The sequence below is a fragment of the Dendrobates tinctorius genome, unplaced genomic scaffold, assembly GCF_039654945.1.
Source record: "Dendrobates tinctorius isolate UK_male_01 unplaced genomic scaffold, ASM3965494v1 ptg000143l, whole genome shotgun sequence".
NCBI lineage: Eukaryota > Metazoa > Chordata > Amphibia > Anura > Dendrobatidae > Dendrobates > Dendrobates tinctorius.
In genome coordinates, this window is record NW_027361810.1 from 3,717,063 (window position 1) to 3,789,151 (window position 72,089).

General features: G+C 43.2%; 1 long non-coding RNA gene across 1 annotated transcript; it reads left to right on the forward strand.

The window, feature by feature from the left end:
• The first annotated feature begins 16,310 nt into the window (after positions 1 to 16,310).
• LOC141049086 (uncharacterized) lies at positions 16,311 to 20,671 on the forward strand. Its single transcript, XR_012220241.1, has 3 exons — positions 16,311 to 16,847; positions 18,460 to 19,743; positions 20,336 to 20,671. It is a non-coding gene; the product is annotated as an uncharacterized lncRNA (long non-coding RNA).
• Positions 20,672 to 72,089: the final 51,418 nt, after the last annotated feature.

The window sequence follows — 72,089 nt, forward strand, 5'->3', positions numbered from 1 at the left end:
GTCAGAATATGATCATTTACCTGCTTCTTTATGGTGATGATGGAGCAGATCTGGTGCACGTGGACCATGTGTCAGCCCTTGCACCTCCACAAAGCCAACAAAAGCCCAAGAAGCGACGCTCCGTAATGTTTCCTCACAACCATTTATCACCGGGTTCAGGACGGTAATTGCTGTGTCCGTTCCCTCGCTGAGTCCTGATAACACTTTCATCAGATTTCTGCTCATCCGAAGAAGTAATTAGTGCAGGATAAGCTGCCGTCAGACTCGTCTCATTACTCCGGTCACCATCACCTGGCTAGTGACTGCGGCGGCCACCGGTGCGGAGACCGGCAGTGCCGGGGAATTCACGTCTCTGCAGAAGGGAGAAACATTGGAGATTTTATTATTATAATTAAATCTCCATCTCCTGGAATCACAAATGAGACATATGGATGCAAAAGACAGATGTACTTCACATATAGCACATGTGGATCCGGCCCGGAGCCTTAAAGGGAAAGGACAAACAGTGGCTTAGAGCCCCCAGCCCCAGGTATTGACATGAAGCTTCATCCCATACCAGAAGTATAAACACTATTAAATACTATGGCCACATTACTGATTCGGTGGGAAAATGGAATTTTGATTCTGCTGTAACTCAACTCCATTCTGGTAAGGACGTGTTCACACTGAGTCTTATTGCATCGTTTTTGGAGCAGAGACTCTCCAAACCCTCCTAAGAAACTTAACGCAGTCACATAAAAGGGGCTGAGTTACATTATGAGACACAACTCACTGTGAGGGGTGGAGATGGACATGTCTTGTTATGTAATCAAGCTGCCATGCATTTTTTTCTTTTTCTTTAAATCCTGGACAATCCTTTTAATTAGAAAAAGCACAAAGTAAAAATATTTCATAGATTTTAGTACAGAACAGAAAGTTCAGACTTTACAAAATGTAAAAAGTTACGTATTACAATTGACACAAATTAACCTTGTGGTCACTTCTAATAAACCCCTGAATTCATCCTCATTGACATCCTATTACCTCCCTGGTATAATAATAAGGGTTATGCGATAAAATTAGAAACTTCACGTTATTTCTTACACATAAGACTGGAGAATCGGAAATCATCTTATTTCTCCATTAAAGTTCTGCCTCTTCCATATTCATCACTAATAAATAGAAAAACGTTTCCAAGATGTTATAGAACAGAAAGGAAATTATAACCTTTATGAAATTAATGTTAAAAAGTGCAGACATTAAAAAGAAAAAAATCCCGATCAACCAGTAAAATCCCTCTCACTGGAGATTCTCACTAACATCCCAGTATGATCTTTATGTGTTGGAGACATTCACTTTGGGTCTTCATCCTCGTTATCATTTTTATTTTTTCCGGTTTCACTTCTTTAGTGTTTTCTTTAGGTTTTTACTTCTTGAACTAAACTGTAAAACTACCAGAAGAACAATTGGAAAATGTCAGAATTGAAAAAGGAACATTCTTTGCTTGCTTCAGTGTTGTACTCAGTAAATTGTTACTTTGTTTGTAGTGAGAGTTGACAACTTGTTACTTACGTGAAGCATTTTCCATCCAGGGAGTCCCTGAATCATGGTCTTATCTGTTTATCTCCTGACACTGACACAATCCGATCTTCAGCGTCTCTTATCGTGCCATCTGATATTTCATTTTTTTTATATTATTTTACTCCTTTCCATTCCATTTTCTGAGATGACACCGTCACCGCTGTTATCACCGCATCTGGGAATTTATTCAGTAAGCTGCGGAGGTTACCGAGGAGCGGCCATCTCTATAAACAAGGAGAAATATGGAATGTGAGTGTAAATGATGATGTGACTCATGTTTGCCATAAAACAGAGCCGGTGTCAAGTCTTCTCACTGATGAGCTTTTAGTAAAGTGTTAGACTATTCTCCTGGAATTAACTGAAGTGCAGCTAAGTGGCATCTGTCTGTCGCAGAAGATTGAGGTAGTGAATAGTTGGGTTCTTTATATTTATTTCCTTTCTTGTTTACTTATTGTTTTCCTTGCTTATTTGTAACATTTCTAAAAAGAAATGTATGTCGTTCTTTTCTTTATAGCAATCCGCCATATTCTAACCTCTATGAACCAGAACAAGCACTCGTCTTAATTATTAGTAAATAGTGAGCAGCAATTTTTTAAAAACTTATTTAATGTCCTTCGGCTCGATCTAGAGCCTTGGTGACTTGATGGATGAACGCTCTGTAGGATGATCGATGTTGTGCAGCCTGGAAAGGTCACCGGGGTCTTCTCCCCCATTATCTTTTATCAAGCCATCCGGTTGCTGGTCCTCCTATTCTTCCCACCATGTTGTTCTCCAGTGATTGCTCCCTTTGTATGATGTGTCCACAGTAGACAAGCCGTAGCTTGGTGATCCTTGCTTCCAGTGACATGTCTGGCTTGATTTGTTCCATGATCGATTTATTCCCAGGGCGACCCTCGCAATGCAGATGACCTGGTTAGCCTGGTGGAGAGATGCCAGGTTGTTGAGAAATCCTCGGGAAACCAGATTTGGCCACTTCCCTGTACTGGGATACCCAAAGGGGGGCGGGTTCACCACAGAGGGTGTCTAGACCCACAAATGGTGGGCATCCCAATCCCACTGAAGGGTCCCCCAAGACTGTTATTAAGGACATGGTTTGTTGGTGATGTCACAATCCTGGACATGTAGCCACCCGGTGTCATATATCCCCTGAACCCATGGACTGCAGCCTAGGTCGGCGTTTCTCCTATTATGCCTATCTGGCCTGCATTGTGGACTGTCAACCCAGCGAAGGGGCTGCAGGCTTGTACCGTGTCCGTTAATGGGCTACTGGTTCTTGAACTTTTGGATTCTGGAAGTTTAGTGACTCTAATCCATGCTACACTTCCCCACTAGTTGATCCCTGATAAGTTTCTGGACGTCCAGTGCATACATGGAGACACCAAGGACTACCATCTGGCCAGAGTGACCGTGGGAACATAGTGTGTTGATAGGTCCCATGAGGTTGGGGTAGTAAAAGACTTGTTACAGCCTGTCATACTGGGGCAGGATTTTTTCCTTATTTTGGGACTTGTGGCAAAAGTGGGCTGCATAGAGTTTCCCGAACAAAAGCCAGGTTTCTTGTGGAGAGACTCTATCAAAATCAAAGCTGGAGGAGGTTCCCCTATGTGTCCTCGCTGGAGAGGGGTACGATACGGTGATAGAGAAGCCCAACTTCCCTGAGTTAGAATTGCCTGAAGAGAACTTTGGGACTGCTCAAGTTAGGGACCTTACATTAAAGGGGGCATTTGATAATATTACCGTATGTAATGGGGCTGCTCAAGAGCAGGTTCCTACACTTTTCAGTCAATGGCGATGGAGAGAGTAATCAGTTTCAAAGCTTTACTCACTGTTTGTGGTACACACTGGTGCCCGCCTCCGTGCCGTGTCCTCCGGGGTGAAGACTCAACCAACCTCCCAGGCAAGTCAGGGCTCTCCTCTCCAACACTCCGCCAACATGTACCTTCCTGAACGACTCCGCCAATGCGCCTTGTGGTGTGAAGCACTCCAGTACTTAGTATCCCTGGAATGCCTCCTAAGAGATGTTCCTAGAACTCTACTTGCACGGCAGACAGCTGTAGCCTGCTTCGGGGACGCCTCACTCCCGGCTCTCTATCTGTGTTGCTGTTGTGCCTCAAGTCTTAGATGGGAGTAATGCATTTACAGACAACTACTCCACCGGTGTCTGCTGCAGAACCATAAGTGTCCATACAACCTCGGGGACCGGGCCCCGGCCTTGCACTGAGAACCTATAGGCAGGGTTCCTCTTCCAACCCACGTCTCCTCTCTGTTCTCTACTCCTTCGTTCCGTACTTGACTCTCTTTCTTATGGAAACTTAGGTTACAGTTCTACGTCTTTCCACCTTCCTTACTTTCCCGTGCCAGCTGGCTCAGATCACTGAGGCAGCTGCAGCACTCCTTCCTCCATCCCTTCTTCCAGGGATCCTCACTCCTCTCCGAGTGACTTCCTACTCCGCCGACCTTCTGTCAGACTGAACCCGTAATTCTAAACCTTCCCAATCTTTTATATGGATCTAAACTCCACCCACCTCCCAGCACATCCAGTGTTCCAAGCAGGGAACCACCAGAGGTGCTCTGCTACTCTCTAAGCACTGAGCCGCAATGTGGTTGTGCAGAACTACCCTGTTGTGTGGGGTGCGAGTGTTGGAGTGTGGAAAGGAGCTCCCAACTTACCCAGACGGTGGGGCACCACACCTTAGGAGAAGGTGCAGTACCTCTGTGGCGACTGAGCCTCAGGGGCGCCACATACACCCTCCGTCCAGTACACCACGCTCCGTCCTGTACACCACCCTCCGTCCTGTACACCACGCTCTGTCCAGTACACCACGCTCCGTCCTGTACACCACCCTCCGTCCAGTACACCACTCTCCGTCCTGCACATCACCCTCCGTCCTGCACACCACCCTCCGTCCTGCACACCACCCACCGTCCAGTACACCACGCTCCGTCCTGCACACCACGCTCCGTCCTGCACACCACCACGCTCCGTCCTGCACACCACCACGCTCCGTCCTGCACACCACCACGCTCTGTCCTGCACACCACCACGCTCTGTCCTGCACACCACCACGCTCTGTCCTGCACACCACCACGCTCCATCCTGCACACCACCACGCTCCGTCCTGCACACCACCACGCTCCGTCCTGCACACCACCGCGCTCTGTCCTGCACACCACCACGCTCTGTCCTGCACACCACCCTCTGTCCTGCATACCACCCTCCGTCCTGCACACCACCCTCCGTCCTGCACACCACCCTCCGTCCTGTACACCACCCTCCGTCCTGCACACTACCCTCCGTCCTGTACATCACCCTCCGTCCTGCACACTACCCTCCGTCCTGTACACAAAACTCCATCCTGCACACCACCCTCCGTCCTGTACACCACGCTCTGTCCTGCACACCACCCTCCGTCCTGTACACCATGCTCAGTCCAGTTCACCACTCTCCGTCCTGCACACCACGCTCCGTCCTGCACACCACCCTCCGTCCTGTACACCACCCTCCGTCCTGTACACCATGCTCAGTCCAGTTCACCACTCTCCGTCCTGCACACCACGCTCCGTCCTGCACACCACCCTCCGTCCTGTACACCACCCTCCGTCCTGCACACCACATCCATCCTGTAGGGCACTGGCTGCTGTACGTCTATCTCAGTGCAGTGGAGTAAGAACATCTCCTCTGTGTGCAGGGGATGAGGACAGAGGGGATCAGATTTGGCATTATTCCTTTTTCATTATTAGGGGCGCATTACTTGCCCGGGCCCCGGCGATGACACTTTCTACTTATGGACGAGCGGCTGCCGCCGTATTTCCTCCCAGAGTCATCTCCTCTCCGGAACGATCTCTTTATGGCTACAGTGTAACAATGTCACAGGAGATAAGATGAATGCGAAGCGATAAACACATTTTATGGATCTGGGAGGGAAACTCCTGTAATATTTTAATTATAATTTAGCGCCTGTTCATTCTGTTAAATACATAATTGTCTGGATCTATTTCTCCTAGAACAAAGCTTAATATGATGTATCACCCAAGTAAAATCCCGACAGGAGCCAGATCAGCGGGGAAGTGCGGAGAGCAAAGCGCCAAAGGAAGGAAAATCAGATCTGAGCTCAAACATTTACACCCAGCAACAAATGATTTCATTACTAAATTTAAATGGCAGTCAGGGATCATTTTAATGGCGGACGCGTTTAGTTTTGGCTATGACGTTTTGTGATGACACCCGGCTTAGATTTATCCATACATTATGTATCCCACACCAATGCCAGATCGTTACTGCTCGATCAGCGGTGGGACGATGGCTCTATGTTGATATGACCCCTGGAATAATGGTATTTAATGAAAAGCATCATATGCCAAAATGAATATTGGACGAAGAGAAGAACAAATGTCATCAAGCTGCAAGTACGGGAGCGCGGCGTCTCCACATCATCAGGTTTTACGTTCTTTTGTTTCTGATTGTATCAATCGAAAAATGATTCAAGTATAATAGTAAGGAATAATCCTGTTTTTCTTGTTCCGATCTCATCATAATTTATGCTCCAGTCACATCCAAAGCTGCATTCACAATTCTGTTGTCCGACATTTATTATCATTGCGCAGTGACGGATCGCACTGCTCTATCTGCGTCTGGTGGAGGAGTCTGGGTTTGGTGATTCCAGGAGGACGTTACACATACGATTCTCCATATCCGGTACATAGGTGGATAGGAAGACAGAGGAGAACAAGCAAAACTGCAGGAATAGGAGGAATAGCTGCCAACCTATGGTAATAGCATGCAAAGTGGCCATAAGTCCAATGTGAAAAACTTGTGCATTTACTGGCCCATGTGAACAGGTGGCAAGGCTGAGGCTCCACACAGAATGATTCTTTGTCATGTTTTTAGATAGATAATAGCGAGTTCCACTATTCCTCAGGGGCGCAGTTCTGCTGATTACTTTTCCCTTCTCCATGAATTACCCGTGTGCTGAAAGAAGCACAATCTCTGATCCTGTGTGTAACGTCCTTCTTTCGATTCCTGAGGGCTAAGACGTCAAGATGAATTCTGATCAGAAGTAACAGTGACGCCAGACAGCGGAGGATCGGAGGAGGATGACGGAAGATCAGAGGAGGACGACGGAGGATCAGAGGAGGACGACGGAGGATCAGAGGAGGACGACGGAGGATCAGCGGAGGACGACGGAGGATCAGGGGAAGACGACGGAGGATCAGGGGAAGACGACGGAGGATCAGGGGAGGACGACGGAGGATCAGGGGAGGACGACGGAGGATCAGGGGAGGACGACGGAGGATCAGGGGAGGACGACGGAGGATCAGGGGAGGATGACGGAGGATCGGAGGAGGACGGAGGATCTGGGGAAGACGACGGAGGATCAGGGGAAGACGACGGAGGATCAGGGGAGGACGACGGAGGATCGGGGGAGGACGACGGAGGATCGGGGGAGGACGACGGAGGATCGGGGGAAGACGACGGAGGATCGGGGGAAGACGACGGAGGATCGGGGGAAGACGACGGAGGATCGGGGGAAGACGACGGAGGATCGGGGGAGGACGACGGAGGATCGGGGGAGGACGGAGGATCAGGGGAGGACGACGGAGGATCAGGGGAGGACGACGGAGGATCAGGGGAGGACGACGGAGGATCGGGGGAAGACGACGGAGGATCGGGGGAGGACGACGGAGGATCGGGGGAGGACGGAGGATCAGGGGAGGACGACGGAGGATCAGGGGAGGACGACGGAGGATCAGGGGAGGACGACGGAGGATCAGGGGAAGACGACGGAGGATCAGGGGAGGACGACGGAGGATCAGGGGAGGACGACGGAGGATCAGGGGAGGACGACGGAGGATCAGGGGAGGACGACGGAGGATCAGGGGAGGACGACGGAGGATCAGGGGAGGACGACGGAGGATCAGGGGAGGACGACGGAGGATCAGGGGAAGACGACGGAGGATCAGGGGAGGACGACGGAGGATCAGGGGAGGACGACGGAGGATAAGGGGAGGACGACGGAGGATCAGGGGAAGACGACGGAGGATCAGGGGTGGACGACGGAAGATCAGAGGAGGACGACGGAGGATCAGGGGAGGACGACGGAGGATCAGGGGAGGAGGACGGAGGATCGGAGGAGGACGGAGGATCAGGGGAAGACGACGGAGGATCAGGGGAAGACGACGGAGGATCAGGGGAAGACGACGGAGGATCAGGGGAGGACAACAGAAGATCAGAGGAGGACGACGGAGGATCAGTGGAGGACGACAGAGGATCGGGGGGAGAACGACGGAGGATCGGGGGAGGACGACGGAGGATCGGGGGAAGACGACGGAAGATCGGGGGAGGACGACGGAAGATCGGAGGAGGACGACGGAGGATCAGGGTAGGACGGAGGAGGATCGGAGGAGGACGACGGAGGATCGGAGGAGGACGACGGAGGATCAGAGGAGGACGACGGAGGACCAGGGGAGGACGACGAAGGACCAGGGGAGGACGACGGAGGATCAGGGGAGGACGACGGAGGATCAGGGGAGGACGACGGTGGATCGGAGGAGGACGACGGTGGATCGGAGGAGGACGACGGAGGATGACGGAGGATCAGGGGAAGACAACAGAGGATCGGAGGAGGACGACGGAGGATCGGAGGATAGGAGGATCGGAGGAGGACGGCGGAGGATCAGAGGAGGACGGCGGAGGATCAGAGGAGGATGGCGGAGGATCAGAGGAGGATGACGGAGGATCAGAGGAGGACGACGGAGGATCAGAGGAGGACAACGGAGGATCAGGGGAGGACGACGAAGGATCAGTGGAGGATGACGGAGGATCAGAGAAAGACGATGGAGGATCAGAGGAGGACGGCGGAGGATCAGAGGATGATGGAGGATCAGAGGAGGACGACAGAGGATCAGGGGAGGACGAAGGAGGATCAGAGACAGATGACGGAGGATCAGAGGAAGACAACAGAGGATCAGGGGAGAATAAAGGAGGATCAGAGGAGGACGACGGAAGTTGAGGGGAGGACGACAGAAGATCAGGGGAGGATAGCGGAGGATCAGAAGAGGATGACAGAGGATCAGAGGAGGACAATGGAGGATCAGGGGAGAATAAAGGAGGATCAGAGGAGGACGACGGAAGTTCAGGGGAGGACGACAGAAGATCAGGGGAGGATAGTGGAGGATCAGAAGAGGATGACGGAGGATCAGAGGAGGACAAAGGAGGATCAGAGGAGGATAAAGGAGGATCGGAGGAGGATAAAGGAGGATCAGAGGAGGACGACGGAAGTTGAGGGGAGGACGACAGAAGATCAGGGGAGGATAGCAGAGGATCAGAAGAGGATGACAGAGGATCAGAGGAGGACAATGGAGGATCAGGGGAGAATAAAGGAGGATCAGAGGAGGACGACGGAAGTTGAGGGGAGGACGACAGAAGATCAGGGGAGGATAGCGGAGGATCAGAGGAAGACGACGGAGGATCAGAGGAGGACGGTGGAGGATCATAGGGGGACAGCGGAGGATCAGAGGAGGACGGCGGAGGATCAGAGTCGGAGTACAAAGGATCTGGGGAGGACGATGGAGGATCAGGGGAGGAGATGGAGGATCAAGGGAGGACGACTGATTCTCACTTCCCTGGAATAGATACATGGAAATCACTCAGAACGTTCTCTGTATCTGTGGGAAAGTGATTACTCATTAATACAAGTGTGTGAAGGCCGAAACCTCTGCTGGAACGTTAGAGCAGATGGAGACACCCAACAGCAATTTTTAATAGAAATGAATCAGAAAACTGGATGAGACTGAAGCCACGTTCACACGGTCAGTATTTGGTCAGTATTTTACATCAGCATTTGTAGCCAAAATCAGGAGTGGGTGATAAATCCAGAAGTGGTGACGAGTTTCTATTAGACTTTTCCTCTGATTGTTCCTCTCCTGATTTTGCTTATAAATACTGATGTAAAATACTGACCACTAGAGATGAGCGACTTTGCCTTTTTTAGGGTCGAGTCGGGTTTCATGAAACCCGACTTTCTCAAAAGCTGAATCGAGAGAAATCGGCCGACTATCGGGAAAAGTCGAAAGTCCGACTGAAACACGAAACCCAATGCAAGTCAATGGGGAAGCAAAGTCAGCAGGGAGTGGAGAACAGGAAACACACCTACAGTGGGGAAAAAAAGTATTTAGTCAGTCAGCAATAGTGCAAGTTCCACCACTTAAAAAGATGAGAGGCGTCTGTAATTTACATCATTGGTAGACCTCAACTATGGGAGACAAACTGAGAAAAAAAAATCCAGAAAATCACATTGTCTGTTTTTTTTTTCATTTTATTTGCATATTATGGTGGAAAATAAGTATTTGGTCAGAAACAAAATTTCATCTCAATACTTTGTGATATATCCTTTGTTGGCAATGACAGAGGTCAAACGTTTTCTGTAAGTCTTCACAAGGTTGCCACACACTGTTGTTGGTATGTTGGCCCATTCCTCCATGCAGATCTCCTCTAGAGCAGTGATGTTTTTGGCTTTTCGCTTGGCAACATGGACTTTCAACTCCCTCCAAAGGTTTTCTATAGGGTTGAAATCTGGAAACTGGCTAGGCCACTCCAGGACCTTGAAATGCTTCTTACGAAGCCACTCCTTCGTTGCCCTGGCGGTGTGCTTTGGATCATTGTCATGTTGAAAGACCCAGCCACGTTTCATCTTCAATGCCCTTGCTGATGGAAGGAGGTTTGCACTCAAAATCTCACAATACATGGCCCCATTCATTCTTTCATGTACCCGGATCAGTCGTCCTGGCCCCTTTGCAGAGAAACAGCCCCAAAGCATGATGTTTCCACCACCATGCTTTACAATAGGTATGGTGTTTGATGGATGCAACTCAGTATTCTTTTTCCTCCAAACACGACAAGTTGTGTTTCTACCAAACAGTTCCAGTTTGGTTTCATCAGACCATAGGACATTCTCCCAAAACTCCTCTGGATCATCCAAATGCTCTCTAGCAAACTTCAGACGGGCCCGGACATGTACAGGCTTAAGCAGTGGGACACGTCTGGCACTGCAGGATCTGAGTCCATGGTGGCGTAGTGTGTTACTTATGGTAGGCCTTGTTACATTGGTCCCAGCTCTCTGCAGTTCATTCACTAGGTCCCCCCGCGTGGTTCTGGGATTTTTGCTCACCGTTCTTGTGATCATTCTGACCCACGGGGTGGGATTTTGCGTGGAGCACCAGATCGAGGGAGATTATCAGTGGTCTTGTATGTCTTCTATTTTCTAATTATTGCTCCCACAGTTGATTTCTTCACTCCAAGCTGGTTGGCTATTGCAGATTCAGTCTTCCCAGCCTGGTGCAGGGCTACAATTTTATTTCTGGTGTCCTTTGACAGCTCTTTGGTCTTCACCATAGTGGAGTTTGGAGTCAGACTGTTTGAGGGTGTGCACAGGTGTCTTTTTATACTGATAACAAGTTTAAACAGGTGCCATTACTACAGGTAATGAGTGGAGGAAAGAGGAGACTCTTAAAGAAGAAGTTACAGGTCTGTGAGAGCCAGAAATCTTGATTGCTTGTTTCTGACCAAATACTTATTTTCCACCATAATATGCAAATAAAATGAAAAAAAACAGACAATGTGATTTTCTGGATTTTTTTTTCTCAGTTTGTCTCCCATAGTTGAGGTCTACCTATGATGTAAATGGAAGGTAGACCTCAACCTCGACCTCAAATGGAAGAGGCCAGGAGCCATTTGGTGAGCTGCATTTCTTGCTACATGTTCACAGATTTACCTGTTGAGAAGCCAATGTTCACATGCCACAAATGCAAGCTTGTGTCCCTGTTGGAGGAAAAGTTGCAAAATCTCGAAGAGAGGTTAGCTACGTTGAAGATCATTAAGGAAGGTGAAGAGTTCTTGGACAGAGCAGAATTATCTCTTCATGTTACAGAAAGAGAAGAAATTCGAAGTGCACCTGAAGAAACAGAGGAATGGAGACATGTGACCCAGAGAAGCAGGAGGATCAGGAGGCAGTCAGCACCCATACTGCTCAGGAACCAGTACCAGGCTCTCACGCAGGAAAACGATGAAGAAATACATCAGGATAAGACTTTGCCAACAAACAGCAACCTTGTACGCCCTCAGAGTCCTCCTGGATGGAGAAAGAAAAATGTTGTGAAGAAGAAACGGAGAGTGGTGGTCATGGGGGATTCCCTGCTGAGAGGAACAGAGGCTGCTATCTGCAGACCGGATATAACTTCAAGAGAAATGTGCTGTCTTCCAGGTGCAAAAATTAAAGATGTGTCTGACAGGATATCAGGACTCTTCAGACCTACAGATGACTACCCATTCCTGCTACTACATGTGGGGACAAATGACACTGCAAGAAACGACCTGGAAACCATCTGCAGAGACTTTGAAGACTTAGGCAAGAAAGTGAAAGAACTGGGAGCGCAGGTGGTCTTCTCTTCCATCCTCCCAGTGGATGGCCATGGAACAAGGAGGTGGAATAAGATTCTGCAGGTGAACAACTGGCTACGTCGATGGTGCCGTCAGCAACGATTTGGATTTCTGGATCACGGAGTGAACTACTTATACGATGGACTACTTGCTAGAGATGGGGTGCACCTTACGAAGACTGGAAAGTATGTATTTGGAAATCGCCTTGCTACACTTGTAAGGAGAGCTTTAAACTAGAACAACATGGGAAGGGAAGCAAAAGACCAGAAAAACCCATACACCTGACAAATGCTATTGAGAACTCTGCTATTAGAAGTGGAAAGGAAGAACAAAGACGAAAGAATCTAATTAATAAAAATATTGGAGAAAGAGAAACCAATCACAAACTAAAATGTTTCTATACTAATGCACAAAGCATGGGCAACAAACAAGGAGAATTGGAACTACTAACACAGGAACAGAAATATGATGTCATTGGAATCACTGAAACTTGGTGGGACAATACACATGATTGGAATACAAGACTAGAAGGATACAACTTATTTGCAAGAAACAGACTTGATAAACGAGGAGGAGGTGTCGCATTGTATGTTAGAAACGCGTATATCTGCACAGAGATTGAAGCTTCAGAGACTGGGAGTTCTGTGGAAACTGTTTGGGTAAGAATACAAGGACAGAACAATGGAAAGGACACCATTGTAGGCATTTACTACAGGCCGCCTGTGCAAGCCGAAGATATAGATGAACTCTTTATGCATCAGATGGCCAAATTCTCCAAAAAATATGACATAGTTGTCATGGGAGATTTCAACTATCCAGACATTTGTTGGGAATCTCTCTCAGGCAAAACTAACAGGTCAAGGAAATTCTTATCCTCTCTTGCTGACAACTTTATCTTCCAAAAGGTAAGGGAGAAAACAAGGGGAACTGCTACCTTGGATCTAATCCTTATAAACAGGGAGGAAATGGTTGAGGAGGTAAAAGTGGCTGGGACCCTAGGAGGTAGCGACCATGCTATTTTAGAATTTTGGATAACTAGAGGAGGAAGACCTGTGAAGACTCAGACGTCAAGGTTAGATTTCAGAAAGGCAGATTTTAAGGGATTCAGAAAGAGAATTGGAGGGATCCAATGGCTGGATATCCTTAAAGACAAAAATGTCCAGGAAGGATGGGAAATCTTGAAAAATGAAATTCTCAAAGCACAGTTGTTAACAATTCCGAAAAGAGGGAAGAATAGGAAGCATTTAAGGAAACCAGGATGGATGAACACAGAACTTAAGCACATGCTAAAAAGGAAGAAAAAAATGTTTATAAAATGGAAAGAGGGAGGCATATCTAAAGAAGAATATAATGCTGTCTGCAAAACCTGCAGGGCACAAATCAGATTATCTAAAGCTGAAAATGAACTGAGGCTTGCAAGAGATGTCAAAAGCAATAATAAAGGATTTTGGGGATATGTCAAAAGTAAAAGAAAAGTCAAAGATGCTATAGGATTTTTACAGGATGAAAATGATGAAATGGTAAGACAGGATGTTGAGAAGGCTGAACTTTTAAATTCCTATTTTGCATCTGTTTTCTCTCAGAAAGGAAATGCAACATCAACTGTTATTCACTGTCCTATTAAGGGAATAGAAAAATCCAGGATATCTATAAACAGAAAGATAGTGAGGAAACACTTAGCTAACCTAAATGAATTCAAGTCTCCAGGTCCAGATGAATTACACCCCAGAGTACTGAAGGAGATAGCAGAAGAAATTTTTGAACCCCTCTCCATAATCTTTGAAAATTCTTGGAGAACAGGAGAAGTGCCAGAAGACTGGAGAAGAGCAAATGTTGTTCCTATCTTCAAAAAGGGGAAGAAGGTGGACCCAGGCAACTATAGGCCGGTGAGTCTGACTTCTATACCAGGAAAGATCTTTGAACAAATTATTAAACAACATGTATGTCAATACCTGGATAAGAATGAAGTGATTAAACAGAGTCAGCATGGGTTTCTAACTAATAAGTCATGTCAGACTAACTTAATTTCCTTCTATGACGGTATCACTGATTGGGTGGATCAAGGAAATGCTGTAGATATAGTATATCTTGACTTCAGCAAAGCATTTGACAAAGTCTCTCATACAATCCTTATTGAAAAAATGACTAAGTATGGAATGGACAAGGCAACTGTTAGGTGGATTCATAACTGGCTTAGTGATCGGACCCAAAGAGTGGTCGTAAATGGCTGCACATCCAGTTGGAAGAATGTCTCAAGTGGGGTACCACAGGGCTCTGTCCTGGGCCCTGTATTGTTCAACATCTTTATCAACGATTTAGATGAAGGAATTGAGGGTAAACTGATTAAATTTGCTGATGACACAAAGCTAGGATGGATAGCTAATACTAGAGAAGAGAGAGAGAGGATTCAAAAAGATTTAAATAAACTGGAGAAGTGGGCAGCAACTAACAGAATGGTTTTTAACAGGGAGAAATGCAAAGTACTACATCTGGGCAATAAAAATGAAAAAAACATATATAGAATGGGAGGAATAGGGCTAAGTGACAGCACATGTGAAAAAGACTTGGGTATACTAATAGATCACAGACTGAATATGAGTCAACAGTGTGATGCAGCAGCAAAAAAGGCAAATGCAATTCTAGGATGTATTAACAGAAGCATACAGTCTAGATCACGTGAAGTCATTATTTCCCTCTACTCCTCTTTGGTCAGACCTCATCTGGAATATTGTGTCCAGTTTTGGGCACCACATTTTAAAAAAGACATCAACAAACTGGAGCAAGTTCAGAAAAGAGCGACCAGAATGGTGACCGGTCTGCAAACCCTGTCTTATGAGGAAAGGTTGCAGGATTTGGGAATGTTTAGTTTGCAAAAGAGAAGACTGAGAGGAGACTTAATAGCTGTCTACAAATATCTAAAGGGCTGTCACATTGTAGAAGGATCAACTTTATTCTCATTTGCACAAGGAAAGACTAGAAGCAATGGGATGAAACTGAATGGGAAGAGACACAGATTAGATATTAGAAAAAACTTTTTGACAGTTAGAGTGATCAATGAGTGGAACAGGCTGCCACGAGAAGTGGTGAGTTCTCCTTCAATGGAAGTCTTCAAACAGAGGCTGGACAGACATCTGACTGGGATGATTTAGCGAATCCTGCTTTGAGCAGGGGGTTGGACCAGATGGCCCAGGAGGTCCCTTCCAACTCTACGATTCTATGATTCTATGATTCTATGATTCTAAATTACAGACGCCTCTCATCTTTTTAAGTGGTGGAACTTGCACTATTGCTGACTGACTAAATACTTTTTTTCCCCACAGTACATGCCGGACCGCTTTTTTAAAGTGCGCGAAAACTCTCTCTCTGACCTTGCTCAGTGGCTAAAAAAAGTCACGTGCAAGCATTCTGGGAAATCCGAGTTTGGAGCTTGTTTTGCCGACCGCATGGCCGACTTCATGCTGTGGTCGGGTTTCGGTCGGCGAAACCCGACTTTGCCATAAGTAGGCGACTTATGAATCTGGCCAACCTGTTTCGCTCAACTCTACTGAGCACATACTGACCGTGTGAACGTGGGCTTAGCGAGCTGTCAGGAACTGGTGGGGGTCAGAGTTTCCAGAGAACTCAGATTTCCCAATTTATTCTTTTTTTCTTGAACACTGCAGACGCTTCTTCCATTCTGAATCCGATCACTGAATCTTCTGCTGAGACGCCTCTGTCTGTGGAGCCAAATATAGCAGCTACTACTGTACCTGAGCGGTGTGACAGGCGCCACGAACGCTGCAATCATCCTGTCAATCATCTCCGTCTCTGCTCGGGCTGACAGCCGCTGCGGTTCTTCGGGGGAGACTGCGGCCCGCGCTCCACCGCATCACATTAGATAAAAATGGAATAAAAACTTTTTTCTTCCTCTCAAACATTAAACTTACAATATCAGGATTCTGCCAGGAAAAGGCACATTTTTCTCCACGTTTTAACCCCTTCCTGCACTTTAGTTTTTTTCCTCCCCTTCATCTAAGAACCGTAGCTTTTTTATGTTTCCATCACCGTCGCCGTACTGGGGGGTAATTCTCACGGGACAAGTTTTTGGGTTTTGTTCAATGTGCACTGATAATGAAATGGTAACGTGATTCTGCAACGATTCCCCGGATGTCTGTGCTTGTAACGTGACGGCGTGTGTCAGCGCCATGTAACGCTGTTACATCATGACATGCTCCAAAATATCAGGAGTAATGAAGGGCTGGGTGCACTCTGGGCGTGGCCGAGCACTTTGCACATCTTCCTGTCTACTTGCTATAGGTGTGAAGGTGCACGGAGCTGCCGAGGGGGCACCGAGCCGCCGAGGGGGCACCGAGCCAATATGGAAGACATTTCTGAAAGTCATCACTGGAAGCAGGGATGCATTGTAACAAGTGCGCAGCGCTCATTATCCTGAGCGCATTACACCCGGAGCTCAGAGATGAGCAATTCTCCATTCTTTGCTCATGAAGAATGACAATGTGATAATGCCGTCGCTTCAGGGAGCAGAACACACCGAGATTTCCAAGGCGGAAAATTGCAGCCACCGTGTCACGAAGGTTAGAAATTGTTTGTGCCGGTGACCGCGAGGCGAGATTTACAAGTCTGCACGAATCGCTGAGAAGACTTTATAAATTGGGAACATGAGCTGCGAATATGCGAAGAGCGCAGCAGCTGAGCACCGGCACACGGGTGATGTCTGCTAACGAGATGTTCCGCCATCAGTGAGCAAGTCTCACATTTGTTTCCATCCAGAGTATTATTGTATTATCTGCTCTGAAAAAAGCTGAAGGTCGCACAAGGTCGACTTTACGGAGAAGGGATCTCGGAACCACAGGTATAACATTCACCACATGTGTCGCCATAATTCTACAGAATTATTTGGGTTAGAAAAATAGCCCACATAATACTGCCACGTAGTGCTAATAAAACACTGACATATACAGATCATATAATACTGCCATGTAGTGCTAATAACACTGACATATACAGCACACATAATACTGCCATGTAGTGCTAATAGCACTGACATATACAGCATACATAATACTGCCACGTAGTGCTAATAAAACACTGACATATACAGATCATATAATACTGCCATGTAGTGCTAATAAAACACTGACATATACAGCACACATAATATTGCCATGTATTGCTAATAAAACACTGACATATACAGCACACATAATACTGCCATATAATGCTAATATAACACTGATATATACAGCGCACATAATACTTCCACGTAGTGCTAATAACACTGACATATACAGCACACATAATACTGCCATGTAGTGCTAATATAACACTGACACATACAGCACACATAATACTGCTATATAATGCTAATATAACACTGATATATACAGCACACATAATACTGCCATGTAGTGCTAATAACACTGATATATACAGCGCACATAATACTGCCATGTAGTGCTAATAACACTGACATATACAGATCATATAATACTGCCATGTAGTGCTAATAAAACACTGACACATACAGCACACATAATACTGCCATATAATGCTAATATAACACTGATATATACAGCACACATAATACTGCCATGTAGTGCTAATAACACTGATATATACAGCACACATAATACTGCCATGTAGTGCTAATAACACTGACATATACAGATCATATAATACTGCCATGTAGTGCTAATAAAACACTGACATATACAGCACACATAATACTGCCATGTAGTGCTAATAAAACACTGACATGTACAGCACACATAATACTGCCACGTAGTGCTAATATAAAACTGACATATACAGCACACATAATACTGCCATATAATGCTAATATAACACTGATATATACAGCGCACATAATTCTTCCACGTAGTGCTAATAACACTGATATATACAGCGCACATAATACTTCCACGTAGTGCTAATATAACACTGACACATACAACACACATAATACTGCCATATAATGCTAATATAACACTGATATATACAGCACACATAATACTGCCATGTAGTGCTAATATAACATTGATATATACAGCGCACATAATACTGCCATGGAGTGCTCACATAAATTACCATAATATACAGTCTCCATATTTTACCCTAATAAAGAGCCTAGCCTGTGTGATCTGCTGGTGTGGAGTGACATCAGTGACATCAGACGGGGCCGCACTGATAACAGAGGACAATAGCTCGCATATAACTAGCCCAGCATGTGGCGCTATACTCAGGGATAAAGGTCTGAGACATAACAGTGCGGATGATCCTGCAGCGAACCATTTCCTCTATAAAATGCACAGCGGCTATAAAGCTTTATCTAATTTTCCTTCCGTCTGAGAAAGCCCCTCGGGACGTTTTCACATAAACAGACGGATGAATTACAGTTTCTAACAAGAAGATTTCCTTAAATCTGTTCCATTTTCCATTTCAGTTAAACAATTTTATCGTTTCAGAACGGCAGCGACACAAGGAGAGAGCGCCAAGGTGCGGTTTACGGAGCGATCGCCTTCTGCGCTGTCACGTGTAATGTGTCACCACTGGGAACATTCATCTGCGTGACGTCACCAATCACAGACAGGAAGGTGACGCTGAGATTCCTCTGTGACGAGTACGATGTGCAGCGTCCTGCAGCGTCACGGCCAGGTCTGCTCTCATGTGAAGTCAGATGGCCGCTGATAAAGTCCAGATAACTCAACAATAACTTGTTCTTCTTCTTCTTTGCGAAAATCGAATTTAATTTGTTACAAAGAAGAAAACAGAGAAGATGGAAAACCTATCAAATCAAACAACTGCAGCCACTAGAGGTAACTTGGAGACTTTCAGCCATCGGGGTCAACTACAGAGGCCGCGCAGCATCACAGGAGCATCACACATTTGTAAGATTCATTTAGGAGTAAGCATTAAAGGGGTTGTCTCAGCATGTAATTTTAATGAGTTACCCTAAGGATCAGGATGCTGGAGATCCAATGGTACCCAAGTTTAAATTTTAAAATAGGACTTTTATGGATGTAGAGAAACCAAATATGCTTTTTTTTTTTACATTTCTACCTACTGTTGCCAATGGGGCATTACCACACCCTACTTAAACTGTTGCTAGCTTCCAGATAATTCCTGGCTATTCCTTGACCTCTGATGCTACTTTTACAATGTAGTACAAAAACTTGGCACTCAAAAAGAAAAATTGGTTTGACGGTTCCTTTTATTGTGAAAGGCGTCCAGTTGAGTACATTCCTTTAAACGTTTTCGGTCATACAATTGACCTTCCTCAGAAACAGAATTTTTTTCATAGTTGGTTTTAACTAGAATGAGTTTACAAAAGGACAAGGCATTATAATTAGTGAACAAATGAATATATAGCAAATATCCGAGCAACAGGAGGCCGATGATAAACGTATGAACATCATGTACAGTTTAAACACGAAGTCGATAACTAAATAAAAACTGAAACAGCGAATCCTGATATAAGGTTGAAGTGAGCCTAGTGAGACTCCACAGGTTCCAAGGGCGGTGATGGTTTGTAAGGAACATATGTAAGAAACGTGCCCTAGGAAGTTTAAAACAGGCAACAAGTGTGACACTAAGCAAAAAGGATACTGTGAACTTCGTGATAGCCGACTGGAATGAGTGCCAAGACAGGTACCTGAGAGGAGCTGTAATGGAAAATGCCATATGTTATTATTAAAGAACCGCGGTCGTGAGGAGGCACTATTCAGTACTGGAAGAAAAAGAACAAGACGGTGAGTGACAGTGGCACATGTACATATAGGGGGATGTTATGTGAATGAAGAAGGTGACAAAGTCCAAAAACAGTCAATTAATACCTGGGTCTATTCATTAATAAGAGAAACAGACGTCTGAGAGGCAGCAGCTACTGAGGATGATAAGTAAAATGAGTATAAATGTCTGTATTGAAATAGGCTGAGGAGATGTACATAATGTGGACATCCATACCATTTATTGGATATACCGGTCCCTGCATAACTTAAAGGTGTCAATCCCGTGGGTCAGGTGATTTCCTACATGAATGGGTAATCTAGTTCACATTATGTGCATATCCTCAGCCTCAGTACACACATTTATACTCATTTTACTTATCATCTTCGGTGTCCTTTCAATATGTATGGTGTATGAAGGCCAATGTGCCAGTATTATGATGTAGAATTAAGAAAGTTGAAAATATTGGCCTCCATCATTTCTGTGATGGTGTGATATGCTATGTGGATATCATTTTGTGTATATTTCTATTTCACTGATTTTCATAGTGTTTTTCTTGTTGCCTTGTATGTCTGCAGCCTAACTGTATCTATGTCTCTTCATGACCCCCTGTAGTGTCTTAATCCCCCAGGCACCTTTGTCAGGTCTGGGAGGATGGAAAACCACCCTAACCCGTCTGACTACTCCTGGACATAGGGAGGGGGCTTGAAAGGACAGGAGGGAGGAAGTCAGTTCCTGTGTGGAGAGCATCGTGTGAACACAGCACGTCAGAGAGAAAGGGAAGCGTATGGACTTTTTATCCTCTGGCTGCTGGATTTTTGGACTCTTATCTCCCTGGACATTTTATCCTGTTACTGTACTGCATACGTGTTCTGGACTATGGTATCCTCAGTGTGGTGGATTGTTTATGGACCTTCGAATTTTGCCTATAATAAAGGTCTTGGGATTGTTTACACTTCCCTCGCTCTGTTGATTGTGTGATACTGAAGAAGGACCCTGTGACAATTTCTTTGTCAAAATTAACTTTTTTATGCCATTTTAAAAAAGTGGGTGGGAAAATGCGCGCGGCCATCTATGCAGATGTATGTATGGCGGATTTCTGAATTTCCACTTTGCCAATGTTGAAAAAAGCTGTAATCCTCAGTTTACTGCCATAAAAAAATGGAAAGTGAGTTCTAGAGAGAAGTGTTATCTCCAAAGATGCGCTGAATGTGCAGTATCAATGTGCGACACTTTAATAACCTTGTTGCAAATTACAGCAGCATAGGCAGATATTAATAATAATCCTGTTCAGTATTATATTCCGGTCACTGGACATGGACTCGGCCCCCACAATAAGCTCAGACTAACCTCTGTTTTCTCTTCCTATTGCATTAGACACAATGTGATCGATGTTCCAGATTCTTGTGTGTGACTTCGATACATTTATCTCCTCCGCACTCGTCCGCAGATTTTCATTTACCATACACGTTTATTTTATCTGAGGATTAGGAGATGACGGCTGGAATTAGGACGGATAGAGTCATAAATCGTACAATATTTTTCATGTTAGTTAATCTCCTTACGTAGAAGATTGTGTCCATCCTGAGCAAATGCCCGCAGATTCTCCGCAGTTATCAGCTATTACAGGGAATACTTTCCTATGGGAACTTTTCTTATATTAGTGCCCGACCTGATGTATAAAAAATTTAAAAAAAGAAGGACTATGCTTTTACACTGTTAGTCGGTCAATGCTCTTCAATGGCCACAGGGGGCAGTATTCTGACTAATCAGTCGCAGCTATTAGCAGATGCGTGAGAAGGATTAGAGCTTCACACGTCACATGAACTGATGGACGCCAAGTGGAACAAGCGTGGGGCAATGTGATCGATAAACTCCACTAAACAACTGGTCCGATGGTCAGTATCCAGAATATGGCTGCGATATCAGACCAGTGTGAGGCGATCACTTCATTTACGGTTTGGCCCACAGTAATAATGAGCCGATTACACTGAAATACATCTGTGGTGTCTGAACTCCAATTATAGTAAATGTATCATTCAGATCCAAAACCAGTGGCCAATAATTCTGCTGACATGTCTGAAGCCCCGCAGATCCGGGTCGTCCTGTGTACGGCTCTTCTTGTCCAACCTTCATTGCCCCATGTATAATATTCAGCCCCTCACCCCCTGGTGTATAACACCTAGCTCTGATGGCCCCTTTGTATAATGCCCGGCCCTAATGCCTCCCTTTATATAACATCCAGCCTCCACGTCCCCCGGATATAACATCCAGACCCTCGCCGCCGGTATATAACATTCAGCCTCATCATCCCCAGTGTATAACCTCCGGTCCCCACCTCCAGTGTACAATCTCCAGCCCCTAGACCCCCAAGTGTATAACCTGCGGCCCCCACATCCCGTCTTTACTACCATGTGACTGAGCGGCCGGTGGTGCAGAGCTCCTGATACCAGCGCGGTCCTGTAATGGAAACCACCAGGGTAACAAGTCCGTCCATGACTTTTCCTCCTGAATCTTCCCCATCACCTGTGAGTGATAATACTGAGAAGTGGAAGGAACCGCAGCAACTCAGCCACAAAGAGGAGACCCCGTAACATTACAGAACGGGGGGCCGAGTGCAGATAAGCCACCACCGCTCTGCTGACCTCATAACCGCCGAGCCCAGATCTCCTCTGGTATCAGCACAAACACTGCGCCTCCACCAGGTGCTTCATGGCCAAGCAACTGAATGCAGCCTTACATCACCAAGCACAATGCCGGGCGTCGGTTGGAGTGGTGTAAATCCGCCACATCTGGTCTTTGGAGGAGACGTGTTCTGTGCAGTCACGGATCGCACTTCTCTATCTGCATCTGATGGGTTAATTAATCAGTGATACTTAAATAAGATGATACAATAGATTTCCTGTAGTCTTGTAATCTGAAATGAATGCTACATCTAATATAAACTTATAATTGTTTTCTACTTTGTTTCTTTTTCTTACACTTTGAATCTACAATGTTTGGCTTAGTGTAAATCTATGACCTGTTTGCTTCATTCCAAGTCCTAATAATCCACTATCTTCATTTACCATAAGTGTAATAATCTCTTCATCAATGCTGAAATGTGGATAATACTAAGACGAGAGCGGAATCAATACCCGCAGTAATCAGCGACGCAGAAGCTTCGTCCCTATTACACCCAATAGACCTCAGCCAATTAATACCAACATGTCGGAGATTAGCATCACTTCGAGGCAATGTTCATCTCTGAGGACAAACATGAACTGGACTTAATTAAAAAGTGACAATAATAGATCCGCTGTACATTTACTGCAGCCATAAAGGCATTATCATCATCAATAACAACGGGGGGCAATGCACGGCTTGTAGGGGAGATAAGCAGGTAAACGCATGGGAAGTGGAGAACATTGCGCCCCACAGATTTACTGAATGCATAAACTGTGCGAGAACATAAGAAGTCGTCACAGTTCATTTTCCGTACAAATCCCAGTAATATCTGCCATTTGGGGGGAGTCTGGGCCGTGTGACTGGGGGACGCCATCTACATTTCCTGTCTGGTGCAGAAGCGACATCTCTGAGGTTCAACTTCTTCTCACCAGTAATTTTTGCTTATTGCTGATCAATCCTGAGTGCGGCTCTTCAGAGTCCCGTCCTGAATGGGGCACATGCTGCACCTCTCATTTATGGTCTATGGGATGTCCATAGATAACGCACCACTGATGTTCCCCAGCAGGCCAATAGACAATGAGTGCAGAGGAGGGTGAGGACCTCTGCTCCATTCAGGACTGGACTCTACAGGGATCCAGAGCCCTGATCTCAGGATCACTGGGGGTCCCAGCAGTCAGACCCTCAGTGTTCATCAGTGTATTCCTTACTCAATGGATAAGGCATAACCCTGTATTTCTAGAATAACCCTTTAAGTGTTTGAACCATTCTTCACTCCCCAAAGACTTCTATGACTAAAGATGCATTGCAGAGAAGGAGAAAGAGCCGAAAGCAAAAGTTGTGTCTGGTTAGTTCTCTTGTGTCTCATATTTCTAGACAGTGCTTATGTGACCGCCATGGTAGAAGGAGGAGTAAAATTAACTTTCCCATCACATTGATGTGATTGTTCAGAAAAAGTGCAGAAGTTGATGCATCCTACAATAATTGGGGAATGGGACTTTTTAAACGAGCCGCATGTATCTGGCTATGATTGTGTTTTCAGTACCTTCCAATTTTGCCTTTTGCATCATCTCTTTTCCAACTTGCTTTGTGGGCCAGTAGCTACTCTGTGGATGCAACCCAGGGGCCTCTGCTGCAAATACCAGATAAACCAGATCCCTTTGTAGGGATGAAATCAAAGCATTCCCTGTGACCTCCTAAGTGGAGTGGTGAGTGCAAAGACTGCCTGTGGACATCATATTAAGAGTTGTCAGATTCTATGTACAGATTCATGATGAAAGGTAACAGTGGACAGATCTGTAGGGTCCTGCAATGTGTCCAGACCCAACCAGTGCTTGGAGTGTAGTTATCGAGGCTGCAGAGATAACAGCAGAGATAACAGATGAATTATGGGCCCCAGAACAGCAGCATCTCATGAACTCAAAGCCCAATATTAGATGAAAGCAAATTATACTTCTAATGGCTGAACAGCGGCAATGACAGCAGCAGAACAGTACAGAACATAATGGACAGGCAGGCAGAAGTCACAGCCGATCTAATCATCCTCATCAGCATTTAGTGAGTACAGATCCATTAAATTAATTGCGCAATAATAAGGATGATGAGGAGGAAGTTCCTGACACCCTGTTCCGAGAACACATCCTCAAAATAGGACATGTATTCCATCAGGGACCGGGTATCCAACCTGGCTTAACAGGTGTCCAAGCAGTGCCTTTGACAGCACTCATTTCACCCTACTACCTCCCGAGTCTCTCAGTCCACCACGGGATTGTGCAACATCAACCAAGGTAGGCTAAGAACCACAGATGAAGGCAAGCCCTCTAGCACTTATCAACCGATAGATTCTAAGTACATGGCCCCCACCTGCAGGCGTATCCCTAGAATGACCTGGGTAGTGTGCCCTTGGCGCAAGTTTGCGGAATCAATAGAGAATCGAAGGATTGAGACCCTGGTCCTGAATAAACCGTGCGCCAATCAGTTTAAATCCCTCCCCACTGTCCAAAAAGGCTTAAATAACCACCTTACTTTCGCCAAAATGGATCTCGGCTGGTAAAAAGAATTGTGACTTACTTACAGATGAAATATAAATACCTGGCTTGCTAATCTACTGGCAACTAGGGCTCCTTAGTTTTCTGGCAGCTGTTTGTGGTTATGTATAGATGGACAAGTACCAACAAAATGACCCTTCCCACCACAGAAAAAACACACTCCCTTTTTGATCCAAACCACAGGAGGACCGGTAAAACGAGTTGTTCCTCCCAACTGCATGGGTTCCTTGATAAACTCAGCCCTAGGTTCCATTGACCCCTGCCCCCGAAAATTGAAGTGTCTTTTTATGTCTCTGACATAGACAGTGGTCCACTCGGATAGCTAGAGACATGGTTGGCTTCAGGGAAATCGGGGCCTCATACAGAACATCCTTTACCTTTTCAGAAAACCCCTGACAGAACTGACTATGGAGCGCGGCGTCATACCACATAGTATCAGTAGACCACCTAAGGAACTCGGAGCAATACTCCTCCACTGGCCGGTCTCCTTGCAGCAGCTGACTTAGATTGGACTCAGCCAGAGAAACATGATCAGGGTCATCATAGAGAAGACCCAGAGCCAGACAAAATTCCTTGACCGTCTGAAGCGCCAGGGAATCACACAGGAGAGAAAATGCCCAGACTGATGATGAGGATCTCCATCCATTGCTCCTCGATAATCGAGGAATGAGGATGTAATCTAAAATAAAGTTTGCAGGCCTCCCTGAAAAACAGAAATTTATTACGACCCCCACAGAACCTATCTGACAAAGCATTGAGGGGCCGAGATGTATAGGAAAACACTAAGCAGACAGACAAGAGAAAACAGACAGGGATAAAACAAAAAACTACAATCATACAAATACTCTCACAAAACAACAGACTGGGAAACAGAGACGTTATAGGAAGGGGAAACCAAATGTGAGAGGATGAAGATAAACACGCAAACTAACTCCACGCAGCAATCTCCATAAAAACTCTCCAACCACCAACTCCAAACACTGAACTTTCTCTTTCAACACCAAACCAGGAAGTAGAACTATCACTGGCAACTCTCAAGTTATATAGCAGAGGGGAACGGCCAACACTGAACAGCTGAGACAATTCAGGATGGAGAGCTCCAGGAGATCAACTGAACTGATTAACCCTTGTAATGACAGAGCAAGGGAAAAACCTGCACTGTTTAATAGAATGGTGAAGCACTTCTAATAAGTACAGAAGTTCGTGTATTCAGATGCAATGATCTTCTGATGCCTCTCTGTCGTAGTATCCCCCGTGACCATTTTGGTTACTATGACCGTTATCATCTGCTTGCCTGCAGTCATAAATGGTGAAGAGACCTGGACATTATTAAGGCTGTGCTTGCGTTAAAGAGCTTTAAGGGGTTGGTTTCAGTTGTAGGAGACCTTAGAGGGTTACACACGGCTTTCCAGATCAATTGGGGGCCAATTCAAATCGCCAAAGATTTGCTCATCACTAGTCGTGATGAACTATCGGCACATATTAGTATTCATACTCAGACACTTCCTCTGCGCAGAAGTCAATTTTACAAGTCTTCTCAGCACAATTCCGACACCCTGAGCGCTGGTTACACATGTGCTGCAGATATCGATTTCTGCTTGTTTCAGGAAATTGCGCCTTTCATCATTGATTATAAGATTCTTATATATTTGGGAAATGAACAATTTGCATTGTGAAGAGATTTTACTCCACTTGTTTATTATGTTGTACGATTCCTGGACCCACGGCAGGATGTTATTCTAAAGAAGCAATACTGCAAGTCTACAGTGATGGCGGCTTCCTACATCTCTGGTCTAATTGAATAAAAGTGAATTATAAAGAGAAGCAGATGTTTAGCGTCTACTAATGTTGAGCATTCCGATACCGCAAGTATCGGGTATCGGCCGATACTTGCTGTATCGGAATTCCGATACCGACTTCCGATATTTTTTCAATATCGGAATTCGGCATCGGAATCGGAAGTTCAAAGTTGATTGACAGACTGACGTCATCATGATGCGCGGTGTGTGCGCATCATGATGCGCCGTCATTTCGGGCCTTCCGGGGGTCTCTGCCGGCCTGCCGGGGGGCTCTGCCGGCCTGCCGGGGGGCTGTGTGGACTGCCCGGGGTCTGTACCGGCCTGCCGGGGGGGCTGTGCCGGCCTGCCAGTGGTCTGTGCACCCTGTGGGGGTCTGTACCGGCCTGCCGGGGGGCTGTGCCGGCCTGCCGGTGGTCTGTGCACCCTGTGGGGGTCTGTACCGGCCTGCCGGGGGGCTGTGCCGGCCTGCCGGTGGTCTGTGCACCCTGTGGGGGTCTGTACCGGCCTGCCGGGGGGCTGTGCCGGCCTGCCGGGGGGCTGTGCTGATGTCCGGGGGTCTGTGCAAGCATCGTCCGATGGGACTACAAGTCCCATCGGGCGATGCCTGCTACCATGACAGTGATTGACACATTAGCCAATGATGGGACAGTAGTAGTCCCATCATCCGGCTAATGTGTTAAATGTTAAAAAAAAAAAAAAAAAAATACTACATACATACTACATGCATGCTACATACATACTACATGCTACATACATACTACATATATACTACATACATGCTACATACATGCTACATACATACTACATGCATGCTACATACATACTACATGCTACATACATACTACATGCATGCTACATACATACTACATGCTACATACATACTACATATATACTACATACATACTACATACATGCTACATACATACTGCATGCTACATACATACTACATACATACTACATACATACTACATGCATGCTACATGCATGCTACATACATACTACATGCATGCTACATGCATGCTACATACATACTACATGCTACATACATACCACATACATACTACATACATACTACATACTACATATATACTACATGCATGCTACATACATACTACATGCTACATACATACCACATACATACTACATACATGCTACATACATACTACATGCATGCTACATACATACTACATATATACTACATGCATGCTACATACATACTACATGCTACATGCATGCTACATACATACTACATACATACTACATGCTACATACATACCACATATATACTACATACATACAATACATTCATACAATACATACATAGACATACAGTACATATAACATAGAGTAACATACTTACCAATACTTGTCACATTGTTCCCCGAAGCCATTGTCTTTTCCGGAATAAATATTAACATAACAAACCACAAAAATACTCACCCACGATCCGAAGCAGTCCACGAGTGTGTCCCACGACGATCTTGGGTAGAGAACGGCAGCATCAGATGATGCTGCCGTTCTCTACGGGCTGCAGGAATCCAATGACGGAAGGTAGGTATCCTTCCGCACTGTATTCCTCCGCCACTTAAAAAAAAAAAAAGTCCCTAGTCTCACTTTATGCCATTGCTGCGTGGGAAATTCCCACACAGCAATGGCATAAAGTGAGACTAGGGACTTTTTTTTTTTTTAAGTGGCGGAGGAATACAGTGCGGAAGGATACCTACCTTCCGTCATTGGATTCCTGCAGCCCGTAGAGAACGGCAGCAACAGCTGATGCTGCAGTTCTCTACCCAAGATCGTCGTGGGACACACTCGTGGACTGCTTCGGATCGTGGGTGAGTATTTTTGTGGTTTGTTATGTTAATATTTATTCCGGAAAAGACAATGGCTTCGGGGAACAATGTGACAAGTATTGGTAAGTATGTTACTCTATGTTATATGTACTGTATGTCTATGTATGTATTGTATGAATGTATTGTATGTATGTAGTATATATGTGGTATGTATGTAGCATGTAGTATGTATGTAGTATGTATGTAGCATGCATGTAGCATGCAGTATGTATGTAGCATGCATGTAGTATATATGTAGTATGTATGTAGCATGTAGCATGCATGTAGCATGTAGTATGTATGTAGCATGCATGTAGTATATATGTGGTATGTATGTAGCATGTAGCATGCATGTAGTATGTATGTAGTATATATGTGGTATGTATGTAGCATGCAGTATGTATGTAGCATGCATGTAGTATATATGTAGTATGTATGTTGCATGTAGTATTTATGTAGTATGAATGTAGCATGTATGTAGTATGTAGTATGAATGTAGCATGTATGTAGTATGCATGTTGTATGTATGTAGCATGTAATTTTTTTTTATTTTTTTTTTACATTTAACACATTAGCCGGATGATGGGACTACTACTGTCCCATCATTGGCTAATGTGTCAATCACTGTCATGGTAGCAGGCATCGCCCGATGGGACTTGTAGTCCCATCGGACGATGCCTGCACAGACCCCCGGAGCCTGCACAGACCACCGGCAGGCCGGCACAGCCCCCCGGCAGGCCGGCACAGCCCCCCGGAGCCTGCACAGACCACCGGCAGGCCGGCACAGACCACCGGAGCCTGCACAGACCCCCTGGCAGGCCGGCACAGCCCCCCGAAAGGCCCGTACAGACCCCAGAGAGGCTGTACAAGGGCAGGAAAGGGTTTTTCTTATTCCGATACCGGAAGTCCCATAGACTTGAATGGGACTTCCGGTATCGGAATCGGCGATACCGATACTTTTTTTAAAGATCGGCCGATACCATCCGATACGATACTTTGAAGTATCGGACGGTATCGCTCAACTCTAGCGTCTACACATCAGGTTTATAGACTGTGGATACAATGGTGGAGCCACGTATTAGATGGCCACAGTCAGAGACATAAGAGGCTGGGAGGAGAATGAGCACAACGCCAAATATCTCTGCATAAACCATCCAGAGACTGGAAAACTGGGTGACATCCCTGATAGGAACGGTGATATCTGTCTCCATATTTGTCTTACAGCATCTATTATCAAACCCAAGAGACAGGAGATAGAAGGCAGATCTGTAAGTGGGGCTGGATAGAAGGGTCTCTTTGGTGATGTTTAGTGATGACAGCCATTTTATCTCATCTTGTGAGGTGGATTCTCAATGACTTCCCGTCTGACTTGGACAGGTGATGGTGCTGCAGATTAACACAGATAGATCACGGAGACTGTACCAGCGGGACAGCAACAGGAGTAGCAAAATTGGAACCACAGAGGCCGATGAAGCAGAGTTGTAATCCAGAAGGCGGAAGAGCAGACTCAGTGTTACCTGTCCCAGGTCTTGGCTCTGCTCCCTTCACTCCGGTCCACTAAACTTTATTGTGCTCCACGTCCTGCATTGCAAGTAACCTGGAGTGCTGCCATGTGATTATCTGCCGAAGCCTATAATAAGCCCCAACAAGACACACACCTTTGTATTAATATTAGGTTTCCTTGTTTGTTGGTGCACCACGACCTGTTTATAGTTTCCAGTACCTCTGCTGCCTGTCTGGGGTCCCCAGGACATCTCCTGTTTCCTCGAGGCTTCCAATACTTCTGCTACCACTTCTGCTACCTGACTGAATTCTCCCGGACATCACTGGTTTGCCTGCCACTTCCTGCACCACTGCTATTTATTTGCAGTTTCCAGTACCTCTGCTGCCTGTCTGCTGAATCCAGGATGTATCATGTCAATCTGCGGCCTCCAGTACCTCTGCTGTATCTGCTTGCTGCACTGCTGCCCATGTACCAAGTTGAACTTGGGCTTTCAGGATCCACCACACCTAGTGAGCCTGACACTCAGTTATGCCATTGACCTGTGTTTGCAGAAGAATCCAACGTGGAGCTGAAAACATGGTATAACAGATCAGCAGCAGAGCTCAGTTTGTCACAGAGTTCAATGCAGGGCTGATAAGTGGAACAGCAGAGTCCAAGCAGAGTTGGATTTGTTACAAGGTCAAAGCAGAGTTGGATTTGCAACAAGGTCCAAGAAGAGTTGACTACTGGAATAGATGGGTTCTAACAATGCAGAAGAGCTGGGTTTGTTAGGAAGGTATAATAGTATAGAAAGGAAGTCCACACTAGCAATTATCTGAATACTCAGGCAGCACACCACCATCTGAGCCAGCCTATAAGGTCTGCTGATGTCAGAGTCACCATGAAAACCCAACTTATTGAGAAAAAGAGGAAAATATGTGGAGGACATCGCCAGTGCTAAATACCGGGAGAGATGAGTAACAGCATCAATCATATAATTCATTGCATGCCTGCCAACACTGGAGCATCAAAACATCAGAGATGGAACAAATCACCACACTTTCTAGAAATGGCCCCATATATAAGTGTCTATGTCTCACCTATTTGTTGGCCCTTTTATGAGACAGCCCACTCCATGCAAAGCTGTCAGTAAATTAGACTTAGATGGCCCCTTCCTAATATCAGATCCCCTCATTCCTCCCAGCATCTATATTACTGACACTAATACAATCTCTATTCTACTAAGTGACCTTGTTCTACAAATTTCTAAATAAGAGGTCAAATAAGAGGTCAGACTATGTTGCTATGTCACCTTCTTGTAATCACTGCTCATTAGTGGCGGTATAGATCCTGAGACACCCACCAATTACTCAGGTGAGGTAGAAGAGCTCAGGAAGCAGAGCGATGTGCAGACGTCCATAGGCGATGTACTGAGCCCCTGTAGGACCACCCGATTAGTGGCGGTCTAGGTCCTGGACCCACAGCGATTATGAAAAATGGTTTCAAAGTTTATCTTCACCGATCATGATGTCACAAGCTCCATCTCCTGTCGGCTGCGCCCGATGCTCAGGGCCGATCTTCACCTGTGACTGTAGGAACATGGAAACAATTAAATCCTTTACTGAAAGTTACAATGAAACAAGCAGTGAGCGCTCCTCAGCTCCGCTCTTAGCTGCAGGGAAAATAAGAAGGAACAATGTCGAGTGTAGGAGCCGGCGATACAGAAGTCATTTCACTCCAGAGCCACAGACGCAATCATTCACCAGACCTGGAGGGCGAAACAATGCTACAGAATTAATGTTTAACCCCTGGCATTCAAAAACATTGAAAAATAAACAAAAATGTATCAAATTCCGCCACATATTGATATTATGGCGATACTATGTTCTCTGCAGTATCGGTGCAGCATAGCCGCTGGGGCGTCCTCTATTCTAATGACAGGAATTCCCTGTCGGAGCACAGAATCACCTCTCGGTGCCAACTCCAGAGCCGACGTATCAGTCACGCTCCGGATATACAAACCGCACGATGCATAATTCATGCGCTGAATCCTAATAATCTGAGAAGGATCAGCACAAAAAGTTCCCAAGTTTTACAAAGTTGTGCCGCGTCCTACTAGTGATTCATCTCTTTTCCCTCCGCAGCTCTATGAAGCCGGATCTGTCAAAGAAGAGGGGGCGGAGGGAAAACAAGTAAGTGGGAAGGTGCACTTAAATATAGTGCTGTCATGGTTAGGACATGGTTAATGTCCTGTTCTCACAGGGTTAACTTTTGCCGGCCTCTCTTTGGATCTGGGAGGGGTACTTATACTCACTCCAAACTAGCATTCTCTGTCAGTTATACTGCTGTCCTGGTGTGTCTGATCCCTGGTGTGCGTGTACTCTGCGTTGTTTGTTTACTTCCCGTGTATGACCCGGTCTGTCCCCTCACTCTGTACTCCGTCTCTCGTTTTGGTAGTATTGTCTTTTCTGGTTTTGAACTCCTGGCTTGGCTATCATTACTCCGCTACCATTTGCCCCTATTGTAACGTCTATTGCCCATTCTGGTTTTCTGATCTATTGCTACGTCCTGACTATCCATTCTGTCTATCCTTTGGTACTGTATTGCTATCTTGTGCTTTGACCTCGGCTTGATCTGGTGTCTGTCTCTGTCTATGCCCATTGGTAGCATTGTCCTGTAGTTACCTTTCTAGGAGTTTCCCTGCAGCTCCTAGCTCTGTGGAGCTTAGGCCACGTCCCCAGCAGTCACGTGATTCAGGTCCTGGAGTATGCATTGTCACCACTGCTGCCCGCTCCGCAGGTATCTTTGTGCACAGTCTTTGTACTCAGGACACGTGCTCTGGCTCAGTGAGCAAGTGCAGTGCGGTGTTCCTGACATTATAACTGACCGTTTCAGTTTTTTTTTCCTCTGAAGAGGAGAGAGAGTGTGTGTTATCCTCATGGATTCCATACAAGCTTTGGCTGATCAGGTCAAGCACCTGACCCAAATGTTCCATAAACTCAATGTGGAACAGTGCACGATGGCCCAGACCCAGCAGCAGTTGGTGGTTACTGTGCAGGGGGCTGTCGATGCAGGGGCTTCTAGTTCTGGGGGTAGAGATGTGTCATTAGCGTCCCCTGAATCTCCGGTCAAATTGCCCGACCCTTTCTCAGGGGATAAAAAGGAGTTCAGGTCTTTCAGAGAAGGATGCAAGCTTTTTTTTTCTCTAAGGCCCCGCTCCTCCGGGGATGAGTTCCAGAGGGTGGGGGTCATTATTTCCCTACTTCGGGGGGCTCCGCAAGCATGGGCTTTCTCTCTGTCTTCCTCTGCTCCTGAACGTATGTCAGTGAACTTATTCTTTGAGGCTCTGGGGAACATCTATGACGAGCCTGATAGAGTGCATCTGGCTGAGGATATGGTGATGAGTGTAACACAAGGGAGGCACTCTGCTGAATGGTTCTGCTCAGAGTTTAGACGTTGGACCGCCGAAGTATCCTGAAATGATGCCGCCCTAAGGGGGTTGTTTCGCAGGGGCCTTTCTGACCGTCTGCAGGATGCTCTGGTATTACATCTGCCTCCTGATACCCTGGAGGACGCCATGATGCAGGCGGTCCGTATGGACCGGAGACTCCGTGCTAGAGGAATGATGCAACAAGAGTCTCCCTTGTACCCCAAATTGTGTGACTCTGCACCTGTATCTGAGCCCATGAAGGTTGGGTCAGTCTCGGTTAAGGAGAATGAGAGAAGGCACCGTAGAGACAATCTACTATGCTTTCACTGTGGAGCCTCTGGACATTGGAAAAGGAATTGCCCCTCCTGCCCTTCTTCAGAGAAACCATCAGAGAAACGACTGAGTCTGGGCAACAATCGAGGAGGTTGTCCAGAATCCCAGGTACATTTTTTCTCACGTACAAAAATGGTGCTCCAGGTTGAATTGGAAATTACTGGCGGTCCTGTTATGACCACCGCCTTTGTTGACTGTGGTTCCTCCATTAATCTGATTGATGCCCAAGTTGTGACTCTTAATAAGATAGGGACAACAGTCAGGTTAAATACCCTGTTAAAATTGTGGCTGTGGATTCATCCCCTCTTACCGGGATGGAATTTGTCTTATGTCTGAAGTTTTTTCTATGAAAGTGGGTTCCACTCATGTGGAAAATTTAAGTTGTTTCATTATGAATAATCTGCCTGCAGGACTGGTATTGGGAATGCCCTGGTTGCAACGTCACAATCCTCTTATTGATTGGGTGAAGGGGGAGATCACCCGATGGGGATGTAATGATAATGGTCTGTGTTGTAACCTGGTTCCTTTTGTCAATCCGATAAAATCCATATCTGTGTCATCTGTCGGTCTGGAGGGTATTCCGGAGTACCTGAGAGACTTTAAAGATGTGTTTTCCGAAAGCGAGGCTGAGGCGCTCCCACCACATAGACCATATGATTGTGCTATCGATTTAGTACCTGGAGCCAAATTACCCAAGGCTCGTTTATTTAATTTGTCCGGGCCTGAGCGCCAAGCTATGAAAGAGTACATTAAAGAAAGCCTTCGCAAGGGGCATATTCGGCCCTCGGTCTCAACCGTGGCAGCGGGGTTTTTCTTTGTAAAGAAGAAAGATGGTGGGTTGCGACCGTGCCTAGACTTTCGAGAACTGAACAAAATTACTGTTAAGAACACGTACCCTCTCCCGTTGATTCCTGATCTATGCAATCAGCTCACGGGGGCCAAATGGTTTTCTAAGCTCGATCTACGAGGGGCTTATAACCTTACAAGGATCCGGGAGGGGGACGAATGGAAAACAGCGTTCCTGACAACTGAGGGGCTGTTTGAAAACCTGGTTATGCCCTTTGGCCTCACTAACGCTCCTGCGGTTTTTCAGAACTTTATTAATGTTGTTTCTTCTGACTTGATTGGATGTTACGTAGTCATTTACCTGGATGACATCTTGATTTACTCTGAGGACAGTCAGTCACACTTGCATCATCTGCGTACGGTGCTTATGAGACTCCGGGAGAACCATTTGTATGCTAAGCTGGAGAAGTGCAGCGATTTCTGGGCTTCGCTAATTATTATAGGAAGTTCATTAAAGGGTTCTCGCAAGTGGTAAATCCCTTGACGGACCTCACTCTTAAAGGGGCAGATGTAAAAAATTGGTCCGTGGCCGCAAAAAATTCCTTCCTGGCATTAAGGAAGTGTTTTACTACAGCCCCTGTGTTGATACAACCCGATTCGTCAAGACCTTTTATCGTCGAGGTCGACGCTTCGGAGGTGGGGGTGGGGGCAGTATTGTCACAGGGCCCCCCTACCCTGACTAACCTCAAACCATGTGCCTTTTTCTCTAAGAAGTTCTCTTCGGCCGAGAGAAACTATGAGGTCGGTAACAGGGAATTGTTAGCAGTTAAATTGGCCTTTGAAGAATGGAGGCATTTTTTGGAGGGGGCCGCTCATCCCATTACGGTCGTCACTGATCATAAAAACCTGGCCTATATCGAGTCTGCTAAGAGATTGACCCCCAGACAGGCTCGGTGGGCACTTTTTTTTTCTCGATTTCATTTTACCATAACGTTCCGACCAGGGTCTAAAAATGTAAAGGCTGATGCCTTATCCCGAAGTTTTGATTCTGTGTCCCCTCCAGAACCTCCTTCCTCCATTCTTCAACCGGGAGTGGTTGTAGCCGAAATCTCCTCTGAGTTACAGAGAGAGATTCTGGAAGCACAAGCACAAGCTCCCAGGAATAAACCCCCAGGTAAATTGTTTGTACCCGAACAATTCCGTCCCACACTCCTTCAAGAATTTCATGACTCTGTGTTAAGTGCACACCCTGGTATTGCAGCTACCCGGGGGGCAGTAGCTAGGGGTTTTTGGTGGCCCTCTATGGGTACTGATATAAAAAGGTTTGTGAATACTTGTGGGGTGTGCGCGCACTCTAAAAGCTCTCAGGTCCGGCCGGCCGGGGAATTGGTGCCTTTGCCAATTCCGGATAAACCATGGACACACCTGTCCATGGACTTTATCACTAACCTTCCACCTTCCAAGTGCAACTCAGTGGTATGGGCAGTGGTTGTTAGATTTTCTAAGCAAGCCCACTTTGTGCCATTACCTGCGTTACCATCTGCTGAAACCTTGGCCCGCTTGTTTATACAGCACATTGTTCGACTGCATGGAGTGCCTGTGAACGTGGTGTCGGACAGGGGTGTGCAATTTGTGGCCAGGTTTTGGAGAGCGTTTTGTATGAAGTTGGGGGTCACGTTGTCATTCTCCTCTGCTTATCACCCGGAATCCAACGGACAAACGGAACACACCAACCAGTCATTGGAGCAGATTTTGAGATGCCTGGCCTCCTCCAGACAGGAAGACTGGTGTGAGGTATTACCCATGGCAGAATTTGCATTCAACTGTCGGATTAATCAGTCTACCGGAAAGTCTTCCTTTCTGGTCAATTATGGGTTTGTTCCGCAGTTTGGGGAATTTTCTCGTATGGATTCGGATTGCCCTGGTGCCGAGGGGATGGTACAACAATTAAAAACCCTCTGGAAGGAGGGACAGGGGAACATCTCCAAAGCCCAGAAGAAGTTCAAACATTTTGCAGACAGGAGGAGGGGGGTGGTTCCTGCGTTGACAGTGGGGGAAAAAGTCTGGCTGTCCACCCGTAACATCAAACTTAAAATACCCTCTTTGAAGTTGGGCCCCAAATTTATTGGCCCATACAAGATTGTAGAGGTGATCAACCCGGTGGCATACAGATTACAGTTGCCCACCTCCTTCAAAATCTCTAACGTCTTCCACATGTCTCTATTAAAACCTGTGGGGACAGTTAGAGAAGATCCCTCATCCGTGGCTCCACCAGTGTTGGTAGAGGGTCAACTGGAGTACGAGATAGGGCGCATCATTGATTCGCGGTGGGTGCGCCGGAGACTTCAGTACCTTATCCATTGGAAGGGATATTCCGTTGAGGATCGGTCGTGGGTTCCAGCCAGTTCGGTGCACGCTGATCAACTGGTGCGGGCTTTTCATGCCAGGTACCCTGAGAAACCTGGGGGTCCAGTGACCCCCCATTAAGAGGGGGGTACTGTCATAGTTAGGACATGGTTAATGTCCTGTTCTCACAGGGTTAACTTTTGTCGGCCTCTCTTTGGATCTGAGAGGGGTATTTATACTCACTCCAAATACTGTTGTTCTGGTGTGTCTGACCCCTGGTGTGCGTGTATTCTGCATTGCTTGTTTGATTCCCGTGTATGACCCGGCCTGTCCCCTCACTCTGTACTCTGTCTTTCGTTTTGGTACTATTGTCTTCTCTGGTTCTGACCTCCTGGCTTGGCTATCGGTACTCCGTTACAGTTTGCCCCTATTGTACCGTCTATTGCCCATTCTGGTTTTCTGATCTATTGCTACGTCCTGACTAACCATTCTGTCTAACCCATTGGTACTGTCCTGCTATCTCGTGCTTTGGCCTCGGCTTGATCTGGTGTCTGTCTCTGTCTATGCCCCTTGGCAACATTGTCCTGTAGTTACCTTTCTAGGAGTTTCCCTGCAGCTCCTAGATCTGTGGAGCTTAGGCCACGCCCCCAGCAGTCACGTGATTCAGGTCCTGGAGCATGCATTGTCACCACTGCTGCCCGTTCCGCAGGTATCTTTGTGCATAGTCTTTGTACTCAGGACACGCACACTGGCTCAGTGAGCCAGTGCAGTGCGGTGTTACTGACAAGTGCCTTGCAAAAGTATTCTGCCACCTGGAACTTTTCAACCTTTTCTCACATATCATGATTCAATCATAAAGATATAACCTACTCAAAAAGTGAATAGACCAAGACAAAATCCAAATGTATGGAAATTTTTAAAATAATTTTATTAATTAATACCTTTTTTAAAAAGGGAAAACAGAGGGACCAGCAAACAATAGACACAATACAATACCATAATAGGAGATAACAGTTACATGATAGATACAAGGGTCATAACTACATAAATTAATCTTACATAATCCTAGTAATCTAATATATAAAGCTCAATGTGGGTATGTATGTGTGTGTCTGGGATAGGCATCCGCACCGTCACAGCTACAGCCAAAAAAATTTTGCACAATCACACGTCTGGACCCAGAGAGCGTCCTAGGCTATGTTGTGAGGCGAAATTTTAACCCCGCGTGTTCCAATTCACCAAACAATTTTGCCCCTATCTACATAATGGGGAAAAGTGAAAGGAAAAGTGTTGGAGGCAAATTGACAGCTGCCAGATGTCAACAAGGGGGACGTAAAGAATGAGAGCGATGGCGCCAAAGACTATATACCGTACAGTTGCTAAGGTGGGGCCCTGACATGGGATACTCACCACACACGGGGATATGAACACACAAAATGCGCCACACACTACCATGTGCTTCACCACATATAGCACCCTCAGCACACATTTCACCACACATACACCAACCTCGCCACATGAAAGCCGAAACACAAAAGTCGCCACTCAAAACTCGCCACGCTGTCCCCGAGCTGTTTAACAGATGAAAGCTGAGCTGTGATTGGTCGCTATCAGCAACAGTTTTCTTTGTAGACAGTTGTGGTAACTGAGGCCTATTATTCTTATTTCTATGGTGTTATCGTCCTTCTGTAAAGCTGGAAATAACACAATTTATTACCGTGCCGACACAGACCACCCTCTGACACAGACTGCAGGGGGAGCCCAGTATCACACAGGAGAGGATTAGATACCCGGCTCAGCAGTCAGTATCACAAAGGATAGGATTAGATACAGGGCTCAGCAGTCAGTATCACACAGGAGAGGATTAGATACATGGCTCAGCAGTCAGTATCACATAGGATAGGATTAGATACACATCTCAGCAGTCAGTATCACCCAGGATAGGATTAGCTACACGGCTCAGCAGACAGTATCACACAGGATAGGATTAGATGCATGGCTCAGCAGTCAGTATCACACAGGAGATAATTAGATACACGGCTCAGCAGTCAGTATCACACAGGATAAGATTAGATGCACGGTTCAGCAGACAGTATCACACAGGAGAGGATTAGATACATGGCTCAGCAGTCAGTATCACACAGGATAGGATTAGATACATGGCTCAGCAGACAGTATCACACAGGAGAGGATTAGATACATGGCTCAGCAGACAGTATCGCACAGGAGAGGATTAGATACACGGCTCACCAGTCAGTATCACAAAGGATAGGATTAGATTCACAGCTCAGCAGTCAGTATCACACAGGAGAGGATTAGATACACGGCTCAGCAGTCAGTATCACACAGGAGAGGATTAGATACACGGCTCAGCAGTCAGTATCACACAGGAGAGGATTAGATACACGGCTCAGCAGTCAGTATCACACAGGATAGGATTAGATACACGGCTCAGCAGTCAGTATCACACAGGAGAGGATTAGATACACTGCTCAGCAGTATCACACAGGATAGGATTAGATACACAGCTCAGCAGTCAGTATCACACAGGAGAGGATTAGATACACGGCTCAGCAGTCAGTATCACACAGGAGAGGATTAGATACACGGCTCAGCAGTCAGTATCACACAGGAGAGGATTAGATACACGGCTCAGCAGACAGCATCACACAGGATACGATTAGATGCACGGTTTTTATGTGCAATATAATCATTATACTTTGTTATAACTAACCACAGTTGGTTACTATGCCGGGGCAACGCCGGGCTCTTCAGCTAGTAATCAATATAAAAGTGCAATAATAGTCAGAAGAAAAATCTGAGATAATGTGCATAAGAAATGTAAACAGGATTATAAATACCAGTAGTAAATGGCCCAGCAAATCTCCAGCTCCAACGCACGTTTCGCCTGTTGTGACTTTCCCAAGGAGTGGAACAAAAAAATGCAAAAATTGCCAAACCGATCGCTGCATTGTCACCTTAACATTGTGATGTTACTGGATAATACAACTTAACATGATGACTGTTTCATGTGGATTAATGAAACTCTAAACTTTTTATTGTCGGATTAAATTAATTCCTGTGCCTATAAAAGTCAGATGTAAAATTAGGCAGCACAGAGGATTGTCAGCAGCTCGCAGTGACCATACATCATACATAACATCTGGATTAATACCCGGAAGCACAGCTCTGACTATGGGATCATGAACAATTCTGCCAGGAATGGAGCGGAGATGTTTCTCCATAATGTTCTTCATTTCTGCAGAAAGGGGAAATCTTATCTTTAAAATCCTTGATGAAATCTTTAGATCTATCAGTCTTGCCCCTATAGAAACGATATGATTATAGCATTGTAAAGCAGCAGAACCTAAAGGTCTTGTGTGATCGCTATATTATGGATCTGTATCACAGCGCTCAGAGAAATGAGGACGCCGGGTTCCACCTCGAGACTCCAACTTCCTCCAGAACTTATGAGAACACAGAGCAGCATGTTGTATCATACAAAATAATATGGAGATCTCGTAGCCTAGAAGCCGCGCTATACGTAGACAATGTAGCCACACGTGGGGCCGATAATGCTGTAATAGGCGATGACTAGAAGCTCAGGAGCGGGGCCCCTGACCTGCGGGCCCCCTTCTGTACTGCTGTTCACCGGGCCCCATACAGCAGTAAGGGCAGTAATGCCCTGATGGCGGCCCTGAACACAGTATCTCAGGGATGCCACATTCAGGGTGCGATGCGTGAAGAGGGAATTACGTGAGCCTGAGCTTTTAAATAATAAAGAACGCAGAGATCAAAGTAAGATGTTCCCAATGACTTCCTCACATCCTTTTGAATAACCGTTATCTTATGCTGACTACATCCTTGTATCCATCAAAATGCAAGTGTAAAAATGGCACACTGATGAGAATAACTTGGACTCATCTGTTACATCTTTGCAGACTACAGTCTTTAACATTCTCTTTATTTCCTCCATCCGGCCCTGACCAGCATGACGATTAATTCCAGCCATGGCATAGTTCTGCAGAGGAAATCTTTGGATAGCTAGACAGACAGACAGACAGACAGACAGATGGAAAAAGGATAATCATGGCAAAAAAGTTGTCAATTAAACTGTTCTTCTTTATTTGTCTCAGCTTCAGCAATTCCATTGAAACTTTATTAGTCATAAGAACATGAAAGAAGACTTGAGAGTAGCAGGTGGAGAGTGTGCGCAAACCTGATAAGAGGAAATTTTTGCTAAATAAAATAATATGTAATTTTCAAAGAAAAATTAAATTTTGCTTAAATTACAAAAAAATTTCAAGTTTTCAATTCCCAGAACATAAATAAATAAATTACATTATCTTCACAAAACACAGTTAAAACTAGGAGTAGCAGGAGGACACTAGTAATTATACAATAGGTACTACTAAGACCTCTCCTAGAAATAACATGAATCTGTAAAAATACAGTGAAATGCAGAAAAAATATATATTTCATTCACCAGAAACATAAGAGACAAAACCAGTGAAAATAAAGAATTATCCAAACTCTGATACAAAGTATCATAGGATGGCAACTAAGATAAACTGAGATCCTATTTACCCAGATAAGGTGAACACTGCGGTCACATGTTAGTATATGAATATGACCAAGTGATTAATGTTCAGAGACCACCTCATGTCTCCCACCTTCAAGAGCTAAGAAGAGAAAAATAATTATTTATATTTTTAATCTACTCTCCTCAACATTGAAAATATAGGGAAAGTGGTGGAATGATGAAATCATAGGGTGGAGACGTCACTGATCTGCAAGTAATGGAAAAACATCTCGATTTCTCCAGTCCGGAGTCTGAGCGTCCTGCAGAAATCCCGGCCCCTCCGGCCTCGGCTGCTGTCACTGAGGTCATTAATGGTTGCCTGAGGAAGGATCTGCCGCTGAATGTACAAATCATCAGGATCCGCTGCCAACAGCTCCTGTGTAATCACCGGCCAATGATGTCCCCGATGTGCCCGATGGAGACAGATCTGGAGACACTACCGGCAGCTCCTGTGTAATCACCGACCAATGACGTCCCCATTGTGCCCAATGGAGACAAGTCCAGAGACGCTGCCGGTAGCTCCTGTGTAATCACCGACTAATGATATACCTGATGTGCCCAATGGAGACAGATCTAGAGACACTACCGGCAGCTCCTGTGTAATCACCGACCTATGATGTCCCTGATGTGCCCAATGGAGACAGATCTTTAGACACTACCGGCAGCTCCTGTGTAATCACCGACCAATGTCGTCCCCATTGTGCCCAATGGAGACAAGTCCAGAGACGCTGCCGGCAGCTCCTGTGTAATCACCGACCAATGATGTCCCTGATGTGCCCAATGGAGACAAGTACGGAGACGCTGCTGGCAGCTCCTGTGTAATCACTGACCAATGATGTCCCCAATGTGCTCGATGGAGACAATTCCAGAGACACTGCCGGCAGCTCCTGTGTAATCACCGATCAATGACATCCCCGATGTGAACGATAGACATGTCCGGAGACACTGCCGACAGCTCCTGTGTAATCACCGAGCAACGACGTCCCCAATATGCCCGATGGAGACAAGTCTGGAGATGCTGCCGGCAGCTCCTGTGTAATCACCGACCAATGATGTCCCTGATGTGATCGATGGAGATAATTTCAGAGACACTACCGGCAGCTCCTGTGTAATCACCGATCAATGACATCCCCTATGTGAACGATAAGAGACAAGTCCGGAGACACTGCTGGCAGCTCCTGTGTAATCACTGACTAATGACGTCCCCAATGTACTGGATGGAGACAAGTCCAGAGATGCTACCAGCAGCTCCTGTGTAATCACAGACCTATAGCATCCCCAGTGTGCTCGATGAAGACAAGTCCGGAGAGGCTGCAGCCACGGGAGAAGGTTCAGGCCAAGCAGATGGTTCAAAGTAGTACAAGGAACATGCACCCTGGTGATGTCATGTGGAGGAAAAGCTCTTGGGACGCTTTGGAGAAATGGCTGCACGCTGCTTCTGAGGGTAGGGGAAGACTGAAAAAATATTGGAAAAAATATTTTACCTCCTTATTCCTCTGTTGTTGGTCTTCTGTTTCATTTTTATGGCTTCTATCCTCTTCCTTCCCACCTGCCAATACCGCCATCCTTCCATAAGTGCCATGACATCCCGTGGGGCGCGGTGTATATCAATGATGCTAGTCTGTAACTCGTGTCTCGTGCCCGTGTGGGGCCTAATGTAGGATGTCAGTATCGAGACCTGGAAAAAGGTAGACAGAGAAGCTAATCAGAGATGATGAGGCGCGAATATAAGATTTCTTTTAAACCCTTCCAAGCAGATTTTTTTTCTTGCTGAATTTATTCAACGTGAATCTAATTTTCTGGCCAATTTCTTGTGAATCTGCTAAATTATAATTTCATCAAATTCACTCATCAGCCTAGTACCAAAGACCAAGAAAAATGATAAAATTCAGTGATTACAGGGGAAAAAGATATATAGATACAAACATGCAGGCAGGAAGCCATCAATATTATGGTCCTTGGTCACAAAGACAAAGCCAAGGAGGGTGGGAAGAACAAAACCCCCTGAGGAAGCCAGATAAGGTCTGGGGATACACGTGGGGCCCTGTCCATCATGGAACTTTAAAAATCGCTCTGAAGTTTAATGTCTTGGTATCAGCAGGGGTGAACCTAGCCTATCAGCTGCCTGAGACGAACAGCAAAATGATGCCCCCCCCGCACACAAAGTAAATTTTCATATCTATCCTGTAAAACTGAGTACAGTAGTGGACATTTTGATTTAGATAAATAGAAAAAAAAAGGTGTCCAAACACAAGGATGTCAGCGCCATCACACGCACATACAAGAACAACATAGAAGTATCCAGAACAAGGGTCTTTAATGGCAATGGTAGGCCTGACACTGGGCCGGACTGGGACAAAAATGCAGCCCTGCCACACAAATCCCACCAGCCCACAAACTATAGCACTCATCACCCCGATCAGTGAATTTTTGCTATACTTTGTCGTCCCCTCATCACTCTCTTTAAGGAGTTATTTGAAGAGCCCCATGTGAATGGCGCCACAGTGCGTATGACTGACCACAGCTCCATTTACATGGTGCTCTTGAAAGCTACATTTCCTAGGATCATGGGGGTCCCAGCGGTCAGATCCACAACAAACAGAAAGTCATCCCCTATCCCCACATAATGCTCCATACAGTATTATGGGCCCCATATATTACTTCATCCAGTATAATGGGCCCCAAATATTATTTCATACAGTATAATGGGCCCCATATATTACTTCATACAGTATAATGGGCCACATATATTACTTCATCCAGTATAATGGGCCCCTGTTGTGAACTCATTTTCTGGTTTACCTCTGGCTTCTGGTGAGGGTGGTGGAGCTGGATGTGTTGACAGAGGAGTCATGAGTTCTCCATCCGGGCTCCCTCTAAGTGGTAACAATAGGTAATGAAGCTGATCTAAATGGCAGAGACCTGCCACCTGAGGAGGAGAACTGTGAGTGGACATCAGGAGTCTCTGACTGGATTTAAGACAGCCGACTCCCTAATTTTGTGCTGGTGATTTTTTTCCTGCCCTGAGGTTCTGGTTTCCAGTTCTGTTTCTGCCTTCTCAAGCTAAGTGTGCTCTGCTATTTTTTCACATGAGATCTTGTCTTGTTTACTCAGTTTTTGTGGTCAGCCAGCCCCTGCTGGGGCTCTGCTGAATTTCCATTCTTATGTCTCTCTGTTTATGCCAGTTTGCTTTTTGTCCCTGATCAGATTGGTCTCTTTTTGCTCTGTCTTCAGAATATACCAGAGTGCTGATATAGGGAATTGAAGTCTAGTGACTTCAGGGTATTTGTTATCAGAAAGTGTTGGATATTTTTTGGCAGGGTTGTGTGTGTGATTGCAGACAGCATCTTTCCTTTCCTGTCCTTTCTAGTTAGTGTGGGCCCCATCGTTTGCTCAGCCTATTTTTCTATCTGTGTTTGTGTTTTCATCTTGTCTCACCAACAATACATGTGTGGGGGCTGTCTATTGCTTTGGAGTCTGTTCCGGGGCAGTTTAGATTTCCCCTTTTCTTGCTTTAGGTTTATTTAGTTCTCCGGCTGTGACGAGGCATCTAGGATCATCGTAGGTACGCTTCACGGCTACTGCTAGTTGTGTGGATAGGATCAGGGGTCTGCAATCCGCTTAGTTACCAACCTCTCTGGTTTTCTGTGGTTTAGCTTGTTTTTGTTTTTCCTCCTCGGTGACTCATTCATAACAGGCCCCATATATTACTTCATCCAGTATAAGGGGCCCCATATATTACTGCATACAGTATAATGGGCCCCATAAATTACTGCATACAGTATAATGTGCCCCATATATTACTTCATACAGTATAATGGGCCCCATGTATGACTTCATACAGTATGATGGGCCCCATATATTACTTCATACAGAATAATAGGCACCATATATTACTTCGTACAGCATAATGGGCCCCATATATTTCTTCATACAGTATAACGGGCCACATATATTACTTCATACAGTATAATGGGCCCCATATATTACTTCATACAGTATAATGGGCCCCATATATTACTTCATCCAGTATAAGGGGCCCCATATATTACTGCATACAGTATAATGGGCCCCATAAATTACTGCATACAGTATAATGTGCCCCATATATTACTTCATACAGTATAATGGGCCCCATGTATGACTTCATACAGTATGATGGGCCCCATATATTACTTCATACAGAATAATAGGCACCATATATTACTTCGTACAGCATAGTAGGCCCCATATATTTCTTCATACAGTATAACGGGCCACATATATTACTTCATACAGTATAATGGGCCCCATATATTACTTCGTGCAGCATAATAGGCACCATATATTACAATAAACCTGAAACACTGTGCGTCTTTATTTCACATGAATTCCACCAAAAAATATGTGGACATGCAGGACATTAGAGGAATGCTAGGGGAGGGAGGTGCCGGACAACGGCCGTTTCACAAATCCTCGCTTCTACGGGTGAAAAAATGAGGGGTGGAGAAATGGAGGAAGGAAGGAAGGAAGGAAGGAGGGAGAGGGGAATTATGGAAGGAAATGAGTATGGAAAGGGAGGCGGTGGAATGGAGGGCTGAGAGGAGAGAGAGGTAGGGAGGAAGGAAGAGAGGAAGAATAGGAGGGAAGAAGAAAGAGGAAAAAAAGGAAAGAGTAAGGAAGGGAGCAAAGGTGGAAGTAAGGACAGAAAGTAGGGAGGAATGAAGAAAAGAAAGAAGGAAGGTAAAAAGGAAAGAACAGAACAAAACTCAACTTAATATTTGTTGCACCCTTAAGAATAAATAACTGCAATCAATCGCTTCCTCTAACCATCAACAAGCACCTGTTACTTGCCACAGGTGAGTGTGAACGAGCATCACATGCTGGAAACAAATTTGTTTACCTACAATTTTGGAAAGGTGTCAACAATTTTGCCCTGCCCCTTATGGGGGTTTTGTGTGAAATTAAGTCCAATTGGCCTTTTTCTCTGTTTATTTTTGTGTTGTTCTAATACACACAAAGAAATTAAATGTGTATATAACAAAACATGGGGAATGGTAATAATGCTCTTTAAGAAATATTTCATTTTCTAAAACTATTCCGGCCATGACTGTTCATAGTGCAGGGGCTGACGACCTCTTAGACATAATATATCGTCTGGCTGTCAGCAGTAATAGGTGAGGTGCTTCTACTGTAGTATAAGGTGTGTGGTCTCATGTCCGACTACGTCATTATATCAGTGATGTCATCACCGGGAGCGGGGCTGACAACCTCTCACGTAAGATAAACAAGCTGGTTGTCAGTAACAGGGAACAAAGCTGCGACGACCTCTCAGACACGTCCAATATGTTCTCCCTTCTTGTTTTCCTGTTTGTCTCCTGAGGTTAATTACTTTGAACAGTAAGATGTGAATTCTACATTTCAGGAGCTCGTCCTCCATTAGAGTCCGGGGTGAGAGTGAAGGACAAGCGGAGATAATTAAGGTTTAGTGAGGAGCACTCAGGATGCGCTGGGACTTTCTTGAGGAAATGTTTAGAATTCATGAAAAGAAACACAGAAACTATTTGTTTACCGCGTGAGTCCAGGGAGCGGCGCGACTCTGAACGAATGTTTGTTTCTTGGACATTTCCATTGCCGGCCTTCTGATACTGTAACTGTGGAAGAGAAACAGCAGCAGGAAATTCTCACTTCTTATCGTTCCAGCCCTTTATTAAATATTTTATGTTTCTTTCTTCAATTATAAAATAAACTCCAATTTTATTTACTTTTTATAAGTCAGATGGGAAACACGAACGTTCACATCACAAATATTAAACATGTTCGGAATTTGGCTTTGGTCGTCTTTGATTTTGGCTGCAGATAAACATCACATTTTCTTTCCAATATTTTTAATTCTGATTAAAGTCAAACACTTATTTTATTAGATGTGAAATACATGGCATACATTTATACCATGACCCATGTAAACCCTTCTGCCACATTCACACATTCAGTATTTGACATCAGTATTTGTAGCCAGGAGGGTGATAAATCCAGAAGTGGTGACGAGTTTCTATTAGACTTCTCCTCTGATTGTTCCTCTCCTGGCTTTGGCTACAAATACTGATGTGAAATACTGACCAAATACTGACCGTGTGAACGTGGCCTTAAGTACAGAACAAAGTTTTGCTTTAAACAGGTTGCCCAACCACAACATCCCTTTATCATATGACTGTTTGGGGCGTCACACAGAGAGGGCCCCCTTTAGGCTGTGTGCACACGCTGCAGATTTTGCTGCGGTGTACAGTACAATGATTCCCTATGGGAATCAAAAACAGCAGTGCAGACGGTGCGGAATTTTCCGCGCGGATTATCTGCGGTTTTAAATCCGCAGAAAGAATTGACATGTCAATTCTTTCTGCGGATTCCCCTGCGGTTTGCCATCTCCTCCATTGAGGAGATGAAAAACCGCAGGGCCAAACCGCAGAGCAATCCGCAGGTAAAACCGCAGGTCTTTTGACATGCGGTTTCACCTGCGGATTTTACAAAATCCGCGCGGAAGAATCCGCACCTAATCTGCGGCGTGTGCACACAGCCTTATAAAAATGTTGAGTTAGTAGCGAAAATAGTCTCCAAAACACCAGAACCTGGAACCAACCTGCAGTAAATATATTCTGGATATACAGACATTCTGGACATACAGATTTTCTTACTATTGGACTATTATTGTGTGAAATAACCCCAATTGGCAGGACTAATCAATGGCATCACCATTATTATCTGAGAACAAAAGGATGCAGGAGGATGGTGTGGATACTCGTAGATTCTTCTAAAAATGTTAGGAACACTGCCAGGGTCGTCTAGCAGTTGTGTATGGAAAATGCAGACGTGGTCATTTTCTTGGGACAGGTAGGAATTCCTGTGATCGGACCCCCACAGATTAGGAAAAGAATAGACAGCAAATTCCTATAGTGGTCTATGATATAACTGATGGACACTTCTAAGGCCTCTTTCACACTTCAGTTTTTTGCCGTCAGGCAGGATCCGGCTATTTTTAGAAAAAACGGATCCGGCATAAATTTTGGAGAACTGTAGAAACGGATCCGTTTTTTTGCTGGATCCGTCTAGCAGGTTATATCTGTTCCTGGGGGCTGGCCAATTGGATCTGAGCATGCGCAGACTTAAAAAAACCGGATCCGGTGGCTGGATCCGTCTTTTTCTGGATCCGGCGCATTCCGGCGCCCATAGACTTTCATTGTAGCAAAAAGCTGGAAGCGCCGGATCCGGCGCTTCCGGCTTTTTCGCCGGAGACAAAAAACGTTACAGTAGCCGTTTTTTCCAGACGCTGGAATGAGACAAGTTGCCGGATCCGGCAAAAAACGGATGAAACGCAATGCCATCCGGCACGATCCGGCGCTAATGCAAGTCAATGGGGAAAAACTGGATCCGGCATTGCATTTTGCCGGATCCGGTTTTACAAAAAAAAGCCGGATCGCGCCTGAAGGCAAAAAACTGATGTGTGAAAGAGGCGACAATTGTAACATAAGTTCTAACTGTTCCATTATATCTTGTACATTACACATTGTATCTCTCTACAGCAGGACCGGACCTGTCATCCTACATTACATCCTCTGACTCCATCTTTCGACCTTTCTTCTTTCTATAAACTTATATAACTAATTATGGAACACAAACCTGGAAAAGTGAAGACTACAGGAAGAAATATGTAAGTAATGAAAGTGCAAGGTTATACATAACACCGGGGTCACCGACACCAGGAACATCGCTGGAAGCGGCAACGGAGACGACACTTCTGGCGTTATACCTCATTACATGCGATAAATGGATACGGCAAGAGATTATGAATGTAGAGCCAGGGCAGGAAGAAAGAACGCGACCTCTGTGACCGTGTGACTGTACACTATGGAAGCCAGAAATACACGGCTCTGAGCAGATAGTATGTATCGCTTGCAAATAATAATCAATATACTCTACAACTTACCAACTATCAGAGAGGAACATTAACATGTCAAATAAATCCACAACTGAATCCATGTACGTGCTTATTCACATGCAGCAGGATTTATATTTTTATGTGTTTGTTGGAAAAAATGCAGTTTATAAACTCTCATTCACAGAGTTTGTATTTTTCTTTCCGTTTTCATCCTAATGTGTTTTTATTCAAACATAGCATGTGAAATATTTTAGCATTTTACTGCATGAACTACCCATTGCGATCAAAATGACTCAGCATCATAAAAAATGCATTAAAACTGCATGACAAACTCTACATGCGAAGCAGCTCTTACGTGGATTTAAATAAGCATTTATATTGCAAATTAATGTAAATTCCTGACCTTTCGTGATATCTTATATTCCCTGAATGCGCTTTTATATACTTATACTAAAGGGGCAGTGGTAAAGTAGCAAATAAAAAGAAACTTAACCGGGTCAACTGAAACACAGGTGCACGGATCCGGTGAGGGACCATAGACATACAAAAAAAGGGAAAAAATACAGCACTCTGGAAGAGGAACAAGGGTGAATAAAGCACAACTTTATTTTCAAAACAAAACTAACAAAAGCAACACAAGAGAATGCCAATCTGACGCATTACAAATGCAGAATGCGCTCTTAATCATAGCAGTATTATAGCAGTTATATTCTTGTATATAGGTGGCAGTATTATAGTAGTTATATTCTTGTATATAGGGACAATATTATAGTAGTTATATTCTTGTACATAGGGGCAGTATTATAGTAGTTATATTCTTGTACATAGGAGGCAGTATTACAGTAGTTATATTCTTGTACATAGGGGCAGTATTATAGTAGTAATATTCTTGTACATAGGAGGCAGTATTACAGTAGTTATATTCTTGTACATAGGAGGCAGTATTACAGTAGTTATATTCTTGTACATAGGGGCAGTATTATAGTAGTAATATTCTTGTACATAGGAGGCAGTATTACAGTAGTTATATTCTTGTACATAGGAGGCAGTATTACAGTAGTTATATTCTTGTACATAGGAGGCAGTATTATAGTAGTTATATTCTTGTACATAGGAGCAGTATTACAGTAGTTATATTCTTGTACATAGGGGCAGTATTATAGTAGTTCTATTCTTGTACATAGGAGCAGTATTATAGTAGTTCTATTCTTGTACATAGGAGCAGTATTATAGTAATTATATTCTTGTACATAGGGGCAGTATTATAGTAGTTATATTCTTGTATATAGGGGCAGTATTATAGTAGTTATATTCTTGTACATAGGGGCAGTATTATAGTAGTTATATTCTTGTACATAGGGGCAGTATTATAGTAGTTATATTCTTGTACATAGGGGGCAGTATTATAGTAGTTATATTCTTGTACATAGGAGCAGTATTATAGTAGTTATATTCTTGTACATAGGGGGAAGTATTATAGTAGTTATATTCTTGTATATAGGTGGCAGTATTATAGTAGTTATATTCTTGTACATAGGAGCAGTATTATAGTAATTATATTCTTGTACATAGGAGCAGTATTATAGTAGTTATATTCTTGTACATAGGGGGCAGTATTATAGTAGTTATATTCTTGTACATAGGGGCAGTATTATAGTAGTTATATTCTTGTACATAGGGGCAGTATTACAGTAGTTATATTCTTGTACATAGGGGGCAGTATTACAGTAGTTATATTCTTGTACATAGGAGGCAGTATTATAGTAGTTATATTCTTGTACATAGGAGCAGTATTATAGTAGTTATATTCTTGTACATAGGGGGCAGTATTATAGTAGTTATATTCTTGTACATAGGGGGCAGTATTATAGTAGTTATATTCTTGTACATAGGGGCAGTATTACAGTAGTTATATTCTTGTACATAGGAGGCAGTATTACAGTAGTTATATTCTTGTACATAGGAGGCAGTATTATAGTAGTTATATTCTTGTACATAGGAGCAGTATTACAGTAGTTATATTCTTGTACATAGGGGCAGTATTATAGTAGTTCTATTCTTGTACATAGGAGCAGTATTATAGTAGTTCTATTCTTGTACATAGGAGCAGTATTATAGTAATTATATTCTTGTACATAGGGGCAGTATTATAGTAGTTATATTCTTGTATATAGGGGCAGTATTATAGTAGTTATATTCTTGTACATAGGGGCAGTATTATAGTAGTTATATTCTTGTACATAGGGGCAGTATTATAGTAGTTATATTCTTGTACATAGGGGGCAGTATTATAGTAGTTATATTCTTGTACATAGGAGCAGTATTATAGTAGTTATATTCTTGTACATAGGGGGAAGTATTATAGTAGTTATATTCTTGTATATAGGTGGCAGTATTATAGTAGTTATATTCTTGTACATAGGAGCAGTATTATAGTAATTATATTCTTGTACATAGGAGCAGTATTATAGTAGTTATATTCTTGTACATAGGGGGCAGTATTATAGTAGTTATATTCTTGTACATAGGAGCAGTATTATAGTAGTTATATTCTTGTACATAGGGGGAAGTATTATAGTAGTTATATTCTTGTATATAGGTGGCAGTATTATAGTAGTTATATTCTTGTACATAGGAGCAGTATTATAGTAATTATATTCTTGTACATAGGAGCAGTATTATAGTAGTTATATTCTTGTATATAGGGACAGTATTATAGTAGTTATATTCTTGTACATAGGGGCAGTATTATAGCAGTTATATTCTTGTACATAGGGGGCAGTATTATAGTAGTTATGTTCTTGTACATAGTGGCAGTATTATAGTAGTTATATTCTTGTACATAGTGGGAAGTATTATAGTAGTTATATTCTTGTATATAGGGGGCAGTATTATAGTAGTGATATTCTTGTACATAGGGGGCAGTATTATAGTAGTTATTTTCTTGTACATAGGAGCAGTATTATAGTAGTTATATTCTTGTACATAGTGGCAGTATTATAGTAGTTATATTATTGTACATAGGAGCAGTATTATAGTAGTTATATTCTTGTACATAGTGGGAAGTATTATAGTAGATATATTCTTGTACATAGGGGGCAGTATTATACTAGTTATATTCTTGTACATAGGAGCAGTATTATAGTAGTTCTATTCTTGTACATAGGGGCAGTATTATAGTAGTTATATTCTTGCATATAGGAGCAGTATTATAGTAGTTCTATTCTTGTACATAAGAGCAGCATTATAGTAGTTATATTCTTGTATATAGGAGCAGTATTATAGTAGTTCTATTCTTGTACAAAGGGGGCAGTATTATAGTAGTTCTATTCATGTACATAGGGGCAGTATTATAGCATTATCTTTCTTACTCTTATGTGGCAGTATTATACTATTATACTCCAGTATACCAAAACGACAATACTGAAGGGCACATTTCTCTCACAATTATAAAGTTTCAACACAGTCCTAAGTTACTTTTTTACTGCCTTAATATAGTAATTTAGGACTGTGTTGCAACTTTATTAATGTGATGGAAATGTGCTCCTCAGTGTTGGCGTTATGAGGCCCCTACTTTATGGCAATCAGCACAGTGTTAATCTGTCCTGATAAGAGAATATATTACTATTTTTTCTTACTCTGGAATTATAATAATCAAAATATATTTATGTAAAATATTTAGAAAATCCTATGTTTGCAATGTCTGAGGATGGTTACTTTTGATGACAGACATTCATCTTTCCTTTGCAGTACACAGCCTTCTCTGTAGCAATTTTCTTCTTACGGCGCATTGAACAATTTTTTTCATAAAAAAAAAAAATTATAAAAAAAATAAAAATTGTATTTATACCAAACATTTCATAATTCTGATTTGCTTTTTTTACTTTTAAGCTTTCATCGTGTTTCAAAAGAACAATTTGCGAAAAGCTGTCATGTAACCATATGGAGGCCTCGATTAGAAACTATGTAACGGCATCACGTTTCTGTCACAGACAATACAGCTTATCTCCTTTTTTCTGTTCTGTTGATACCTGGAACTTCTGTAATCTTAAGGACCCCATGCACATTAGACTAAAGTCAGACGAAAACATTAATATCATAGGGATCATATGACAATCTGTAGTGTATGAGGCCTCCGGACTGATTCCTGCCTGTAGTGAGAAGAAGAATCCAGCTTATCGGATTTCCAGTAGCTGATCCTTGTGTTCTCTGAGAGATATACCAATGCCAAGAGAGGGACAAGTGAGTCTGGAGGAGTAGAGAAGAGGCTGCAGAAGTAAAGAGGAGGCTGGTGGAGGACAGAAGACCCCGGAGGAGTAAAGAAGAGGCTGGAGGAGTAAAGAGGAGGCTGGTGGAGGACAGAAGACCCCGGAGGTGTAAAGAGGAGGCTGGAGGAGAACAGGAGAACCTGGATGAGTAAAGAAGAGGCTGGAGGAGTAAATAGGAGGCTGGTGGAGGATGGAAAAGCCTTGAGGAGTAAAGTAAAGACTAAAGGAGAACAGAGAAGTCAAAAGACATTTCTGGAGGAGGACAGAGAAACTTTAGAAGGGCAGCGGTGTTTGAAGGAAGAGAAAGGTCCTTTAAGGAAGCATGGGTGACTGAGGAGGACAGAGGAATCTGGAGTAGAACTAAGGTTCCTGGAGGAGGCAGCGGAGTCTGGAGAACAATAAAAGGAGTTTGGAGCAGGACACAGGAGCCTAATGGAGAAAATAGGAGTTTGGAGGTATGCAGGAGCCTGACAGAGTCTGGACGAAAGAGGAGCCTGGAGGAGGACAGATAAGTTTGGAGGAGGACAAGGAGGTCTGAAAGAATACAAAAGAGTCTGCAGGAGAATGGAGAAGCTTGGAAGAGAACAAAGGAGTGTGGAAGAGGGGACAACATTGTCTGGAGGAGAACACAGGAGGCTAGAGGGGACTGAAGAGTCTTCACTGACATGGAGGGTTCAGAGTCCATTATTACAGCACTGTGGTCTCCATTCACTGACATGCATGACATAGACTCCATTACCACTGACTGATGTACAACATTGTCTCCATTCACTGACATGGAAGGTTCAGAGTCCATTATAATGTTTGTATCTGTTGCAGACATACATTCACCAGCACCACTGAGCGGGGTCTCACACACAGTGTCAGTACAGGGGGTACTTACTTTATCCCTCACAGGAGCTGTGCTCCCTTCATTGCTGCACGCAGAGGGAACTGCAGTTAACCCCTCATTTGCTGACACACTTTCCTCTGCAGCGCTCCCAGCATTGTCTGCTGCCTCAGACCCCTCACATTGTGCGGCTGATATAAGTGCTGCATTTCTTACCAAACGTCCTTGCCCCACACTGTGCACAATTTCAGATTTAATGTCCTTGTTACTAATGGAGTGTTTTCTATTCTCCTTCTGGACTCTGGCTCCCCTCTTTTTCTCCATAGCCCAAGTTTCCTTTCTGGGCACAGAGTTCACATCTTTGTCGAGGTTTCCTTTCCGAATGTCCAGCTCTCGTCTGCAAACATCCAGGCTCTCACATTTCATCAGTTTTATCTTTGGATCATCTCATTCTTAATTTCATCCTTTAATTTGCTGATTTGCATTTCCAGTTTAAAAAATGCTTTGCCTTGTAACTTTACCATTTAATCCAGCAACATAACAATTAGGTTTAGAAGACTCACCAGCCACCATGTCCAGCTTTCCATTACCATCAGGTCCATGCGGCAGGCCACACTCCAGGCTAGGGGGTTTCCCTGGCTCATCAGCCCAGCTTCCCTCCCCTCCACCTAGGCCAGAAGCCATGCCTCCGCCCTGCTGGGAGCTCACAAACACTCGTCTATCCTCTCCTATGGACAAGAATATAACTACTATAGTACTGCTCCTATGTATAAGAATATAACTACTATAATACTGCCCCCTATGTACAAGAATATAACTACTATAATACTGCCCCTATATACAGGAATATAACTACTATAATACTGCTCCCATGTACAAGAATATAACTACTATAATACTGCCCCTATGTACAAGAATATAACTACTATAATACTGCTCCTATGTACAAGAATATAACTACTATAATACTGCCCCTATGTACAAGAATATAACTACTATAATACTGCTCCTATGTACAAGAATATAACTACTATAATACTGCTCCGTATGTACAAGAATATAACTACTATAATACTGCCCCTATGTACAAGAATATAACTACTATAATACTGCTCCTATGTACAAGAATATAACTACTATAATACTGCTCCGTATGTACAAGAATATAACTACTATAATACTGCCCCTATACACAAGAATATAACTACTATAATACTGCCCCTATGTGCAAGAATACAACTACTATAATACTGCTCCTATGTACAAAAATATAACTATAATAATAATAATAAATTTTATTTTTATAGCGCCAACATATTCCGCATCACTTTACATTTCAGAGGGGACTTGTACAGACAATAGACATTACAGCATAACAATAATCACATACAGTAGATTATAACAAATAACAAGAGGAGTGAGGACCCTGCTCACAAGCTTACAGTCTATGAGGAAAGAGGGAGACAAGAAAGGTGGGTGGTAACAGTTGCTCTGATTGTATGGACCAGCCATAATGTTAAGTGTGTAACAGTACAGACACAGAGGGCTAATGGAGGCATAAAGCATGTGGGAACATGATGCTGGGAACCTGGTTATGGTAAAACTTTTGGCTCTGCCACACAGGGATAGGTTAGGTTAATGTGTTGAGGCGATAGGCCAGTCTGAATAAATGCATTTTCAGGACACGCTTAAAATTGTGGGGATTGGGGACTAATCGTATTGACCTGGGAAGTGCATTCCAAAGAATTGGCGCGGCACGTGTAAAGTCTTGGAGACGGGAGTGGGAGGTTCTGACTATTGAGGATACTAACCTCAGGTCATCAGCAGAACGGAGGGCGCGGGTAGGGTGGTATACTGAAACAAGGGAGGAGATGTAGGTTGGTGCTGAGCCATGGAGGGCTTTGTGGGTGAGGGTAATAAGTTTATACTGAATTCTGGAGTGGATGGGTAACCAGTGTAATGACTGGCACAAGGTAGAGGCATCGGTGTAACGATTGGTGAGGAATATGATCCTGGCTGCAGCATTCAAGACAGATTGGAGAGGGGAGAGTTTGGTAAGAGGGAGACCGATTAGAAGAGAGTTACAATAGTTGAGACGAGAATGAATAAGAGAAACAGTAAGAGTTTTTGCAGAGTCAAAAGTAAGAAAAGGTCGAATTCTAGAAATGTTTTTGAGGTGCAGATGACAAGAGCGAGCCAGTGATCGAATGTGGGGGGGGCAAAGGAAAGCTCGGAATCAAGTATGACCCCAAGACAGCGGGCATGTTGCTGGGGAGTAATAGTGGAACCACACACAGAAATAGCAATGTCGGGTATAGGTACATTAGTAGCGGGAGGAAACACAAGGAGTTCAGTATTTGACAGGTTCAGTTTCAGATATAGTGAGGACATGATATTAGACACAGCGTTTAGACAATCGCCAGTGTTTTCTAGAAAGGCTGGCGTGATGTCAGGAGAAGGGTATAATTGGGTGTCATCAGCATAGAGATGGTACTGGAAACCAAATCTACTGATTGTTTGACCAATAGGGGCAGTGTACAAGGAGAAGAGGAGGGGGCCTAGAACCGATCCTTGAGGAACCCCAACAGTAAGGGGAAGGTGAGAGGAGGAGGAACCGGCAAAAGAAACAGTAAAGGAGCGGTCGGAGAGATAGGAGGAGAACCAGGAGAGAACGGTGTCCTTGAGGCCAATGGAATGGAGCATAGTGAGGAGGAGCTGAAGATCCACAGTGTCGAATGCTGCAGAGAGATCCAAGAGAATTAGCATGGAGTAATGATCATTTGATTTAGCTGTTAGTAGATCATTAGAGACTTTAGTGAGGGCAGTTTCAGTAGAGTGTAAAGAGCGGAAACCGGATTGGAGAGGGTCGAGAACAGAGTTTTCTGAGAGATAGCGGATAAGACGGGAGTGGACCAGGCGTTCCAGGAGTTTAGAGATGAAGGGAAGATTAGAGACAGGTCTATAGTTAGCGGCACAGTTTTGGTCGAGGGATGGTTTTTTAAGTAGTAGATGTATGATGGCATGCTTAAATGAGGAGGGAAAAATACCAGAAGAGAGAGAGAGGTTAAATATTTTAGTTAGGTGAGGGGTGACAGCAGGGGAAAGGGACTGGAGGAGATGGGACGGAAATGGGTCACTGGTGCAAGTAGTTGGGCGAGAAGATGCAAGGAGCCTGCTTACTTCTTCTTCTGTGACTGGTTCAAAATCAGAGAGTGAGTTAGATGCAGTGGGGGAGGGAGGACAGTGCATGGTATGAGGGGATTTGGAGATAATTTCCTGTCGGATCTGGTCAATTTTTTCTTTGAAGTAATTGGCCAGATCGTCAGCTCGGAGCTCCGTGGTTGGGGCCTGTACTCTTGGATTGAGTAGAGAATGAAAAGTGTCAAAGAGACGTTTCGGGTTGTTGGACAGTGAGGTGATGAGGGTGTTGAAATAGGTTTGTTTGGAGAGGTGAAGGGCAGTGTTGTATGTTCTAAGCATAAACTTAAAATGGATGAAATCTTCGGGTAGATTGGATTTTCTCCACAGACGTTCGGCGCACCTGGAGCACCGCTGCAGGAAACGTGTTTGCACCGTGTGCCAGGGTTGTCGCCGTCTGTGTTGTGGTGTTCTATTTATAGGGGGTGCAAATTCATCCAGGGCACTTTGAAGTGTTTCATTGTAATGCTTCAATGCAGAATCAGGACATGAGAGGGAGGAGATAGGGGCCAATGAAGACTGCAAGTTCTTCAGAAGTTTCTGGGTGTTAATGGCCTGTATGTTTCTATAAGTCTGGACAGTGGGGGTGACCTGAGCAGCCTGGCAGTTCTTTATAGAGAATGAAAGAAGATTGTGGTCAGAGAGCGGGAGAGGGGAGTTTGCAAAATCATCCACTGCACAAAGCCGAGAGAAGACCAAGTCGAGGGAGTTTCCGTCTTCATGCGTTGGAGAATTAGTAAGCTGCGAAAGGCCAAATGAGGAGGTTAGAGATAAAAGGTGAGTAGCAGATGGGGAGAGGGGAAGAGCAATGGGGATGTTGAAATCTCCCATGATGAGGGTAGGGATGTCACAGGAGAGAAAATGTGGAAGCCAAGTGGCAAAATGATCCAGGAACTGATGGGAGGGGCCGGGAGGACGATACACCACCGCCACTTGCATGGAGAAAGGGGTGTAGAGTCTGACGGCATGGACCTCAAAAGAAGGGAAGACAAGTGAGGGTACTTGAGGGATAACCTGAAAGGTACATTTTGGTGATAGGAGCAGACCAACGCCTCCACCAGCTCTATTGTCTGTTCTTGGGGTATGAGAGAAGTGTAGCCCCCCGTATGAAAGAGCAGCAGCAGCGGTATTATCTGACTGCTGGATCCAGGTTTCAGTAAGAGCCAGGAGGTTAAGAGAATTAGAAAGGAAGAAGTCATGAATGAAGGAGAGTTTGTTACACACTGAGCGAGAATTCCAAAGTGCACAATTAAGAGAGACAGATGGCATGCAGGGAATATTAATAAGATTAGAGGGGTTTCTGAGTGTAGCAGTTGGGGGGTTTGACTTTCTATAACATGGGGGACCAGGGTTGGGAGCAATGTCTCCTGCGACTAGGAGAAGGAGGATAGAAAGAGTGAGCAGATGGTTAAGTGATTTGTGAGAGCGTCTCTGGTGTTGAATGGTGGGACTGCCTGGATCTGTGCAATTTAACAATGTGAAAAGAGCGTGAGTGCTATACATAGGAGAGGAAAGAAGCGAGGGGCCAATATGGATGGAGTGTGGAGAGTTAATGCCAGGGCGGTGGATGTGTGTGAATGCAGCGGCAAGGATATACATTACACAAATGCATATGGTATATATTTGTTGTACTCCAAATGTACAGGGAATAGATGTATATAAATGTCTTACCTGTCTCCTGCCCTGTCTTACTGCCATGTTATAACTGCCAGAAGTACTTTGATACATGTACTTCGATTACATGTGCATAAATGCCACCCCTGCATAAATGCTCCCCCTAGATATGTCTGAATATATAGGAGGTTAAGGCTAAGTTTTTTTTTTTTTTTTGGCTCTCTCTTCTCGTTAATCAATCACACTAAATTGAGACACCAGGATCCAATAAAATGTTGTGGTCAAATAAACACATGTCCACCACTACATGGATCATAAAGCACTTTGAAAAGTTTCTTGACCTCACAACATAAGGGGACAAGCAGAGTAAGTTGAAAAAAACTATATACCAGATATAAGTTTGCAGAGTTGAAAACACATAGATAGCATTCAGGATTAACTGCTTGCTGACATTGAATGGAGACACAGGAGTGGATTCAGAGCAGAGATCGGAAAAGCTGGTTACCTGTAACTACTATAATACTGCTCCTAAGTACAAGACTATAACTACTATAATACTGCTCCTATGTACAAGAATATAACTACTATAATACTGCTCCTATGTACAAGAATATAACTACTATAATACTGCTCCTATGTACAAGAATATAACTACTATGATACTGCCCCTATGTACAAGAATATAACTACTATAATACTGCCCCCTATGTACAGGAATACAACTACTATAATACTGCTCCTATGAACAAGAATATAACTACTATAATACTGCCCCTATGTACAAGAATACAACTACTATAATACTGCCCCCTATGTACAGGAATACAACTACTATAATACTGCTCCTATGAACAAGAATATAACTACTATAATACTGCCCCTATGTACAAGAATACAACTACTATAATACTGCCCCTATGTACAAGAATACAACTACTATAATACTGCCCCTATGTACAAGAATATAACTACTATAATACTGCTCCTATGAACAAGACTATAACTACTATAATACTGCTCCTAAGTACAAGACTATAACTACTATAATACTGCTACTATGTACAAGAATATAACTACTATAATACTGCTCCTATGTACAAGAATATAACTACTATAATACTGCCCCCTATATACAAGAATATAACTACTATAATACTGCTCCTATATACAAGAATATAACTACTATAATACTGCTCCTATATACAAGAATATAACTACTATAATACTGCCCCCTATGTACAAGAATATAACTACTATACTGCCCCTATGTACAAGAATATAACTACTATAATACTGCCCCTATGTACAAGAATATAACTACCATAATACTGCCCCCTATGAACAAGAATATAACTACTATAATACTGCTCCTATGTAAAAGAATACAATTACTATAATACTGTTCCTATGTACAAGAATATAACTACTATAATACTGCTCCCTATGTACAAGAACATAACTACTATAATACTGCTCCTATGGACAAGAATAGAACTACTATAATACTGCCCCTATGTACAAGAATATAACTACTATAAAACTGCTCCCTATGTACAAGAATATAACTACTATAATACTGCTTCTATGTACAAGAATACAATTACTATAATACTGCTCCTATGTACAAGAATATAACTACTATAATACTGCTCCCTATGTACAAGAATATAACTACTATAATACTGCTCCTATGGACAAGAATAGAACTACTATAATACTGCCCCTATGTACAAGAATATAACTACTATAATACTGTCCCCTATGTACAAAAATACAACTACTATAATACTGCCCCTATGTACAAGAATATAACTACTATAATACTGCCCCATGTACAAGAATATAACTACTGTAATACTATACTGCCCCCTATGTACAAGAATATAACTACTATAATACTGTCCCCTATGTACAAGAATACAACTACTATAATACTGCCCCTATGTACAAGAATATAACTACTATAATACTGCCCCATGTACAAGAATATAACTACTGTAATACTATACTGCCCCCTACGTACAAGAATATAACTACTATAATACTGCCCCCTATGTACAAGAATATAACTACCATAATACTGCCCCCTATGTACAAGAATATGACTACTATAATACTGCCCCCATGTACAAGAATATAACTAATATAATACTGCCCCATGTACAAGAATATAACTACTATAATACGGCCCTATATGTACAAGAATATGACTACTATAATACTGCCCCTATGTACAAGAATATAACTACTATAATACTGCCCCATGTACAAGAATATAACTACCATAATACTGCCCCCTATGTACAAGAATATAACTACTATAATACTGCTCCTATGTACAAGAATATAACTACTATAATACTACTCATATGTACAAGGATATAGCTACTATAATACTTAACCTATATACAAGAATATAACTACTATAATACTGCCCCTATGTGCAAGAATATAACAACAATAATACTGACCCTATATACAAGAATATAACTACTATAATACTGCCCCCTATGTACAAGAATACAACTACTATAATACTGCCCCCTATGAAGAAGAATATAACTACTATAATACTGCTCCTATGTAAAAGAATACAATTACTATAATACTGCTCCTATGTACAAGAATATAACTACTATAATGCTGCTCCCTATGTACAAGAATATAACTACTATAATACTGCTCCTATGGACAAGAATAGAACTACTATAATACTGCCCCTATGTACAAGAATATAACTACTATAATACTGCTCCCTATGTACAAGAATATAACTACTATAATACTGCTTCTATGTACAAGAATACAATTACTATAATACTGCTCCTATGTACAAGAATATAACTACTATAATACTGCTCCCTATGTACAAGAATATAACTACTATAATACTGCTCCTATGGACAAGAATAGAACTACTATAATACTGCCCCTTTGTACAAGAATATAACTACTATAATACTGTCCCCTATGTACAAGAATACAACTACTATAATACTGCCCCTATGTACAAGAATATAACTACTATAATACTGCCCCATGTACAAGAATATAACTACTGTAATACTATACTGCCCCCTATGTACAAGAATATAACTACTATAATACTGCCCCCTATGTACAAGAATATAACTACCATAATACTGCCCCCTATGTACAAGAATATGACTACTATAATACTGCCCCCATGTACAAGAATATAACTAATATAATACTGCCCCATGTACAAGAATATAACTACTATAATACGGCCCCCTATGTACAAGAATATGACTACTATAATACTGCCCCTATGTACAAGAATATAACTACTATAATACTGCCCCATGTACAAGAATATAACTACCATAATACTGCCCCCTATGTACAAGAATATAACTACTATAATACTGCTCCTATGTACAAGAATATAACTACTATAATACTACTCATATGTTCAAGGATATAACTACTATAATACTTAACCTATATACAAGAATATAACTACTATAATACTGCCCCTATGTGCAAGAATATAACAACAATAATACTGACCCTATATACAAGAATATAACTACTATAATACTGCCCCCTATGTACAAGAATACAACTACTATAATACTGCCCCCTATGAAGAAGAATATAACTACTATAATACTGCCCCTATGTACAAGAATATAACTACTATAATACTGCCCCCTATGTGCAAGAATACAACTACTATAATACTGCCCACTATGTACAAAAATATAACTACTATAATACTGCTCCTATGTACAAGAATATAACTACTATAATATTGTCCTCTATGTACAAGAACATAACTACTATAATATTGTCCCTATGTACAAGAATATAACTACTATAATACTGCTCCTATATGCAAGAATATAACTACTATAATACTGCCCTCTATGTACAAAAATATAACTACTATAATATTGTCCTCTATGTACAAGAATATAACTACTATAATACTGCTCCTATATACAAGAATATAACTACTATAATACTGTCCCCTATGTACAAGAATATAACTACTATAATACTGCTCCTATATACAAGAATATAACTACTATAATACTGCCCTCTATATGTAAAAATATAACTACTATAATATTGTCCTCTATGTACAGGAATATAACTACTATAATACTGCTCCCTATGTACAAGAATATAACTACTATAATACTGCTCCTATATACAAGAATATAACTACTATAATACTGCCCTCTATGTGTAAAAATATAACTACTATAATATTGTCCTCTATGTACAGGAATATAACTACTATAATACTGCTCCTATATACAAGAATATAACTACTATAATACTGCCCTCTATGTACAAAAATATAACTACTATAATATTGTCCTCTATGTACAAGAATATAACTACTATAATACTGCTCCTATATACAAGAATATAACTACTATAATACTGCCCTCTATGTACAAAAATATAACTACTATAATATTGTCCTCTATGTACAAGAATATAACTACTATAATACTTCCCCTATATACAAGAATATAACTACTATAATACTGCTCTCTATGTACAAAAATATAACTACTATAATATTGTCCTCTATGTACAAGAATATAACTACTATAATACTGCCCCCTATGTACAAGAATATAACTACTATAACACTGCTCCTATGTACAAGAATATAACTACTATAATACTGCTCCCTATGTAGAAGAATATAACTACTATAATACTGCTCCTATGTACAAGAATATAACTACTATAATACTGCTCATATATTCAAGAATATACCTACTATAATACTGCTCCTATGTGCAAGAATATAAGTACTATAATACTGCTCCTATGTACAAGAATATAACTACTATAATACTGCCCCTATTTACAAGAATATAACTATTATAATACTGTTCCTATATACAAGAACATAACTACTATAATACTGTCCCCTATGTACAAGAATATAACTACTATAATACTGCCCCTATGTATAAGAATATAACTACTATAATATTGTCCTCTATGTACAGGAATATAACTACTATAATACTGCTCCTATATACAAGAATATAACTACTATAATACTGCCCTCTATGTACAAAAATATAACTACTATAATATTGTCCTCTATGCACAAGAATATGACTACTATAATACTGCTCCTATATACAAGAATATAACTACTATAATACTGCCCTCTATGTACAAAAATATAACTACTATAATATTGTCCTCTATGTACAAGAATATAACTACTATAATACTTCCCCTATATACAAGAATATAACTACTATAATACTGCCCTCTATGTACAAAAATATAACTACTATAATATTGTCCTCTATGTACAAGAATATAACTACTATAATACTGCTCCTATGTACAAGAATATAACTACTATAACACTGCTCCTATGTACAAGAATATAACTACTATAATACTGCTCCCTATGTAGAAGAATATAACTACTATAATACTGCTCCTATGTACAAGAATATAACTACTATAATACTGCTCATATATTCAAGAATATACCTACTATAATACTGCTCCTATGTGCAAGAATATAACTACTATAATAGTGCCCCCTATATGCAAGAATATAACTACTATAATACTGCCCCTATGTATAAGAATATAACTACTATAATACTGCCCCTATGCACAAGAATATAACTATTATAATACTGCTCCTATATACAAGAATATAACTACTATAATACTGCCCCCTATATGCAAGAATATAACTACTATAATACTGCCCCTATATATAAGAATATAACTACTATAATACTGCCCCTATGCACAAGAATATAACTATTATAATACTGCTCCTATATACAAGAATATAAGTACTATAATACTGCCCTCTATATGTAAAAATATAACTACTATAATATTGTCCTCTATGTACAGGAATATAACTACTATAATACTGCTCCCTATGTACAAGAATATAACTACTATAATACTGCTCCTATATACAAGAATATAACTACTATAATACTGCCCTCTATGTGTAAAAATATAACTACTATAATATTGTCCTCTATGTACAGGAATATAACTACTATAATACTGCTCCTATATACAAGAATATAACTACTATAATACTGCCCTCTATGTACAAAAATATAACTACTATAATATTGTCCTCTATGTACAAGAATATAACTACTATAATACTGCTCCTATATACAAGAATATAACTACTATAATACTGCCCTCTATGTACAAAAATATAACTACTATAATATTGTCCTCTATGTACAAGAATATAACTACTATAATACTTCCCCTATATACAAGAATATAACTACTATAATACTGCTCTCTATGTACAAAAATATAACTACTATAATATTGTCCTCTATGTACAAGAATATAACTACTATAATACTGCCCCCTATGTACAAGAATATAACTACTATAACACTGCTCCTATGTACAAGAATATAACTACTATAATACTGCTCCCTATGTAGAAGAATATAACTACTATAATACTGCTCCTATGTACAAGAATATAACTACTATAATACTGCTCATATATTCAAGAATATACCTACTATAATACTGCTCCTATGTGCAAGAATATAAGTACTATAATACTGCTCCTATGTACAAGAATATAACTACTATAATACTGCCCCTATTTACAAGAATATAACTATTATAATACTGTTCCTATATACAAGAACATAACTACTATAATACTGTCCCCTATGTACAAGAATATAACTACTATAATACTGCCCCTATGTATAAGAATATAACTACTATAATACTGCCCTCTATGTGTAAAAATATAACTACTATAATATTGTCCTCTATGTACAGGAATATAACTACTATAATACTGCTCCTATATACAAGAATATAACTACTATAATACTGCCCTCTATGTACAAAAATATAACTACTATAATATTGTCCTCTATGCACAAGAATATGACTACTATAATACTGCTCCTATATACAAGAATATAACTACTATAATACTGCCCTCTATGTACAAAAATATAACTACTATAATATTGTCCTCTATGTACAAGAATATAACTACTATAATACTGCTCCTATGTACAAGAATATAACTACTATAACACTGCTCCTATGTACAAGAATATAACTACTATAATACTGCTCCCTATGTAGAAGAATATAACTACTATAATACTGCTCCTATGTACAAGAATATAACTACTATAATACTGCTCATATATTCAAGAATATACCTACTATAATACTGCTCCTATGTGCAAGAATATAACTACTATAATACTGCCCCTATATGCAAGAATATAACTACTATAATACTGCCCCTATGTATAAGAATATAACTACTATAATACTGCCCCTATGCACAAGAATATAACTATTATAATACTGCTCCTATATACAAGAATATAACTACTATAATACTGCCCCCTATATGCAAGAATATAACTACTATAATACTGCCCCTATATATAAGAATATAACTACTATAATACTGCCCCTATGCACAAGAATATAACTATTATAATACTGCTCCTATATACAAGAATATAACTACTATAATACTGCCCCCTATATGCAAGAATATAACTACTATAATACTGCCCCTATGTATAAGAATATAACTACTATAATACTGCCCCTATGCACAAGAATATAACTACTATAAGGCCGGGGTCACACTAACCGACGCAAAATGCGGTCAGTATTTTACATGCGTAATACGGATGAATGGTCCCTAAACAGTGCTCCGTATGTCATCCGTAATCAAGGTTTGGTCGCGTATTTTGCGCATCTAAGCATCCGTATTGCGAGATTTTCTCGCAGGCTTGCAAAATGGACATATAATGGAGCCCTATGACAGGGTTTCTAAACAGAAACCAATGAATAGATATAGACACATAGAATGCATATATATATATATAAAAATGTATTCTATGTGTCTATATCTATTCTTTCGTTTCTTTATTAAACCTGTCAGTGTGAGTTTACTGTATAGCGCACTGAATTGCCGGCTTTGCTAAAAGACACCGGGTGCGTATTTCTCACAAGTCACATGTGTGGTCCGTGTGTAAACCGTATTTTTTGCGCACCATAGACTTGCATTGGCGTACTACGGCCGTATTACGCTGACAATCGCAGCATGCAGCGATTGGCATGGACTGTAGAATACGGATGAGAAATATACAGCTGGTGCGAGGGACCCCATAGAGAATCATTGGTCCGTGTCTAATGCCTGCTTTTAGCGCCTCTCACTCGGCCGTATTCCTCGCCAGTGTGACCCCGGCCTAATACTGCCCCCTATGTACAAGAATATAACTCCTATAATACTGCCCCTATGTACAAGAATATAACTACTATAATACTGCTCCCTATGTACAAGAATATAACTACTATAATACTGCTCCTATGTACAAGAATATAACTACTATAATACTGCCCCCATGTACAAGAATATAACTACTATAATACTGCTCCTATGTACAAGAATATAACTACTATAATACTGCCCCCTATATACAAGAATATAACTACTATAATACTTCTCCTATGTACAAGAATATAACTACTATAATACTGCTCCTATGTACAAGAATATAACTACTATAATACTGCTCCCTATGTACAAGAATATAACTACTATAATACTGCTCCCTATGTACAAGAATATAACTACTATAATACTGCTCCCTATGTACAAGAATATAACTCCTATAATACTGCCCCTATGTACAAGAATATAACTACTATAATACTGCTCCTATGTACAAGAATATAACTACTATAATACTGCTCCCTATGTACAAGAATATAACTCCTATAATACTGCCCCTATGTACAAGAATATAACTACTATAATACTGCCCCCTATGTACAAGAATATAACTACTATAATACTGCTCCTATGTACAAGAATATAACTACTATAATACTGCTCCTATGTACAAGAATATAACTACTATAATACTGCCCCTATGTGCAAGAATATAACTACTATAATACTGCCCCCTATGTACAAGAATATAACTACAATAATACTGCCCCTATGTACAAGAATATAACTACTATAATACTGCCCCTATGTACAAGAATATAACTACTATAATACTGCCCCCTATGTACAAGAATATAACTACTATAATACTGCCCCCTATGTACAAGAATATAACTACTATAATACTGCTCCTATGTACAAGAATATAACTACTATAATACTGCCCCCTATGTACAAGAATATAACTACTATAATACTGCTCCTATGTACAAGAATATAACTACTATAATACTGCTCCTATGTACAAGAATATAACTACTATAATACTGCCCCTATGTGCAAGAATATAACTACTATAATACTGCCCCCTATGTACAAGAATATAACTACAATAATACTGCCCCTATGTACAAGAATATAACTACTATAATACTGCCCCTATGTACAAGAATATAACTACTATAATACTGCCCCCTATGTACAAGAATATAACTACTATAATACTGCCCCCTATGCACAAGAATATAACTACTATAATACTGCTCCTATGTACAAGAATATAACTACTATAATACTGCCCCTATGTACAAGATTATAACTACTATAATACTGCCCCTATGTACAGGAATATAACTACTATAATACTGCCTCCTAGCTGTGAGGTTGTGTGTCAGTGGTTCTCCTGATGTCTGGAGCAAGCCCAGGGAGGGGCCACCCTGGGCGTGGAAGCTCCCCTGGCAAGGCCCAGGCTTCCCGGCCTACACTGGGACTAGCCTCCCAGGCCTCTAATAATGGGAATGTTAATCCCAAAGCCACTGTGAGACCAGTGAATGCAGCGAGTCAAAGCTGCAGCAGTTCGGTGAAGGAGGAAAAGGCTTTGACCAAAGTTTTGGGAGGAAAACCTTCTCCAGTTCCAGCAAAGAAGCAAGAAGGAAATGTGTCAGTGAGTGATGGAAACCAGCTGAATGTGAAGTCTTGTAGCTCCCCAGTCAGTAAGCAGCTCCTGCCAGGTGCACAGGTGAGATCGGCCCCAGCTGTGCAGATCACCTCTCCTGCTTCCAGGCAGAGACGGACGTCTTTGGAAAGGCAGACAATGCAGGAGAACCTACAGCAGCATGGCAGTATGGCGCGGTCAGGACGCACACGGTCACAGTCAGGTGGCAGTGATAAACCTGCTGCGGAGCCTGCATCCAGCCAAGGGGCCACAAAACCATCCGTGGTGGACCCGCACAAGACTGTCTTCAAAACCCCTGTACCTGTGGTCAAGACTAAACCTGTGGGGCCGGCGCGTGCACCCGAGCTGCAGCTAGCGGATGAGATACCGGGACTTGTCCGAAAACTGGGTGAGTTACAGCAGCAAAAAAAAGCGCTGCAAATGGAGGTAGACGTCATCTATAGCCTAAAGACCACTAATCCTGCCAGTAATGACGCCTATGACCTGAGACTGAACACACTGGGAGTACAGCTGGCGAGTGTTGTGCAGGACACTGAATCTGTGCTGGAGAGCATGGGGCCCCTGGCAGAGACCTACAGGAACCGCGAGCGGTTCACCTCCTATAAGCAGGACTGTGCTGTAGAGGCCAGGACCCCTGATGTTCAGGACGGGACCCCCCAGCAGCGGACACGGCCAGTGTTACAGGCTGCCCGCTTCTGCTTCCAGGAGGGAAAACAGCTGCAGCAGCAGGCAGCTCAGTGTGAACAGGGGCATGCACTTCAGACTCCAGCAGAGGCACCACAGGTCCCAGAATGCCCCACACAGGAGCAGGACAGTGTATGTGAGACTGTTTGTGCTGATGAGGCTGAAGCACAGACTGTGGCTGGTGATGCTGTGCCCATGGGGTCGGGGGTTGGAGGGGTTTCACATTCTGTAATGGACGTCGCACTGTCTGATAATGATGCTGCTCATGATAATGTGCATGATATGTGTGATTATCCCCCTTTGCCATCTAGTCCACAAGGTGTGACAGCCCCCCCTGCTGCAGGCCCTCTCCCTGTCAGTCAGCCCAGTGTGACCCGGCAGGTGCCCCCCAGGAACGCCTGGAGCCGCGGCGCCCCATCCTTCACTTCCAGCGCCAGGTATACCGGCCAGACATTCAAGCGCATTAATGTGGTGCGGTTTAAATACATAGGTGCCAAGGAGGATCTGCCACAACGCAGGTATGTGGTGAGAGAGCTGCTCTGCGGCCAGATGGGGTTTGTGGCAAATGAGATACTGGCGGTGTCTAATCTTCAGGACAGGCAGGGCTACGAGGTCAGCTTCAAGCTCAGGTCTGACCTGGATAGATTCTGGGCCAATTACCCCAAGTCCAGAGATGCTGAGGGCTGGAATAAGTTTGTGTTGGTTCCTATCTCCAGGCCGGACACTGTCACAGTGAATATCACCTTCTGGAATGAGGCCGTTCCTCCACAGGACATCGAGGTGTGGCTCCGGCGACACTGTGACCTCGTCTCTGGACTCACCAAGGTCAGAGATGAGGATGGTATCTGGACAATGGGGTGGCGGGTCCTGGTAAAATTGCGGCAATGTGATAACATCACTGCCCACTTACCCAACTCCTTCTTCATTTGGGAGGGAGAAGGGAAGGTGTTATTATCCCGGGCATCCCAGAAAGTGCTTCAAATGTGGTGGGAAAGGTCATCTGGCTAACGCCTGTACTGTGGTGAAGTGCAGTCTGTGTGGGGCAATCGGCCATGTCGCTGCAGACTGCCGGGACGTCAGGTGCAACCTCTGTGGTAGGATGGGCCACCCTCACAGGGACTGTCCAGACGCCTGGCACAACATCTGCAGAGTCTTCCCTGATGAGTTAGTGATGGCAGGGGCAGAGGCTCAGGAGGATGAGGATGTGGTGGCAGGGACACATGAGGAGGAGTATTTAATGTCAGGAGAGATGCTGACCAGCTCAGATGCCCACCAGGAGTCCACTCAGGCAGCACCAGAGAAGCAGGGTGCAGAGGGGAACATGGAGGTCGTCCATCAGGTCCAGCAGCCTCAGATAGCCCCCCCTTCAGCATCGCTGTCTGTATCTGATGACTGGAACATTAATAATAATAAAAGGAAGAAAAAGAACACATCCTCCCGTAAACCTGAGGCAGAATATGACACTGGTCAGACTGCTAGTAAGAAGGTTCAGAATTCTGCAGGAGTGATGGTAGTGTCCAACAAGTATGGAGTTTTATCTGACTCCAATGGTGACGATTATGAGGAAGAGTTGAGGAAAGTTGATGCTGAGTGTGACAGGGACATAGAGGACCACCCCCCGCCAAAGCGGAAGCCCTTATCTGTGGACCCTCAGGTAGAGTCTGACATGGACACCAGTGGTGGACAGAACATCTCTGACTCATGATGATGGCTGTTACTCTGCTCCTTCTATATTGTGTTGTGATGGCGGGGTTCTCATTGACAGTGACCTCGAGCAATGTGAATAGCATTAAGCTGAGGAGAACTAGACACGCGGTGTATGAGCATCTCAAATATCTGGACACAGAGGTCATCTTCCTGCAGGAGACACGACTGACATCTCTGGGGCTTATGAGAGAGGCTGAGAGGGAATGGCGGTCCGGTCCTTCTTTCTGGTCACTGGCTGTGGAGCCTTACGCCGGGGTCGCTGTCCTGTTTAACACCAATGATGTGACTGTGCATAGGATGACGGAGGTGGTCATGGGAAGATGTCTGGTCCTAGAAGTCACTGTCCATGGGAGGCGACTCCGGCTTATTAACATCTATGGGCCACAGACAGTGACTGACAGGATCCAGCTGTTTAATGACGTCAAGCCTT